Raw genomic sequence first — 71,587 nt, forward strand, 5'->3', positions numbered from 1 at the left:
ACTTTCACTTTGAACTGCTGTCCAACATGTTGTACTGTAGCATTAACACATGCCACAGATATTTAGATATCTAGATTTGCTTCTCTGCATTGTTATGTGAATTCCACGTGAATAGGTGAACTGAACTGAATCTCAGGTAGACGTTTGGTTTAGGGTCGGGACCTTAAGGAGAAGGTCTTCCCTATGTGCACACTTGTTTATATGAAGCGTTCATGGTTGAATAAATTTGAGTGTAACACCTCCGTCAGGTCTAATAGATGTCTTTGTGTGATATTAGATTAAATGCCACGAATGCAAAATGGCTTGTTTGCTCCAAATAGTTTTATTTGCATTGAGGAAAAATTAAAAAGATTAAAAACTGGAAGTCTATGATTGATTGTGTGGCAAACCTACAGACTGTATGGATTTTGTTGTCCTGCACTTTAGCCGTAGTTCTCATTACTGGGAAACACTGCAGTGGTATTGATGTTTTATTATCTCTGCCAGCTGAACTGAGACCAGCGACCTATAAGTGACCTTTACAACAGTCGTCTTAATAACTGTCTTCACTATTACAAGGAGAAGTTAACAGCTGAGTATCTGCTCACATGGGTGACAAACTAAAGGGAAAATGATGACAGTGAAGACTGTCAAAACATTTCTCTGGGTGCCACTATATAGCCCACCTGGTTGAGCAGGTGACCCATATGCTAAAGGCTACGACACGGCCCTGTATTAGCTTCCTGTGTGTTAGCCACCCCCCCTCCTTGCTTTCCTATACTGTATTGTCAAGTAAGGGCTCAAAATGTTTCTCTAAAATCTTTGTGTTCTGGGTGCTGCTAATCATTTACATACTCAGCAAAGCATTCAGCAATCCCTTGTATGTAAGCATGTGCATATATTAGTGTTGCTCCATTTACTCATTTACTCATTTACTCCATAATGTTATGTGCTACAGCTTGCACGTCTGGCAACAGAACAAACAAGTAGTATTCAATTATACTGGGTACATGAATACTTCTATTTTGTGCCAGTTTATACACCCAGTTTATCGCATCTCTACATGAATTTATCATATTCTACTACTTTCAGACATTGTACTTTTTTTTTTTTTAACCTTACTGCGTTTATAGTCACAGCTTTAAGTTATGCACATAAAAAAAAGTCTTATAATATGCAAGGGATTGAACATATTGGTACACATATGAAATAGTATAAGAAACACTCAACACAATAATAATTCTTTTATTACTTATATGCGATAAGTGCATGTCTTGTACTGTTGTAAATGCATATTGCACTATTGCTGCCTTTATTTGCTGTATGTACAGTACTGTGCAAAAGTATTGACACCCCCCCCCCCCCTCCCATTTCTTTACATTTTGCTTCAAGCAAGCCAGACTTTTTTTGTAATTTTTAAAAGTGATCTTGAGCAATAGTTCTCCAGATTTTATGAAGTTCTTTCATAAAAGTACCATCAGATTTTGAATCCACCGTGCAATACCACCTGGAAAGTGTCTGGTGGAGTAAAAGCATGCCTGGATAGAAAAACATACAATGGAATACTATAAGTCATGCGCTGGGCTCCCCAGAGCCCGGACCTCAACTACTGAAGCAGTGTGGGATCAAAAGTCAGCCAACATCCAAAGGACAACTATTCCTGAAGGAAAAGCAGAAGAAAATGGATGGCTAGATGGCTTGCAGAAGATAGTTCAGGCTGTGTTAAAGAATAAAGGTGGCCATACCAAATATTGATTTTCATGCTCATTTGGACTGTACAAACTCTATTTTTTTCTGTAGATTTATTATGTATTTATCCTGCATTTCCATGTATGTTTGCATGTTTTAATAAATCGCTGCACCAATTCCCCTTTCTCTGAGCAAAACATAAAAAAATAAGGGGTGCCTCAAGACTTTTGCACAGTAGTCTTCTTCCACAACTGACTTCTAACATGTGGGCTATGAACAAAGCAGTCCTAGATGTTGTTAACAATTCCCAAAGTTTCAGATAAAAACGCACGAGAGAACGCAACTCAGCCTAACGTGGCCATCTAGTGGTCATGTGATGTTCAAAAAGAAGTGTTATCAAAAAAGCGACCAGCAGGGGGCACTGGGTCTATGCTGACTGAGTCGTGGGTGTGTGCCCGTTTAAGCGCACCACGGGGGCCGTTTTTTTTTTTTTTTTTTTAAAGACAAGAGGGGCGGGGTTAGCTGGCTTCGTCTCCGGGAAGGTTTGCCAAAGCTGGCGCCCACAGGTGTGTGATCCTTGTCACCCGGACGAGACCCACGTCGGGATTCCTGCTCTTCGGTAGCGCTCCCTGGATCACAGCTGGCGTTTGGGGGAGTTTGTGTCTCCTCTCTGAACACGCAGGTAGAGTGCTCGCTTGTGTTTACACTGTTAAGTTTGTGTGCTGAAAACAGGCTCGCCAGAAGAGTGTGAGTAAACTAAGTCGTTTTGCGTAATTAGGGCAGCATTAAGATGTCACAAGTGGTTGTTAACATTTTAGAACGGGTTAATCTGGTTGTGTGGCATTAACGTGTGTCCACTCGGTAATGTTTTATTGTTCATGTGTTTTTTTTTTTTTTTTTTTTTCCGTTGCAATCACCGGACTTTCCACCGCAATGTGACCTGCTGCTTTCCCGGCTGCGACCTGTAACGTTTCAAATGGTGAGTATTCGTGGACAAAAGTGTGACACACACAAAAAAAAGGCAAGCACAGAGAGTAATTTGGGTTTAAAACCAAATACGCTTCAAGTGCCAACCTCCTCAGACTTTATAGTTCTGAACTATGTGTCAAACAGAAGGGATCGCTACTTTTCCTCGCTTTATTTGAAAATCTAACGCGTCAGAGTGTTGCGAAACTTCGTGGAACAGCTGTTTAAAAGGGAAAACAAGGCAAATCCATTTCTTCCTCAGCTTTGCCCGATGATACAAATACAAAGCAAATCCCACGATAATTCAACTTTCTCCGTGACACTTTTGACTTCAGTCTTAAAATGTGCTGAATGTGTTCTGTCATATTGGCAAGTCTATAATCTCCTCATCAGCATTTTTCTCAAGCGGTTTCCTAACTGATTTCTTCTCATAACTGCTGAGAAAGCACTTCTTCTTTTCTTTGACATGCACGCTGACACACACACACACACACACACACACACACACCTGATTAAAGGTTTGCTGGGCACAGGCAGACTATTCAGAATAGGGAAGTTGTCACAGCATGCGTTTCCTTTCCTTGAAATAGAAATGTGAATGAATCAAAGAAGGAAGACCTTTCTGTTTTAATAGTCTCTTTAATATTCTCTTTTATATCTGAACTGCACCTTTATCTCATGGTATATTAACAGGGAGGTACTTATGGCTGCAATTGAGTCTTATTTGATATTTAATGTTTTAGAGATATATATTTTAAGATGGGGCAGTGCATTTTATAGTGCCACCTGACCATTTGCACTTGAGTAATTTCACCACTTTTATGTGGTTGAATGATGAAGGTACTGAACCGGGCAGATAACACTGTCCAAAGTCCGTGGGACTCGTCATGTTTATTTGCTGGTGGCTGCTTTCTGTGGTAGCATTTTGCTGAGACGTGACATTTATTGTCCTCATGAGCTGGCTTGAAGTGTGCAAAATGCAGAGGAGGTAGTGTTTTGTCATTTTGCATTTGTCTTTGATAAATTACAGTTGTTTGTAAGGAGAGCTTGGACCAAATGTAGCGCATTCCCACAAAGAAGACTAAACACATAATTCAGCTGTTTTTTTTTTAAAGCCAGCTGAAATATTTTATTTTACTTACTTATTTATTTTCTGTTGTGGGATTAGGTTAATTGGTGATTCTAAATTGCCCACAGGTGTGAATGTGAGTGTGAATGGTTGTCTGTCTCTCTGTGTTAGCCCTGCGACAGGCTAGTGTCCTGTACAGGGTGTACCCCACCTCTCACCCTACGACAGCTGGGTTAGGCTCCAGCCTCCCCCTGCGACCCTGAAAAGGATAAGTGGAAGAAGATGGATGGATGGATTTATTTTTATTTATTTTTTTAGACTTGAGTAGCACAGTTTTTGGTCATTGAACTTTAAAATTAACATATTGTCTTTTTTGAACTTGTTAGCTAACAACTGCTTTACACAGCCAGCAGTTACAGTGGATCATTTACGCAACTGTGTCCACAAATATCTGAGTGTCTGACTGACATAAAATTTGTCATCAGACTAAGAACAAGGCTCCTTGCAGACGTTTGTGCACCTGCCAATTTGTCATAACTGTGTAGACATTTGATTATAATCTACACACGTGCCCTTCAGGCAGACTTCAAGTGGAAATGGAAAAAAGCGTAACAGGAACTACTACTCGTATATGATGTTTGCAGGTGTCTATGTACACAACTGAGTATAATGTACACTTGTTCTTGCTCCTAGCCAAACGGAGGATGTAAAGCCTGTTTAACTTCTTTTAGCTCTATTTTTGGTCCGTACCAACTACTGAAGGTGTATTCATTTCTATGTCTAGCAGCAGATAGCACCCAATGCTGTACAAAGCTGCTGAAAGCCAAGAAAAACACTAACATTGCTGTCAGGATAGGTAAACAGTCTGCATTCAACAAAGCTAAATAAAGTCTCAGGGAACTTTAGCTGATAGTACTCTTTGGGTTCTTTGGTAAAGGCATCCCTGTCATAGATGCACTGTTTTCATTTGATACATTGTTATGATAATAATATAGCCAGTTTAAATACTCAGAGCATGTAAGATAAGTATCATTTATGAAAAGTTTAATCCACAAAATCTCGCTTCGTTACCAGGAATTTGTAGGTTTGTTTCAGTCAGTGTTCTTTGAGAAGATCACCACATAGAAAAATTCAATCATGTCAAATCTAATAAAACTATTAGGGGGGTAAGTTTTCCACGACCTGTTTAAAGGATGAATTCCACTCCAAACAAGAGTTTTCCAAGATGCTGTTCTTCCACTGTGAGCTGGGAGCTCCCTCTGGGGAAAAAGCACACTGTAACTTGAAAATGGAAAGCTTCACTTACAGATTACCTAGTAAAATATTGTCTTAGATGCTGTGAATTATGTGACATGGCTGAAACATGGGAAAAGGCTATTTAAATGTTTTGGTTGTCCGTGTTTCTTGTTGGTTTTTTTTCCCAAGTTGGACCAGTGGAACACAGGAAGGTTGTAATTATAGGCAAGCAGCTGGGAAATTCCAAATTCTGACACATCCTCCAAGGCTGCATATGTATTAAAATATGCATAGATTATGAAATTTTCAGTCTGTCAGAGATCCCCTATGTCCTTTTGAGAAATTGAATTAAATGTAATTTTATTTCTTATTTTCAATTAGTCACCTCTATACTAAATGCAGGCAAAACCAGACCGAATCTTTTCATTGTGGTATAAACGAAGAGTCATTCATGTCAGACATCTAAGGCTTTAAGAGCTACACAAGAGATTTCCTCCTGTTGTTTTGATCTAATGCTGCAGGTGATAAATACTATCTATGCCTATTCATCTTAAGAATTTAGTACATGATCAATAGCACTAGCTTTGTACTGCAGGAGAATACTTTATTTTTACCTGCTGCTCTTTGTTGCTGTGACTCATCGCACTGCTGTATTTGTGTGACAGATTAAAAGCCGTGGAAGGGCCAAGTGTGTGACTCAGAAGTGAGGGGTTAAAGGTTAAAAGAAACAGTCAGCAAACCTCTGCCGTTATCACGATTCAGAGATAAGGAATTCAAAGGTTGGAGTATTGTCCGCACACTTTAATTGGAATGAAATGGCTAAGCCACGAGAGTTATTACATTAAAGCCACAGCTTTCCTAAAGTGAACATCCTGAATTTTAACCAGTCGTATTACATTGTCTTCTTGGAAAGCGGTATATCCTTTTGAATGTTGTTGTGCTGTTATTCCAGACTCAATATTTCAAATCAATTTTTGCTGTCTTAGAGAAACTTCTGAATTGTCAGACACAACAAAATGTATAAAACTGACTTATAGTACAAAATAGATGGATGAACAAGAGGTGGCTATGAATCAGGAGGATAATCTGCTTATTGGAAGGTCAGTGTTTGATCGCTGGCTCCTTCAGTCTACACGTCAAAGTATCCTTGGGGAAGATACGGAATCACCAGTCACTCCCTATGCGTGTGTGTGTGTGTGTGTGTATGTGTGTGTATGTGTGTGTGTGTGTGTGTGTGTGTGTGTGTGTGTGTGTGTGTGTGTGTGTGTGTATATTTTAGATAAAAGTGCTTGTGTGAATGTGTGTGTGATTGGGTGAATGAGCCCTGTAGTAAAAACCACTTTAAATGCTCAATTGGGTAGAAAAGTGCTACAGAAGTACCAGTCCATTTATAGTTTAGATTGCAAAGTGTTATCAGCGTTAATCACAGACTTCATGCCTTCGGTCTAGTTCAGTCTGTTGAAGCGAGTTGAACCCGACATGTGAGTGCAGTGCTGTTGTCTTCTGAAGCTGGAGGAGATAAAACATATGACTCAATCTTGTTGGAGTAGGATTGATAAGCTTATTGGGAATATTGTTATCTCCCAGCATGCCCGATCACTTGAGAGCGGTCTGGAGCTTTCTTTGCCTTATAAAGCTGTGGTCTGCGTGATGGCACCTTGACAGTCACAGGGAGCAAAGAGGTCACTGCTTCAACTTGACCTCAGGACTTTTGCTTGTCACCAGAGAGCTCTGTTGTACTGCCATTAGTTTTCATCAGAGAATTAAATAGTATTGTGGTTTATTGGGTAGAATATTTTACATGCAGTAGATTTTAAAATAAGGGCTCAACAGCCACGTTCATGAATGTGGGCTGTACTTCTAACCTTTGGAATTCATGATTTTGCCCATCAAGCAATAATTAGCGAGGAACTGTTTTGAGTACGGACTTGGCACATAGCTGCAAGAAAACAAAAAGCTTCCTTTTTAGAGTTTTCTATGGATACCAATTCATGAAAAAAAAACAAACATGTTAAGGAGGAACATAATCAAAACCAGTCTTGTCCACAGTCATACTTTGAAGGGGGATCTTCAACACTTGTTGTTATTACATGTAAAATATTGATCAATGATCACTATACACTGATGGGCTAAATTTTACTTATATGAAAGGCAGACACCCTGATTTGCCTTCTTTCTGAGAGTTAGATGTGAAATTTAATCTAACTGCAGTAATTATGAAGCTGCCATTAGAAGTCAATGAGCTTAGCTTAATATAGCATAAAGGCTGGAATGTGGGGGCGGGGGAAGCTAACCTGGCTGTGCACCTCTGAAGCTCAACAATTAGAACAGGATATCTTGTTTAATTGGTGCAGAAAGCTAAGATTGAAAGAAACAGCCTGTGCTGTGGGTTTATAAGAGGAATGTTTTAGACTATTTCCTTGAGTCCTTCTGTGAGATAGAAAAAAAAAAAAAGGGTGGGGGAATACTTTGAGAAGAGGCGAGCCCTTTCCTCTTGTTTCCAGCCTTTGTGCTAAGCTATGATAAACAGGTAGCGGTGTTAGCTTTATAGTCCTCAAAAAGAATCAAGCTTTGGATCAATCTCATCGAACCCTCAACAAGAAAGCAAAGAAGCCCACGTAACTCAGCCACGTGCCACGCGCGTGCTGTCCCTCCCTTACTCAAGTAGTTCCTCACTAATAATTGCTCGATGGGCAAAAATCATGAAATCCAAAGGTTAGAAGTACAGCCCACATTTATGATTCCTCAAGATAAGATGTGCTTCCTGCATGCAAGCAAGCATCTTACTGTTACTTCATTTTTTTTTTCTCTTTAATCTGCAGCTTTAATCTGTGCCCTCGGCTTCAACCGTAGTTGAAAACAGGCAGTTTTCTAATAGGAGGTGTAGTGTGATGCGGGTGTGCTCAAAATGGGGGGTTGATTTGGGAGCTTTGGCCCAGTGTGGGGTGTCCAAATCAGACTCTAATTTCCATTGTGTGCTTGCTGACCCGCAGCCCTCTGGCAGTGAAGGCATTTACAGCCGAGTAGAGCTGGGCAGCAGGGGATGGGAGCTGTGACTGGCTAGAGGTGAAGTTCAGAGCAGAGTTGGATCCCGTTCAGTTTGAGCACTCGGTTCAAAGTGTAATTTACATCCACAGCTAAATAAAGTCATAAAGTCTCGACTGTCAGAAATACATTCATAGATTGGATAACTGGAACTGTTTTAAATTAAAACTTTAGCCAGAGAGCGCACTCATTAAAAATGCCTTCATTATCAGAATGACTCAGGTTAGGGTATGAAGGCCCAACAGGCAAAATGAAAAGAGATCCTGTGTTTGGCAAAAGAACCATTTTAGAATAGCAATTATTTTCCCCCAGACCCTGGGATTTGCTGGGAATGTTGGCCTAGAGTTTCTTTTTTTTTTCTTTTTGTAATTGGATCACACGGGTGATTTGCCAGGTTTTGTAAGGGACATGCCTCAACTTAATTATGCATTGATGAAGTGCCAGCTTGCTTGTTCTGACCACAGTAGTGTAAATTGGATTTCTGCAATGAAGTTCATAAGGTTACTGATTATAGAGACTGAGCATATAGACATATTTATACATAGGTTTTACTGTGTGAAGCTAGGGCTTGTAGCGTTACCTTTTCTAAGATAAATGAATGCAAACTAGGTTCAAGGTCAGGGCTCTGAGCAGACGAACTGCACAGGAACTTGGTGTCTGTGCACAGCAGAAAGAAGTGAAGAGTTAAGCAGCCACATAAGCTAAGTCGAGTCCACAGATCACATGTTGCCTGTCTTGCGTGGTATTAATCATTTTTGCTGACCAAGGGCTGCTCTAGAGGCTTGGAAGACTCATAGATGTGCACTCACTTATCTGTGAGTAATTATATGTGCAGAGAAGATCGAAAGTCGGAGCACAAGATATTTTTATAGCAGTCAATGCCTGAAACTTTATTACTGCATTTATTGATAGAATTTATTGTAGCTGTATTGTCCATTCTTTCTGTTTTATACAAAGTCACTGTGAAAACAGCAGCTGTGTGATCTTAACGCATCAGTTCTCACAGTGGAGCATTTTTAATAAGTACAGTCATCAGCATTTTATAACTAACAAGGACTGTAACAGATATTTACAGGAGATGTCTGCTTTTTTGACTGCACTGGCCAGAAAATGTAGCTGGTCAGCAATAACCGCATTTTCTTTGAGGAAGGGCGACGTGCACTACCTGTTTTATGACATGTGCAACCAAAAAACAGAAAAGTGTGTGGTTTTAGGTACTGTTGTGTACCTCGTACCTTCTAATCTAGACAGACTTTTCTTGGAATTTATTTTGGATTTTCAAATGAATTAAAACAGTAACTCAAAACTGGCTGTTTTTTATGAAGCATTAAATCAGACAACTGTGAAAAGTGTACAAACGTCACTGAAAATACACATTGTTCCACTCTGTGAAACGTTGTTGGGCTACCAGCTCATTTTTTTTTCTTTTCCAGACTGACAAAATCAAAGTAATTCTAGCCAGACTTAAAAGATTAGGACAGACTTACTCTATACACTCGGTGGCCATTTCATTAGGTACACCTGGAGTAGCCAAAAAAAAAAAAAAATCACCTGTTGGGGCATTAAAGGGATAAGCCACCAATATCACTGGCATCAGGTTAGTACAGACTGTAATAGCTTCATTATAGAACTGCCCAAAATATCTTTAAGTTACTTCTTACCTTCAAATATGAAGGAGGGAGATTTTTGTTTTGTTTTTTTAGTCTGAAGTTGGTTAGCCTGTTAGTATTTTTTTCCTACTATAGCTCATTTAATCCTCTGTCCTGGCATGATATTTTTTCATTTGTCTTTCATTACCAATAGTTAAGTACAGTCTCTTTGTCTCTGTTAAGCAGCTTAACACATGCATGATTCAACCGTTTTGATTTGTTATTGGCTGACCAAACTAAATTGCATTTTAATGCATTTTTAACTATAAAACTATATGTGCACTGATATTTCCTGTGGGGACAAGCTAATATGCAAGCCCTCATCCTGTATTTTATTGCATAAAGTCACACCGTCACCACCCGCTGGCTAGACAGGCCTTGATGAGCAATGTCTGAGACGATCACTCGGGTCATACTGCGCCCGACTCCACCTGCTCTAAATGTAGATAACCATTGTTTGGCTGGACTGAAAAAAGACATTGTAGCTGGTTGTTATAGCCTCTTGTGCAGTATGCTTTCTCAGACAGCCTCATTGTGGTAATGTGCACAACAATTTGTTTTGGAAGCGTAAGCTGTGGTTCTCATTACAATAATCTCTGATTTACAAACAAGACATGAATGGGGGAGGTAAAAGCCCTTCCCTGTAATATTTTATGTGACATTACAGCGAAGTAAGGGTGTGTGTAAAAACAAATCCTTATACTTTTTGTGGTTAAGAGACAAATCACTTTAATACTTAGGATGACAGCTCTATAAGTTATCACACTGAGATCATTTTGAAAACCTCCCTTGGCTAATCTTTCTCCCTCCTGAATGGAGGGTTGCAGGAATATTTGGTTACATGTATTGTTAAGCTCTAGCGAAACCACTTTACTATGTAACATGAGTGACACTGTAAAAAATAAAAATAGTTTTTTTGTTTTGTGAATTGTGCTATATTAAGCAAGTAACTGAATGAAGAAGCAGCTGCCTTGTTTCTGTACATAAGAGCTGCCCTATGTATTATTCTACTATCTGGAAAGCATGCCCACTATGTCACTGTCACTATTTATGTGTGAATTCAGCAGAAGGTTCTCATAAGCCCCAGTGTTCATGATTTCGTGTTTATAATTGCGTAGCGTATTGTAAGTGTGGGCATCCAGCATGAAAGCAATTTGATGAAATAAAAGTCAAGTGGGTGATGAAGTTGGGTCAAGCTCCCAGTGCAGGCGGGAGGCAAAACCCGCAAATCCCCAGAGGGAACAACCCGGACTTTAATTAAAAACTTGCTTTTATGGCTGTATTTGTGAATGTGCACAAACCAATGTGTGTGCCTGGGAGAGCGCTGCAGATGCGTGTTTGCGTTGCTGTGCTCGCATGCTCATAATTTCCTTGTTTCATTGTGCCTTAGTTTTTCAGCTGAGGGTGGATGGTACAGTGCATACAGTCAGCAGGGGATTGTATAGCTTCAGCTCTGCGACAGAAGTAGTAAAATAGCCAGTATACCACAGAGTAAATGCCCCACATTGTTCAGAACTATTAAAGGAAAAATGTACTTTAAATGTAAAAAGTGGAAGTGCTTGTTGTGCGGTTCCTGTCAGTGTTATATTTCTGGAAAACTGATACTGATGCAGTCATTTGCGGATGGTCAAATTCAGCTTCTTTTTATGGTGTTGACTATTTTAATCTGTAGCATATTTCTTAAAGCCTGCCACTGCTTTTACATGTCAAGCGTGCACTGTAGGGTCTTTACCCTACAATATAAAGCGCCTTGAGGTGACTGTTGTTGGCGTTATATAACTAAAACTGAATTGAAATATTAATCTGCAAAGTAACTGTAGCTGCTACATAAACACCAGGAAGTAAAAAGGTACATTGTTTTCCCATGAAACACAATTAAAGTTGCACGGTTGAACTAAGCTTCTTCCTCCTCCAAAATACAAAAAAAATACTCTGGGAAGAAAAGCTACATGAAATGTCAGTTTTCCATGAAATAGCACATGGCTGTTTAGTGGTATTTTTTTATATTCGTAATTCTTGGAGTGTGACCTATGTTGGATTTTTGTGGCCAATCCTGTTTTTGTGGAATGAAAACATTCTGATATCACTATATCATCAGTTTGACTCTCCAGCTCTTTAGCTGGCAATCTAACATGCAAGACATCGCTTTACACCACCAAATTTTGATTTGGCACATATCAGATGATATATGTACACAGATGCCAATATTGGTGGACTGTTTTTCCTGTGTATATGAATTTATTGTCTAAAACTGTTGACATGTAAGCTGACATATAAGGTAAATAAAGGCAGCAAATTCTGGGTGGTATAGGAGGCTCCATCATTTTTGCTAGAAACAGTGAGTTGGCTGATGAAGAAAAACTCCAAGTCATCAGTTCAGCCATTAATCGACTCATGGTTTCAGATCATGTCACTTCTTCTTTTTCATGTCATCACACTATTTTGTCTCTTCCTTTTAACAGGTTTCAGTAACAGGGCTGCACATATGTTGTGGGGCAAAACTTGCTGTTCATAATTACTGCGCTATAAAATACAGTACCAGTCAAAGGGTGTACATTTAAAAAAAAAACAAAATAGCTTAACAATTTGTCAAGAGGCAAAAGTATATTTATAACTCATTTTATTTGTTATATTTGACATGCAGTTTGTTATCAAGAAGTTAGTACAAGGGAAAAGTGACTTTTTTGTGATTGGAGTGGAATTTCCCAAAGAACTATTTTGTGTTTTAAATATCTTAAATACTTTTTCAGTAACTAGGTTTACATTTTATTTCAGCACAAGTAAAATTTGAACAACACCTGTGTGTTTTAGTATTTTGTGCATGGATTATTTTCAAATTGTTCTCCCAACTGTAGAATGACTCAAAAAAACGCCTCAAAACTGCACAATCACATGAGCACATCTTCCTTTCTTTGTAACATTCCACCACTGATTGGCATTAATTTAATCTCATGCCCTTAAATAGAGATGGCTCAAACTGCTGTCCGTCACTAAAGCGGCAAACCTCGTGCCATTAATTGCCCTGCTGTGCGCGTGCATATGCGTGCGCGCGCGTGTATTTGGAGGAGGGTGCTGCTAAAATAATACCCCGGCTGTCCTGATATCCCACAATTCTACTCTCGGCTGCATAGTGGAGTTTGATAGGCTGGTGAAGAGGGGAACTGCAGCAGAGTAGCAACACTGTCAGGAAACAGAAGCCCACTACGAATGCAACTCGTATAAGCAGCTGCACGAGGGCGGTGTGTCTGGTAATAAACCTCTTTTCTTCACTGCTTCTCTTTTCTGATATTACACCGAGGCTCCCTTAGAAAAGATGTAGTCTTCGCGGCTTATACAGTTCTTTGTCATATTTCTTCTCGTGCCACATTTTTGATCGCGGGTCCACAGCAGCCACGGCAGATGACATAATTAACATTAGAATACAGTTTTACTGTATCCACTCAGGCGAAAAAAAGTCGAGTGGACGTGGCTAACCGAGTGAGAAACGTGGGTCGTATGTTTTTTTTTTTTGTTTGTTTGTTTTGTTTTGTTTTATCCCGCTGTGGTTTCACGTTGTAGCCATTCGGTGCGTAACACTGTAGCAAAAATGTTGCTTTTTGCCGATTGAACAGCGGCGGTTATTCTGAAGCTAAGAGTCAAGGTTTGCACGGATATTTCAAAGAAGCACACCGATTGAGGTGAAGCAGGCTAACGTGCTCAAGTTTCGGGGCCAGAAAGTGTGTGAAATTGGTGAAAGGAGATGATACAGATGCTTGTCCGACCTTTAATCCCCTTGTTTTTACATCAGTGAAGGAGAGCGCTGAGTCACTGGCTGACACTGTTTCAATTTGCAGACAATTTATGGATTAAAACTGTCAGATTATCCGAGGTTAAGACGACGTACCTCGATGTTTTTGATCTGCAGTGCGGTAGGCGTGGTTAGGGGCTGGATGACACGGTCCGATCCTCTTTTAGCATCCTTACATCCTTGCAACCACAGTATGCAATGGCTGGAGTCTGACTTGACAATTTAATTAAGATGCACAGTAAGCTGCTGTTGCAGTAGCATTGAGAGGCAGAAACATTGTGGGCCTTGTATACAGGGATTCATTTACTGAGGCTGCACCTCTGTTCATAGCTTTAGTTTGCACAGCCACTATGGAGGAAGCTGTCTTTTTTTATCCCACTTAACATAAACTGCTGACACCACTGATTCATATGAGGAAGCCCATATATTGTTGAATCATGTCTGGCCTGTACTTATACATTTAAACCATGATTTGTCTCATATGCTGCATAATAAGAGCCTGTGTCCTCAATAGCTGTGATACAAAGAGTAAAATTAATGTTAAAGATTACAAAGATGAACAAGAAACATTTATATTTATACTTCAAAATGTCACTGTTTTGTTATTTGACCAGCCCTGTGTGTGTGTATATATAATGTAAATGTGTCTAGACAGATTGACAACTTGATTATGTCACTTTCAACATCAGGAGTTTGTGACATAAATATTGGAAGAATAATCACATTAATCTCTTGATTGATGTACTGATTATTACACAAAAATATACATATTTTTGTGTAGATAATGGCTCTGCAAGCTCACTCAGACATTATTGTAATGGTTGATGATCGTTGGTGTTTTTATCTGTAACAGCTCATCAAATTGAATTAGGTTGTAGAATAGGGAATAAGTTCCTGTAGACACAATGCCATTTCATTGAGTAGTGACTGTGCTTGACGTGAATGCATCAGTATTGCGTCAGTATTTTTCATGTTTGAGATTCTGGGGCTTGGTTTGAGCGTTTCCCAGTGAGCATAAAACTAATCCAAAAGAATAACTTGTAATTGTGCCTCAGAATTCACATAGTAAACAAGGTAAAAGGGATAAAAGAGAGGCTTATTTTAACCCTTTGGTATTCATACCAGCAGGCATTATTAGTAATTAAATCGGGAGATTAGCAATCAGTAAATCTAACATGCTTAATCCCCTCTGGTCAGTCTCAGCCACAGTATAAGAAGTTCTTAACATCTCATCAATATACAAAGACTTAGTTCTAATCTTTTACATTAACAGAGGTTTTCTCCTTTGTCAACGAAGGCAGACAACCCAATCGAGAGCGACTAACTCACAGCAAATCCTTTCAGACAGATTGTTAATGTTTATGTTACCCTTTCACAGAAACCATCCTTGGCCTTAAGCAACTACATGCCAACAGTCCCACGATGATTGTGTCACACAGCGTCCACAGTCAAAGTGTGATAACATTAAGGTAGCTGGGTTGCCTGTTGAATCCTCAAAGGCCTCACTGCTAGAGACAGTAATGCTAAGAATGTAAACGCAGCAAACTGACAGGATTTATGTCCTCCTCAGCAAAAATGCTCCCTGCTTGGAGTCACCTTCATGTGACCAGTCTGCCTTCCCCAATTTCTGCTATTGAGGTCTCAAGTGACAGCTTGGTTTGTGACGGTTCAAACAAATGACTTTTGGACATGACAAATTGACATGAGGACTGGGTGTGACACCTGAAACAGTTACTAAATTGTATAATCAAATGTGCAAATACCATTTTGTTTCAGATGTCAAGAGACTCAGAGGACCCTTGTGGGAATCATTTGAATGACTTGTACTCTTAAATGGTAAACTGGCAACTGAGTGTATACACTAAAGCCATAAGACATCAAAATTTTACAAGATTTTTCTTGTCTTGTAGGGACCTGTTGTGGAGAGTGGGTTTTGGAATGTCTTTGCTGGCTCTTCAAATCAAACCCACGTTTTGCATTGTTGGAACTGTTGACGTACTCAGTTTGGCCTGCACCAAAGCAGGAGAACATTCTGGCTAAACCCAGTGTGGTATAAAACAGATCTGGGTTGTGTAATATCTGCACCAAGCTATGTAATATGTAAATCTTATAAGGCAGGTTTCCAACACAAGTTTTGTGAAAAGTTTCTTTTAGCAACTTGTAGCTTGTTAGTATTGTCATTATGGTTACCTGCCAGAAACTTTGATAGTGAGTCTTGAATTAGATAAACAGTTCCTTCTCTTATAGAAATGGCATTCATGCCTCTGTTACATTGTTATCACCTTGATTGATGTCCAATGCAGCTCTGCCCTTTCAGGTGTCTCTTGTTTTAATTAACTCTGAAATCTTCTGGGATGATGCTGGACAGCATTTTTGGCTCTGACCAGAAAACATTTGATTCATCTGGTAATTGAATTTGTTAAGCTGGTATTTATATATGACCTTTATCTATCTTCTTTAGAAGTCTTATGTCAGAACAGCAGCATAAATCCCCAAAACCTTTCATATTTTTTAGCAGGGTAATAGGAGGTGGAGCCTGAAATAATGATGTTTTAATTACTTAAATAAGTTATTTACCAAAACTTAATTGATTTTATCTACTAAATCTCACAGCCCCCGAGTTTTAGCCTTTCAAAAAGTCAGTAATGTTTTGTGGGAGTCATGGGCAGTTGTTAAAACTTTGGGGATCTGTAACCTCTCTGCAGAGGTGCCCCATTTGAGTGTCCAGACCAGCTACATGATATCCTGTTACAGCTGCTGGGCTTGGGTGTGCGACAGCTGTTGGCCCTGCGGCCATGCAGAACGGTCCAATCTTATTCAGCTGGCCTGCTCGGGATGGGCCTTGACGTGTCAAGCAGCGCAGGCTATTCCCCTCCATGTAACCTCCATTAGTCCCCGAGGGGTAATGAATGTGGGGGCAGGGGTGGCAGGGATGGGCCCAGCTGTGGTGTACTCTGGCTAATAGCGCTTAGCACAGATGGCAGTCCCTCATCCTCCCATGTGTGTGCGTGAAACTTAATGTGCACAGGCCCGTTTCCAGCAGTGTGCATTACAATCACACATGGCCCTTAAATGGAGGTCTGCAATGCATGGGCAGTGGTACAGTATTTAGTGTCGGTGATCAATTATGTTATGCAGCTACAAACTGATAAGCCTCAGCTGCTACTTTTCGGGTGGATGTGAATATTGACTGCAGTGTGCTACCTAACCATTGCAGCTCAGTGGGATTCTTTTTGGTTTGTTCAGTGACAGAAAGCAGGTTTTATTAACTGTGGGACACAGAAGAATGAAGTATGATAAAGTAGTGTTAATGTTTATGCTTCGGTGGGTGGTTTCTGTTTGGCCTTCCTTAGAAGTCAGAACACAGAGAGTATTGGCTTTTATCTTAAGGTGTGACCGAGGAGAGTATATGTGCTTTCCATCAGGTTATGTTTGACTGTAAACCTGAAAATCTCAGAGGTCAATTTGGTTATATCTTTAACGCATAGTGCTTTTTTTTTTTTCAAGTGCTGACTGCTAATTTTATTATTTCCAGAATCTACAGAGGGAACAAACAGATGTTTTAAAACTTCCTGTTTTTACAATAGCCGGTTCTATTTTAGAGCCAGTCCCTAAGTCAACAAAATGCAGAGATTTGTCAATTTATGATGACAACAAAGCTCATATTAAACCTTATCTTCTTATACAGTAAGGCCCCAATTCCACAGAGAACCAAACATTATGTAGCGTTCTGTTGGAGACATAGATGTAATTTCTGAAAAGAAAATTTGGGACTAAGCTGCAGATTGTTTTGCATGGAACTTGTTCTAGATCAGGTACCCACATTGGTAGATATAATAGCAGTAATTCTAGTGCTTTCTCAGCCAGGAAAAAATTATTAGGCACAAAGAGTTATGGCTTTAAATAGCCCTTAAATACTTGTTGAAAGGTAAGTCTCATAAGATTTACTTAGGGGCTTCAAAAGGATTTGAGCTTGATAAAATGGTGCTGAACCTCATCTTTACCAAAAACTGGCTGATTATGACTGCATGACCCGAAAGAGGGTGAATCTCAGTTATGAAATATTAATCAGCAACAGAGTGACACATCGCATGTTTATTCATTTAAAAATATCAGTGATATTTTTTTTAAGTACTTTGGCTGAAACTCATATTCAGTATGATAAGGCTACATTGGTACAATATTGGGCAGTTACTAACAGTAATCCAGGTCAGTAAAGGAGTTTCCTTCTGAATGCATAATTTATGTACCAGTCTATGGTGGAGGGCCACACACAAGACTACTGTGTAGTCTGTTGTGTTGCCCTGTGAAGAGTGCCTGTCACCAGTGACTGAACGTATTCTTCCTCCATTTCTATGGTGCTAAGATGTTCTGTCCCACCCCTCTTTCCATAGTTCCTTTTTCAGAAAAAGGGTTAAGAGAGGCAAAGGTTAGCTACGCAGCCATCTTCTGTCAGCTGATCAGTGATCCGCTCCTCAGCACTGCCACACATGACAAATCAAAGTTGCAGCGAAAGATGTTTTGACAGGATTTTTGCTTGAATTCAGCTTAGTGGTCTTTTAAAATTGCTTGTCTTCACTTGGGAAACGTGTGTTGGGGTTGGAATTTGGACCTTGTGATTTTATTCCTTTATTTAAAGTGCTTCAGCTCAGGCTTTTAATCTAAATTAGGTAATCTTTATAGTCCTTTTTATAGGGTCTGAAGATCAGCATGTTGCATTCAGTGACCCTTGGAGCTTATAACACTTTGAATGCTCCTGACTCTTCCAAAAGCATAGTTTTGACTCATTTTAATCCAGAATTACTGTTGCTTTAGGTCAGCATCATTCTGATCCATTAAGTAACAAACAACATGCTGATGTGAAGTTTTTTTTTTTTTTTTTTTCTTACTTGGCAAAGGTTACGTTGGCATTATATTGTACTGCTAGTTTGAAGCAGTTCCATCAGGATTTAAGTCTACTGCTCATTAGCGAAGATGAAATATTCTCTGGCATTCACAAAGCAATTGCCTGCTTAAGTAAAGCATCATTCTGCATTAGAATTAGTGGATTATACCAAATGGCTTTGGATCATGAGGTTGACAACACAACCTTCAGATCTGTTGAGCTTGAAGCATTTCAAAGTTAAAAGAGCGCAAGATTAACAACGCAACAAAGGTATGAGGTCATGTAGTCACGACATGTTGGCCAAATTAAAATCTTTGAGAAGGTTTTCTGAGACGTATTTCTTACTATAACTTGGCCCCCAAAAGGCTGTTAGCACAGTGGATTTTATCTCGGTTTGATGTGCTCAATTTTTGAACTGCAGTCACCCTTTTAGATGTTGCCATTTTTTTTAAATGAGTATTTGATTATATTTGGGGATTACCCCTAGGCAGCGTCGGTTTTGTTGATCCACAGGCTTCTGACCGTGGCCACGGCTGGAAGTCGGAGATCTTCCTCGGAATCTTCCATGCTCGCAGTAAACATGGCCCTATAAATAGAGCTCAGTGAAAAGCAGGCCAGCAGCAGAATGACAGGCATCCATACTACAAAACCCAGACTCTGTGCAGCAGAGGCGCAGTGTGCTGTCTCACACACACACGCGCACACCTTCCAAACCCCACACCCCAGTGTCAAAGCCTGTGGGTACAGTTAGCACAGATGGCCTCCAGTGTGAGCTGCTCTATCTGTCATCTTTGTTTGTCAAAACTAGCCATTAGATATTTCCTCTCGTTACCCAGTTTTAGGCTCTTGAGACTGCATCTGTCGCTGGTATGCTGCTATTCACAGAAGCAGAAGGTCATGCTATGAAAAACGCGTACTGGTGCAGCTCAGACACTTTGGATTCCTGAGTGTAAATTCGACCGAGAAACTGAGGACGTGTACTTTAACATAGACTTAATCAGCTATTTTGAATTGTTCAAATAACTATAGATAAGAAAAATGCAGTTTTTCTGTTTTCTCCAGTTAAGTGTTGCTTTTCAGTTATTTTTCCTCTGTGGAATCAATAAATTTGAGTTTGAAGATATTAAAAGTATTGTGTTTACAGTGTTTGTACACTTTATAATTAAATATGCAAATAATGAGAATATCCTAATAAAATAATTAGTTGACTCACTGAATTATTTTGAAAATGTAAAGTATTACACATCTTTCAAATTCCCAAAGTTGTCTGAGCAACAGTTGGAAAGCATAAAGCGATATGAAGTTTTTCTTCTTGTGGAAAAATAGTGCAGCTTCACACTGGAGAGCTTCAGATGTTTGACATTTCCATCTGATTAATTATTTCAATTACTCAGTCATCAATTTATTATATTTTGTCACTTAATGTCCTCCTAATCAGCAAATTAGCATAATCCAATGAGTAGATTAATGAGGTAATTGCCCCTTGGTATCTTTTTTTTTTTTTTTTTGAATTTACACATGTAAATGATTTGTAGATGCTTTTACCAGAATGTGAAACACCTGCGATTAATAAAATATTTGATTAGCCAGTTGGCGATAGCAATTGAAAAGTAATTGGCAAATATATTCAGACATTACCCCGCACCTTGGTCTGTTTTCTGATATTTCAGAACCAAAATGTTTATGTAAAAAAAGTTAAGTTAATTACTTGTTTATATGGGTATTTGTTACAACTATAAATATTATTTAAGCCAGTTAAATCCACCCTTCCAGCATATGTGAAAATGGATATAATGTAGAATTTGTTGACGTCATAGTCCAAGTGCTTACCATTGTCAGCTGCTGACACTACTGTGATTAGTGAAAAGGGGACTTGAGTGCCCCAAAGCCACTTGCATTAATTCCTATTCTGCTGCCAAACAATATCCACATCTCTGCATTTGCATCAGAGGGGAGCTTATCATTAGATGGGCCTGAAAAGCACCACTGCATCAATTCATAACAAGTCAGCTGACTCATCCAGTTTTCCTCTTTTACCCTCCATTTTCCTCCACCCCAGTGTGATTTACCATGACAACTGAATCAGGCGCCGACTCGGAGGCCAAGCAGCCACAGGAGAACAAGGATACAGAAAAGGGGAAAGCAAAAGCGACATCAGCAGCAGCCGAACCCGCCTCACCGCAGAACCAAGTGGAGCAGCTTCCAGCCGCCGCTGGACACAGCACCCCGGCCAGGAAAGAACAGGTCAGCCTCTTTATTACTGCATCCACCCACTGTCACTTCTGTTAGAAATGGAACATCCATCCATCGCATCCACCATTAATTTTATACTGCTTTAATCAAGAATGATTCTTTTGTCAGCAAAACATTGTATAGATCCTTTTGAATGTGACAAAACATTACACACCATTCATCCCTCTCCTGAATGAATTGTGGCTTTGTGAGGGGGGAAAAATGGAAATGAACACGGAGGGGGTGGGGGGTTAAGACATGACCTCAGGGTCCTCCGTGGTGGTTACAACCCTGAATCTGATGTGTTTGTTTGCGAGGAAAACTTGGTTTCCAGTCAGAACTTCATGCTTTTATATGTTGGGAAATGGGAAGAAACACAGATCAAGAAGCCTTCAACTGTGGACGCTTTCTTTTTGAGCTTTATATCAAATAGAGCTGGAAAGTTTAGCAGATATATTCACTGTCAGTGATTGGCCACACACACTGAGGCAGTTTGGTGAGGGGTGATTTTTGTTTTGTTTTGCTGTCTTTGTGATTTGCCTCTTTCAGAGGCTTTCTAGATAACTTGTAAAGTACAGTTCTTGAAGAATGCCACAACCATCCTTCCTGTTATCTTGTATCTAGTATGGCTGGGCGATATGGACCAAAAATGATATCTCAATATTTTTTCTCCCCAAAAGGTATAAACAAAAAGGCACTTCTCAGTCAAAGCTACATGTCCCAAATGTCACACAGGCACTTTTATTAACATTCAGTTGTAAGTGTACATGAGAAATTGCTCAAAAATAAACTATTGGCATATTTAAATAATAATGCAAATAAATTATTTTTCCTCCATAACAAAAGACTCACAACTGTGCTATTAAAATGTAAACAGAAAAGATCCAGAGCAAAAATAGCAAAAGGCTGATTTATTCTTTAAAAAAACCAGTCTTCAGTGAAGTAGACACTAAAGTGCTTCCTGCTGTGTGTACTCATGTATATGTAGTACTCTGCAAATAACAAAACATGTAAACAGACTGAATGAACAAAGTTCCATCCTTCAGTCAACACGATTCTAGCTAGCTGTGCCTGGCTGAGGTGCCGTCGCGCAGGCTGAGGACTACAGAACAGTTAGCTAGAGACATGGCCGTTAGCATTAGCATCAATGAGCATGATGGGAAAGATTAGTGCTCGAACCTTTTGTCGGGACTTGTTTGCGGCATTCTCCACAGGATACATTATTCTGCTGCTCATCTGACACTTTGAATCCGAAGCATCTCCAAATAATTGAGCATTGTTTTTCTTTTTACTGACCAGCTCCTCTTCAATAGTTTTGTCTGTTTACTTTTCCATGCTGTCGCTTCCTGCATGATTTACAGATGAAGCAGTAAGGGAGAGAGATGGGGCAGTATGAAGTTGTGCAGAGACAAATTGGGAGAAGAGAAAGATGAACTGGTGGATCTACAAGCATGATTATAACATGATATAGACTATATAGATATAAACGATATTGTCTCATCTTATGTCACATATGAAGATATATTGATATTTCTAAAAAACTCAATATATCACCCAGCCCTAAGCAGAGGGTTGGAAACAGACACTAACTTGAATTATCATCAAGTATGACTTGTGAACATAGTACAGTAGAAATCTGCCATTGTCTGTTAGCAGTGATGTATATTGACAGTCATTTGTTGGACTGACTGTTTTTACATATTTTCCCATTCTAATGTCAACTGATCGTCATGATGATTGTAACTTCATGCAGCTGTGGAGAAAAACCTGTTGAGCTGAATCCAAACTGTGATGCAGACTTTGTTTTAGTGTATTTTAAAAAGATGTCCTAAAGATTGCAAACCACCTTGACTCGTGAACATGTTTAGATGATCTTTGACATTTTTGACAACGCTCCTGGAAGAGTCTAAACCCAGAGAATAGTGATCTCTGGTAGTATAATATTATGTCCTGTAGCCTATCCATGTTATGTCTGACGAAGCCTGGAAAGCTGCTGATGTTATCTGAGCACTAAGTGCTTGTCTACAGGTTCAGGCCCAAACGGCCTTCTGGCTCACTATTTAATCGATCTTCAGATTGAATTTCCAGTGCTTCTAAACTACAGCGGTTCAGCGTGAGGCAGATTCCTACTTCTTCTCTAATTCACTACTTGAAAGAGAAACATTTTCTCATGTTTTCTTAATGTCTCATGTTGGAGCATGTAACAATCGCTTGAACGTGCTCAAGCTCACAAACCCCACTCACCCAGCAGGTTCTTATCATGATATGGAAAAGAGAAGTATTGAAATGGTGCCTTTGATGAAAAGAAGAAATGGAGCATGAGCTTACATGTGAATCATAATGGGCTGTAATGAGAGAGCAGCACTCACAGGGCGAGGTGATGGATAAATGATGTCCAAGGCAGTGAATTGTGGTGCAACAATGGTAAAATAAATGTAATTTTTTTCACATTAACAAAGTAGGATTTGTACAATATTTTGCATTGAAGTTGCTTATATCATTTATCTACATTAAACACTTTTATGCATGTCTATAGAATGATAGCCAGGCTTTACTTTATGCTCTAGGATATATGTGGGCACAGCATTGCTTTTATTCAGATGCTAATATTTGATTGTGTGTGCAGTCTTTATAAAGCTATTTAGCATCACATTCCCACTGGCCTGAGTTATACTCACGAATTGGTATTTAGTCATAAACCAAAAATTTTGACCTAATGATGGCAGTAGATGAAAATACAGGGAATCAGATTATTAGCTTGTCCTCCTGGGACAATGATTATTGGGCGTAACATGGACACCATCAGCATGTGTTCTGAAAGGGAGGGTGGATCTTACTGAGAAACCGAGGACACTCCGTGCTCATATGGTAGTGACTTGTCAATCACAGCACGGCCATATCCTAAAGCACTTCCTGCTCTGTCATCTTTTTTATCCAAAGAAGACCATGATTTAGAAAATTTAAATAAGACTTGAAACTAGCAATTGGTACCATAAAGTCATGAGGAAAGCATTTACTGGGGTAATAAGTCAAGTGAGAAGTGGGATTGTTTTCTTTAAGGTTTTTATACGACTTCTTTATGTATCCAGATGAGTCGCTCCCTGCTGGCCACTAGAGAAAATGCATGTGTATGGCAGGCCTCCACTGGCTTCACTTTTCAGACTACAGTTGATGGTCTGTATGGATAGGAAAAATTTCAAGAATCTATTCAATGGTCTACTTCCTTGAATACCTTGCAGCGTTGCCCATTATCTGATCCATCCCAGGATTATTTAAAATTCACGTAGCTACATTATGCAGCCCTTGTTTTGCCGCACTGAGGATGATCAATGATGCACCGTCATTGCCGGAACTGTGTGAATTGCCAGGAGCAAGACTGAGAGGAAATCACACCAGTCTGACACAACAGTGTGGGCCTTCCCTGTGGGACACATTCTCCAGCAGGGTGCACATGTAACTGTGATTTCGTACATCTGTGGTGCCAGCCATAAATCACCCATAAATGGTTGAAATGTATCCTGTTGTATTTCCTGGAAATTTTAACTTGATCAAATCTACTAACCAGTCACTTAAATTCTTGTGTCCTCTAAGAGTAATCTTATTATTCTTCTATTGTTAAATGCTCCATCAGAATGAGTCCACAGAGAGAATTGGTCCACATGAGCTGCAGTAGATATTGTAGGAACAATGCAATGAAAATGGCTTGAAGAGCAAGATAAGAAATGTTCGTCATCAGAGTAAAAGGGGGAATTAAATTCACTGTATGTAAGAAGGAAAAATATCTTGGAGCTAAAGGCTTTTTTTTTTTTCTCAGCATTAAAGTCAGTCAGGAAAGGCTTTGTTTTCAGTGAAGTGGAAAATTGGATTTTCTTTCCTTGAGACAAAATGGCGGTACACCTCTGGCTGCTCTCAGTGGGACCTGATTACATTCAGTCAGGGTCCCAGTTTCTATTTTTAGGTTTATGTTTAACGGTCATTTAGGTAAGGAAACTTGTCTTCTGGTGAACACTTAGACAAGTGAATGCTTTTGTCCTCAATCAGCATGACAATTATTCAGTAAAATAAAGGTACAGTTGAGACAGCTCATTACTTTTAACAAAGAAATTCAATGTCGCACTATCCCAAATGAAGAAAACTGTTATTATAAATGTACTATTCCCATTCCTTTTAAATTGCACATTTTTTTCCTCTTCCTGTCAGGAGCAGCAGGAAGAGGATCTGGTATCCCACAGGTCATCCACCAGTCGTCTGTCTAGATCTCCTTTGAGAGGAGTCAAGAAGGTGAAGATCATGCAGTGTAAAGTCACTCTGCTGGATGGCTCTGACTACACACTCAATGTGGAGGTGAGTCACTGCAAGTATTTGTTTTTAGTTTATTGTGGAGTAGTGGCAATTTTAAATGGTCTGCATGTAGGCTGATAATGTAGCCTTCCATCAGCCTCCTCGCTACTTGTGCTTAAAGGAAAAATGTCACTCTTTGGCAGAAAACTAACATGTGCATTGTTTTCACTGCAAATAGATAATGCATAACACTTTTCAGATTGCTTTACACAAATATATTAAGAGTTAAATTTGCATCAGTTTATGTTATGATGACTACAGCTTTATTAAAATTGAATTTTGGGTACAGGTGCATCGATCAATGGGCCAGGGGCTGGAATCAGCTGATTTCTAGCATTTAAGCCAGTCCGTTTCATGCGTGCACAACCACACACTGGCAAATAGTCGTACACACACTCACAGTCGCATGCTAACATGCTGTAAGTGTGAAAGCTCTTCACTGTGAGTGAAGACACAAAGTTCCCCAAAGTAAATCATTTAGGAGGGGGGGGGGCACCACTATGAAATTATATTTGTGTCAGAAGTGGCGCCTGATATTGAACATAACCATTAGCGAGTAATTTCATTTCACAGGCGCAGGTGTTCGTTGCCACTTGCGCAGTTAAATTCCTCGTGCGTAAAATCAACAACCCATGCTGATAGAACTCAGAAGCCAAGCGCTCAACAAAGCCATCACCCACATGAGTGTGCCTGCTTGGTGAGCCCTGCAGCAGCTTCAGGCTCCTGTGGGCAGCTCTGCTCTCGAAGCTAAATTCTGTTCGCTTGAATCAGTGTGACTTGTGACAGTTTGGAGGTCAGAACCTAAAGGAAGAAAGGCCCAAATGTGATTGGTCATTTTCAAAGCAGTGATACCACAGCCTTGATTGACAGGTTCAGTTTATTGTGGTAAACCAAGTTACACCATGGCAGCAACATAAGTGCTGTTTTATATCATATTTCTGTACAGTTTAGGAAATTGAGCTTAACTATCAAGTGTTGTACCTCTTTCCAGATCACTTTATTTTCAGGTATTTCTGTGACAGAAGATCCTATAGTTGCAGTTTTGGGGGGGAAATTGTAAAGTTTAAGAATTTATTCTATCAATAAGAACTTGTTTATAAGCCCTGTTCCACCACTTTTGCAAAGAAAAATCATCTTAACTTTTCTATGAATGTGTGATGCAGCATGTGCCATTCCACTGGTGTTCCACTGCATTATTATTACAGTCAAATGAGGGTAGCAACCTAACTTAATGCATTAAAATGTAAAACTAATGTTTTCTGCATTGATATAATGATAAAGAGCTGAATGATTTGATGATTTGTGCCAGTGGCCTTCTCCTTTACCCAGAATTCATTTGTGTGCTAATTTTATCATCCCTGCATTTTGTATTAACAGAATAAAACTGCTATTTTGACAGCTCTTCTGTGAAGCAGTGTTTTATGGGATTTCGTTTTTTCCTCCAAACCTTCTCAGCATAGTCTTGAGGGGAAAAAAAAAATATTCATGTAATGGTTCTTAAATGTTCAGTTCTTACTTCAAAGCTCATCTGCTCTCCAGAAATAAACCCTTTGAGGAAATGAGAGCCAACAATCAGTGAGAAACATGTGTCTTTGTGTTGTAAATGTGAAGCTCGCAACCCCACACTATCCTAGCAGCGTGGCTTTTATCATAATGTAGGGAAATTAAATATGGAAATGGGATATTTTGGGAGGAGAAGAAATGGAGCCTGACTTGGTTGTTAATCATTATTTGCATAGTGAGGTGTGGATGGGTTCATTATTTTCAGAGCTTGATAATCTATCAAATAAATTATTATATATTAATTTTTTTTGTCATTTTTGCTGTGTGAGTTTGACCAACTACGCAGTTTTGATTAATTTCTTTGCATTTCTATAAGTGTATTACCTCGAATTGCTTTGTAAAGTTTTCCTAAAGCAGAACTGTGTTCACTTGAGTGGGACACTTACACTGATAAGCTACAGTCCTTAAGGATCCAGTATTCAGAATAACCTCACTGATTCTAATAGAACCTTCAAGGCAAGTGCCTCTTGTTGTAAATGTGAGTTCCACAGCAGAATAGCCGCTTTCTGCCCCGCAAACAGTCTTTCTTTCTGTTCGAGCATCATTAATTCAGGAATAAATCTGATTTCTGAACTTGTGACATTTCACTCTTGAAATATTTCTTACATAACAAAATTAAGTTAAGCCTTTTCTCAAAGTTACAAAACTTTGTAGGATTCCCAAAATATGTTCAGGCTGAACAGGAGAACGAGAGATCCTTCGCTGAAAATCTCCTTTAACAGATTCCTCCCCATCAGGGGTTGGGATGGAGGGATTAGCTGGCTGTTTTGGTGGTAAGAAGAGTTGATGGGTTCTGACTGTGAAATGGGGGCATTTGTTGGAGGGAATCAGCGTCATTGACTCAGTGTGTTGGCAAGATTACTTGATGTCCCACTGTGGCACTGGAAGGACTTTTATGAAGGACAGTGATGTGGAAATGGGGGGTCAGTCTGAATTTATTACCCTTTAGACAGACCCAGAAGATTCCATTTTTAATTTTTCAGCTTTTGCATGCACCTTATCAAATATGAACACTGTAAGATTTCAACAAAATAATAAGAATTTTCAGTTAAAAATATTTTGTTTTATTGAAATCGTTAATAAATGTGTTATCCAAGCCCAAAAATTAAATAATTGGCTCTGAAGCCTGCTTTACAAATGACAAGTAATTTTTTTTTTTTTTTTTGCATTTTTGGCCACAGCAGCTTTCATTGGCAGTGGAGGGAGACAGGAAATGGGGGAAAGATACAGGGGAAGACGCGGGCAAACTGGCGACAGGTCGGGACTCGAACCTGCGCCGCAACGCAGCATGTGTATGTGGTCGCTGGCTTCACCACAAAGCCACCCGAATGACAAGTAATTATAAAGGAGTGTAGCACCAATTTACTGCTACTGCGACTGGGAAACTTGCATTCCTATGTTATTCGCTAACTTGGCTCAAGCTCCAGAAAACACTGGATCCAAACGCAGCTCAGCAGCATCTTTGTTTAAACCTTCCCTGGCTTGTAAATGATTTAAAGCAGGCTTAATATTAAGAGATAAAGGTCTTTAAGTCAAAGCTGAGATAACCATTATCACCACGACTTGTTTTTTTTCCGACTTCGGATCACTCCTCTAGATTCACAGAAAACATGGATGCTTTTCTTAAGCAAACTGATCTTACATGTATAATCAGTAGGGTAACACCAGACAACAGCTAAATCTGCCTTATGGTGTTCTTTCAAACATATTACATGATCAGATTTGCACAGTTAACAAACATCAAAATGCTTATTTATTGTATAGTTTGAGTTTTTTTTAATTAAGTTAATTTGCTTCAGATTTGTACGAACAGTCAGTCAGTTATAAGGAGCTTACATTTCTCAGAAAAAAAAAAGTTGATAGGTTATGCTGTACATATGTTGCATTACATGCTACACTTTAGCCTCTGCTGTATTCATAACAACCTTACTAATAGCATGGCAATCTGTTTGTGGGAATAATGCTTAAATTTTATAATTAATGGATTAATGTGTGGTCACTTCTAATTCTTAAATTATTCTTTTTTTATCTTCCTCTTAATATGTAGTATTTACTTACTGCATCCCATCTGCTTACTATCCTTAATCTCCTAATGCCGCCCACCTGCTACGATGGGCAAAGTAAAGCCTTTCACTGCCCCACTTCACCATTTACAAATACTATACCCATTATTTTGGGGGAATACTTACAGATGACTGTGGATTTGAATGTATTAGATGGGATGTACACTAACCTGTCGAGTAAGAAAATATGAATTGCAGAAAACTGGATGATTGTTTTGTCTAAAATGTTCTACTAGACAGAAATATCTGCTACTAATGAAGCAAAAATGAGAATTCACATTTAGTGCTTCAAGTATACCATGTTGCCAAAAGTATTCGCTCATCTGCCTTCACACACGTATGAATTTGAGTGACATCCAATTCTTAATCCAATATGTTGTTGGCACACCCTTCGCAACTATAACAGCTCCAACTCTTCTGGGAAGACTTTCCATGAAGTTTAGGAGTGTGTTTATGGGAATTTCTGACAATTCTTCCAGAAGTGCATGTGAGGTCAAACACTGACCTGTAATTCATGCCAGAGGTGTTCTGTTGGGTTGAGGTCAGGACTCTGTGCAGGCCAGTCAAGTTATCCCACACCAAACTCGCTCCTTCACGTCTTTCTGGTTCTTGCTTTGTGCACTGGTGAAGTTTAAAGGTCTGTAGCGATTGACTCTGCAGAAAGTTGGTGACCCCGCTCTGTCATTTTACGTGGCTGAGTTGCTGTCGTTCCCAATCGCTTCCACTTTGTTATGATACCACTAACAGTCTGTGGAATATTTATTAGCGAGGAAGTTTCACGGCTGGACTTGTTGCACAGGTGGCATCCTATCATGCGGGAATTCACTGAGCTTCTGAGATCATTCTTTCACAAATGCTTGAAGCAGCAGTCTGCATGCCTAGGTGCTTGGTTTTATATACCTGTAGCCATGAAAGTGATTGGAACACCTGACTTCAATGATTTGGATGGGTGAGTGAATACTTTTAGCAATATGGCGCATCTGTTTAAATAGGGTGATTTGCCTTCTTTCACTTTATATCAGTGGTATCTCTGTCATTGGCTCTTTTTATTTTAACCAACTTCATTTCAAAGAATTATATATATTTGCGGAGGTCATCTTACTGTATGTAGCAGTTAGCCAGCAGCAATAAATGTTTGTTTAAACACTGACAGGTTAAATGAATAACAATGTTGTTACAGTGCAGTGTTCTGCTGGGAAATCTTTCATGTGGGGGTTTTGTGACACTTACAGTTCCATCCACCTAAACAGCAATGCATTTTCTCTTTGTTAGGTTGCATTTTTTTAACTGTTTGTTTTTGTGGGTGTAAAAAGAACTGTGCTGTTGTTCAGATACTTTGAAAAATGGAAAATCCTCTTTTATGCCTATGACTTTATCTTTCTGTCCAACATTTTAATGAGGAATGCTACAAAATCAACCTGTGCTGACTAATGCAGTGGAGAGCATACACCTGCTTGACAATACTCTTAATTAACAAATAACAAGTTCCCTGTTTACCATAAGGCTTTTCTCAGGAGCTGTTAAGGCACTAACATGACCAGTCAGAATTTTTTTTTTTTTTTTTTTTTTTTTCCTAAAACTGAAATTAAATTGTTCCATGTGTTCCTGCAGCTGAGGGTGAGTCAGGCAAAAGCCAGGTCAGCTTACAGTGGTACAGCTGATGTCAAAAGGCCCTCAGATAATTGCCAGGGAGTCCTTTTCCTCCTCCTAGTCCTTATTTGGAACTTGTCCAGAATGTCAGGATTTGGCATTTTTATCCTCCTGACCTTGTAGTTTTCCAGCTCAATTCAATTTCCTCCTGTGAGGAAAACTGTCCACACTAATCATTTCCTATCATTTTCTGTGACACAGAACTGCTGAACCGCTCTCCTTCACTTCAGAGGTTGTTGGGCCTCAGTGGAGGAAGGAAACTATCTCACATCCCACAGATTGTGTTAAAGCCCTTTAAATTAAATTATTCTTTCTCTGAAGTACGTGAGAATTCATGCTAAATTTTGTCTTTTAATTAGAGCTAAAGTGATTAGTCAGTGAGTCTGTTGGCAGACGGTTATTTAGGCTTTTTTTGATAGACTAAATTTGATTAACTGACTATCTTTGTGAAATTAATATTTTGGGCTTTGAGACAGTCAGATGGACAAAACAAGGTGATTGGAGTCAACAAGGACTCTGGAGAAATGTATTGTCTAACATTTTGTAGGGCAAATGATGATTTAAGCTGTTTTTCAGATGAATAAGTAACAAAGATGATCGCCATACTTTTAATCCATGGTTTGATGCAAGTTCAATTTATAATCCTTGGGACTGTTTAAACTCTGAGAAGCTCTGAGTATTCAGAAATTTATCAAGCTCTCTTTCCCAGTTTAAGATCAGTTTACTTTCTAATTTCTTGTCTTTCTTCTGCTGAAAAACTCCAGAAATACTTACACAGCCAGCTGCATCTGTTACCCCATGAGCTTGTTTACAGATATAGTTTTCTGTTCGACGGTTTATTTGACTGTTCCTTAACAGAGTTTTGCAGATCACAACCTTTTTTCTGTCTGTGTGTCATTTAAGCCAGCTTTAAATGCTGCGTTGAGAGGAGATTGTCACACCCAGGCAGCAGTAGTCTGACATAACTGTGCTAATTCCCTCGGAGATGTTCTGGTAGGATTAACTCTCTGCCACTAGCAGCTCTTTGGCTTTGCTAAAATCGCGCACGCACACACATGCAAAAATGTTCTCATGAAAAAGGTTGTGTGTCTGTATGTGCTCATGCACAGCTGTAACACATTTTTTGGGCTGTTTTTTTTTTTTTTTGTTGTTTTTTTGAAGACCTTATTTCAGTTTTGTCTGTTAATTTCATTCCAGTCATTTCACATCTAGTACACATTATTGCTTGCATGTGTACTAGATACACAGCCATACATAACCATGTTCTGGACAGATTAGGCTGTGGTTGTGGTTTTCAGCCGATCTAGTCATGAGGAGCTGGCATTGGTTCTGTGCAGGCAGGAGATGTCTGTGTCATGGCAACTCAGGCCTTAAAATATCCCCTGTGAGCTGGCCAAATGAGTCCTGGAAGTCCAACCTCTTCACAAAGGGGAGTTGACAAAGCTCCAGCTGATGCCATCCAGCACTCAGTTGTGCAGTCAATCGATATAATGCATTGACGCAACTGATGGTCAGGAATTTGAAGGTGTGTGTATGCTATAATGCTTTTGCCCAGTTGGTTGATTGTGGCTCCAGTACCTTGAGGCTTATATCCTTTCCAGCTCCGGTCAAATGAGAAGAGTTGTATTACTGGAAAAACACATGAAAGAAACTGTACAGTCCTACTACTCAAATTTGATGTGACCGTCCATCCATTTTAAATGATATGGCCCATCAAATGAGTCTGCATTCAACACATGCCTTATTCTTTTTCTGTTCACAGAAACGAGCCAAGGGCCAGTTACTCTTTGATAAAGTGTGTGATCATCTCAACCTACTAGAGAAGGATTACTTTGGCATCACATACAGAGATGTAGAGAATCAGAAGGTACTATTTTTCTGTTTTAAAGTAAATTATATTAACTGATGTGTCGTACATATTTTTAGTTACAAAGTGGTTCATTGACGGCAGGAAATTAAGTTAAATGTTTCATCCAAGAACATATTTATATGACTGTTACGTAGGTTGAACAGGTAGTATTTTCACCTCTAGATTCTTGGTAATTTGCTGACAAATTTGTGGCGATTAATGCTTCATTATCTGTGGTTGTGTCTTGCAGAATTGGCTGGATCCTTCCAAAGACCTGAAGAAGCAGATCAGAAGTAAGTGCAGCAATGCAGTGATACTGACGGTTTCATGCTCTGAATACCCAGGTGAAGGCTAGGCTGTTGTTAAATGCTGATTGTAATTATTTCATGTTCTCAGCTGGACCCTGGAACTTTGCATTCAATGTAAAGTTTTACCCACCAGACCCCTCACAACTGACTGAGGATATCACAAGGTTAGTTAAAAATTCATTTCTTTATATGGTACCAGTCAAAAGTGTGTCCAAACTTTTGACTGGTACTGTACATATTTGCTTATGCTTACATTGATCTTCTTCTCCAGTAGGTTCTCCTGTAATTGGGTTTCATAGAGTTACTTCAAGGAATATTTTTAATCATGTGCCAAAAATGACCCTTTGCATGCTTTGCAATTTATTTCTTGAAAAATACACTGTAAACTTTTCTGGTCGTGATTGTGGAATACCCTTAGAGAAATTTTTGTCACCATCGATACATTTTTTTTGTGCCCCTAATGGCTCCCCAGACAGCAAATATGTTGGGGGGGGTTTTTGTATAAATATATTTATTACAAGTAAACTGTATGGTATATTTTTCTGTGACCTTGTATGAACGTTCTCACAAGTGTTAATATATTACGTCCAAATAGATTCACTGAGTTTGATTCTCTGTGACCACCAAAATGGGGGCAAAATCACTGTTTCTAATAAATTATTTGCAATTGCTGAAAAAAATCAGTGATCTTTTTGAGTCTTAGTGATTATTGCTATTATTAATAATACCTCTAATATTTTTTTTAAAAAGTTCTCTTTACTGCCATTTTAACAAGCGTGCTGCTTGCTGTTCCTATCATGCTCCAGGTTTTTCTATCATCTTACTGGAACTATGAATGTCCACAGGACTTCAGGGTGTCCGTGACCCTATTTTTAAATGATAGCGATGTGTATTTAAAAATCTCATGAGGCTTGAAAAGAAACAAGGTAGAAAATCCAGACATTAGATTTGATAAGTGACACAAAATTGCAGTTTTGTTTACATGTATATATTTTCTGTCCTCATTCTCACAGGTACTACCTGTGTTTGCAGCTGAGAGATGATGTAGTTTCAGGCCGCCTGCCCTGCTCCTTTGCCACCCACACAGTGCTGGGCTCATACACAGCACAGTCTGAACTCGGAGACTATGACTCAGAGGAACTCGGCAGCGACTACCTCAGTGAACTACGCTTCGCACCCAACCAGACCAAAGAGCTAGAGGAGAAGGTCATGGAACTCCACAAGACTTACAAGTTAGTATCTGTAGTAGTAGTATTTCATTTACACTGCATACAGGTACCTTTCAGAAAAAGAATTATTAATAAACAGAATTATAAATTTGTAAATCTTATTGGTGTGAGAAAATTATAATTGTTGGTGTTTTATCAGTTTATCAGTTGGTGGTTGGACAGCAAGAAGGGAAAAAATTCTGTCTCAGAGTATGACCGTGTGATTTTGAATTTCATCTGTGGAAATGACACACCTATGCATGAGACAAAGTAGACACAAATGGTGGCAGAATGTTTCTATTATAAAATATAAACTACTTTTTTTTCCTTTTTTTCACTAACAAAATTTAGTGAGCAGATGCAGGTAAATAGGTCCTCTGATTAAAAGTCATTCTTCAACTCAAAAATGTCAAGTCAGGATTGCACTGGCCCTGCGATGAACTGGCGACCTGTCCAGGGTGTACCTTACCTCTTGCCCTATGCCAGCTGGATGGATGGATTGCACTTGTAGTTTTTGCACCAGGACTTGAATCAATCTGTGAACCTGAGTGAATGTTCGCAATTTGAACTAAAAATCTCTTCTAAAAAAGCATCAGGTCTGCAGACACTGGGTCTAGCCGGTTGTCCTTTGTCTGAGCCCCCATCATTCTCCCTTTATTGCAATGATTTGTGTGTAATTTGATGCTGGTCCAATAGCTGGAGTGAGGCAGTGACATTGCCAGGATTAGGGTCTTCTCTAAAGATCATCTAAAAATGGATGCAATTATGATTCTCTATAGAGCTTCAGCTAAAAGCATCCGTGTAAGCAACCTTTCTCCAAAATCTTTCAAGCAATAAAGCTGCTCATAGTCTGTGTATAGACATTACTGGAAACTGTTCTCTGTGAAGTGTCACATTGGTCAGAAAGGTTTAAATCTCTGTGCTTTACTTGCTTATGTCTGATGTGCTTTGATGTGTCCATTCAGGGGGATGTCACCAGCTGAAGCCGAGATGCACTTCTTGGAAAATGCCAAGAAGTTGTCCATGTACGGCGTGGACCTCCACCACGCTAAGGTAGCAAATTGCGACAAATGTTAACTTTAATTATCTACATTTGTTTTTAGCTCCACTGTCGATGACAGTCAGCAGAGCTTATCCGATACCGGCGTCATCCGACATCCGTCTGTCAACTTTTTGCTAACTTCGTTACATCTCAGTCATTTATATTTGAAATCTTCTGAAACTTGGCACAAATACTCTATGGGTAAGGCTCTACGACACAGAGAAGATTTTAGGTTTTTGACTTTTATTTTTAATTTTTAAGATATTTAGAAATTTTCAAGAAATGCTGTACAGACAGGAATATTTCTGTATTGACAAAAATACTAAATAATCGCTACTGCTTCCTTATTAATCAGCAAATTCTTCTGAAACTTGTTATGAGTATTCATTGGGCAAAGGTCTACAGAATGTTGCAGATAGATTTTTTGTTGTTGTTTTTACAAATTTTTGAAATTTGTAAAAAGTTGCTACTTCTTAAATGACCAACGATTAATTTGTTTTTAAAGATTAACCTGTATATGTTTACAACATGCATTAATACATATGCATACTACACTAAATATGAAGTTACAATTAGTGCAAAGGCACTATGCATAATATCTAGCCTACCAGTACACGAATATCTCACTAATTTACAAAAAAAAAAATTGTACCCAAATTAGGAGCTTCAGCTTTATGGGAGGTTATCATAGTCTTTGTGTAAAAGCTGAATAAGCAAATAAGCACTTTTCCCAAAATGTAAAACTAATGTAGTTTCTGTAAACAAATCAGTGTACCAGAAGGACATTCATATCTTCAGGCATGGTGGGTGCCTCCAAAAGGGAAAGTTTTTTTCATAATATGGACATAAACTGTTTTTGCATTTCAATATTGGTGCTTGCTATCACAACACTGCTGCTTCAGACACATCATGGCTGCCACAGTAATGCCTCTATTTAACATGCCACTGCTGCTCTGCTCACTGACTGACATTGTGTCACTGCTGCCTCTCTGGGGTTGGGGTGGGCTTAAGAGGGCTGATAGGTGGGGAGGGGTCTGGAGCCCAGCTTGACTTGGATAATTTTCCATCTGTTTCTATTCCACTGGCCAGATGGGAACAAACATGTCATCAGAAAACGGGCGGTAAAAAGGGAGAGCTGGAGTAGGACAGCAGGACCGCTGTTGTCATAAAAGAAAATTACAGCCATCAGTCTTCTTGATATGAATCGGTTATCAAATGTGCTTTGAAAGTCAAAAATGGGTATAGATGCGCGTGATGAGGAGGAAATTGCCTTGACAGATTTAGATCAGAATAGAGGAGATGACAGAGATGCGGAAGCAGCCTTGATCAAACTGGGCAGACATCAATGCTCAGTGTTGCTTCTATGAGTCACAGTTTTGATACACAAGTAAAAGATGTACATATCAGACCAGCATCCCTCTTTTGTCTTCTCTCTTCTCTCACTAAATGCAAAGTTGGTAGGGAATCTCTATGAATGCTTGGCTCCAGCTGAGGGAGAGGTAAGAGGCTGCTTTCCATGTGCTTTACCTGAGTGAGCGTGTGTGTCCATGTGGTCTCTACTTGTGCATGGTTTCATTCAAAGGTGTCATTTTAAGCACCCCACAAATTACTTAAGGCTGGTTCTTCCTGCTTTGGATCAGCGCCTCCCTTTCAAAATGCCATCATTGGTTTCACCTGCTCATCTCTTGCTTTGTACAGTGAAGAGCATCATTTTGTGCTTCACCCACCATTTCCCAAAACTTCACTGTTGCTTTTGCCATTTGGAACCCCTTCAGTCTTTATTCAATCTCGCCACAGCCTGCATAGAAGACTTTAGAGTGCCATATGCCTGATTCCACTCTCCACCTGCCTGCTTAACCCTGTTATTATCACAAACCTGGCTCTTATCTTAAATTCCACTTTGTCCTGCTGTGCACTGACACCGAAACACCTCCTGTATATCCTGTAGAGTCTATGGAAGTTCATATTTTGGAGACCACAAAAAAAAAAAAAAAGAAAGAGAGCAGTGTTGGAGTCACTGAAAGATTGTCAGCGACCGTTATGTTAAATAACCTCTTGTAAATGAGTTAAACCACATTTCCATATTTCCTTTCATCGTGTCTCGATGTTTGTGTTGTTTCCAGGACTCTGAGGGTGTGGAGATTATGCTGGGAGTTTGTGCGAGTGGCCTACTCATCTACAGAGACAGGCTGCGGATCAACAGATTCGCCTGGCCCAAAATCCTCAAAATCTCCTACAAGAGGAATAACTTCTACATCAAAATCCGGCCTGGCGAGGTAAAGACAACAGCTATGCAGATACTGGAAATGACTTTTTTTCTTTTGTTTCCCCTTTTTACAGAGATATCTTGCAGCAGGTATAACCTGACAATTTTTTAAATAATCTGGATCAGCTGTAAAGACCTGATCCAGTTTCTAACTCTTGATGTTGCCAGTACGCTACACATGCATAATACCCCTTTGTTCATATTAAGCTAAAGACAGTTCTCTCCATAAATGTTGCAATAACTGTAATGCAGCTATACTTTATAATGTAGCGCTACTGGCTGTCAAACATATCCTACATAAGCATAAAAATGTGTTTTGTTATGTGTGCAGTGTATTCTGTAAGTGATTTATGTTGTAAATATGAATATAAAATTAGGGCAGGGTATTGGGAGATTGTAAAGTGTCTCATATTGAGATCTCTGGCAAAATATAATACAGTGCTGGGATTTGACTATTTTATGCAATGCGTGAATCAAAAAAATGTTTATAGAGTACTATAAAAAATCCACAAAACAAGGAGAGCAAAATAAAGCACGGTCAGGAGCCAGGTCATGCCGTTCATTAGGCCATTTGACTTGAATGCTAAGCTGAATGATGTGATGAATGCAGATTGGTGTGCACTTTCGCTTGCTTGGAGACTCTGCATCACAGTGAAGCAATATTCTGACGAGCAGCAGACCTCTTAGCTGGAGTCAAGAAAGACTCAGTAACAACAACTTTGGGTCAGAGGACAGAGCAAGAATATGCAAACTAGTGGTAGATGAATTAAACTTTATAATTAATTTTGAATGTCTAAATATTGAATACAGTTTACCAATTATTAAAGCTGTTAGCACTTGCAAGTATTAAATAAAGTAAGGCATCTGCATTTAAAGTAAAGGTCTCCAGCTTTGTTGTGATTCATTCAAATAGGAAAGTTTTTCAGTAACAATAATGCTGCTGCCTCAGGCCTGTAGCTGTTGTTGAATTCAGCAACCCTTTGAGGAAAAGAAAGTTGGATGAATTTCCTTCAGCTCAGCCTTTTGTAAATTGGTTTGAAATCTTCTCTAAGTTTTAGGCAGGCTAAACTACCATTTTAATGTGAGGATTAAACCACTCCTATAGCAAATAAGATCAAAGTGTTGATGTTTCTTTTCAAATGTTAATGATGGGTTGTATTTTTAAGTCATGTCTAAGATGATAAAAACATGGCTGCATATACTTTGTTCAATGTTTGATCTTTGAAGTGTGCTTCTCACAAATTAATGGACCAGAATATAAAGCATTTATCCTTTAATAAAAGATAAACAGCTGCTGCTTCTTTCAGATGCTTCCTTTAGGGCTTGCCACAGCAGATCATCTGCCTCCTTTTCACCCTATCCCTACATTCTTCTCTGTCACAACCAACTCCACCTTCACTGCATCCATAACTCTCCTCTGCACATGTCCAAACCATCTCAGCCTCGCCTCTCTAACTTTCTCCAACCCACTCAACCTGAGCTGTCTCTCTGATGTACTCATTTCTAATCTTGTCCCTCCTGGTCAATCCCAATGAAAACCTTAACATCTTCAGCTCTGCCTCCTGTCTTTTCATTAGTGTTGCCATCTCCAAGAATTACACAGGCTTGTGCCCCCCACACATTATAAAAACCCTATTAATTTGATTATGGGGGAAACTAAATGAATTATCATTGTCAAAGGTATCTCTGGTGAGTCTAACTGCAGCATTTTGTCCAACTTTCAGTTTGAGCAGTTTGAGAGCACAATTGGTTTCAAGCTTCCAAATCATCGTGCTGCCAAAAGGCTCTGGAAGGTCTGTGTGGAACACCATACCTTCTTCAGGTAAGAAAAAGCAAAAAGACCTTTGATAAGAAAGTGAACAAGCAGCATTAGGGATGCTTTAATTATAAGGAATATCTACAACTTGTCAGCCCAGTCTAATCCTTATGCCATTATATTGTTTCCAAAATGAATTTGTGGTGTTAAACATGTGACCTGCTTTGTTGGCATGAGTTTACTATTAATCATTGTACATGAATTCTTTATTGTGAGAGAAGCAGCATCCAGACTCTTAGTAGTTGTTGCCATTTGGAAAACATTTAAAGTTTGTTAATCCTGATTTAAGCAAAAAAAAAAAGGTCTCAAGGGTAGTTTTGAGTAGCGAGCCCAGCTTCGGGACTCTCTGGAGACTAATCATAAAAGTAGAAATTAATATTTTACAGCACTATGCTTAAATCTGTGTTTTTATTTTTTGGTTTGATTAATGTGGGTGTTGGTTACTTGTGACAGGCTCGTATCCCCCGAGGGACCCCCAAAGAAGTTCCTGACTCTCGGCTCCAAATTTCGCTACAGCGGCAGAACGCAGGCTCAGACGCGCAGGGCCAGCTCTCAGATCATCAGACCTGCCCCATTCTTTGAGCGCACCTCTAGCAAACGCTACAACATGTCCCGCAGCTTAGATGGAGGTGAGGTGTTAATTATACTGCTTATTTTTGAGTATGGAGATGTAAGAGGAAGTTGCTATGCCTCCTTTTTTTTTTTTTTCCCCCTTTCAAGTAGAAGAAAAATGTGTTTGCTCCTGAATGCTGGCAAAGCAAAAAATTTTCACATTTCAGCAGCACAGTGACATATCTATAACAACGGCAACATGCAGGAAGAAAATCAAAACTTTCATGCTGCTGTTCACATTTTTCCCTGGAATTCCTAACATGCACTTAATGTGAACTGTCACAGACTCAAGTCATAGCCATCTTTGTCCGCTGGTGTTTCAGCTCCCATTATGGAGAACCATGAGACCCTGATGAAGGACAACGCAGCTGACGGGGCAGCCAAAGTCATTGCCAAGGAAGACATTATCACCACTATAACAACAGAAAAGAAGGCAGAGGAAGAGAAGGCTGAGCAGGGCGATGCTAAGGACAACGCAGCAGAGACACCAGAACCTGCTGCCACATCGCCACTCAGACAAGACACAAAGGTAAGCTGCTGTCCAACAGGTTCAGTGTCATCCAGGGTTGGATTTAATTTAGATTTCAAAAACACTTGCAGACGTTGATTGTTTTCTGTTTGATTCGGTGAGGTGCCCCCACGTGAAAGAATAAGATTGTTTCTTAGAAGCTGCAGTTATTATGTTTTAAGCCCTTTTTGAGATTTTAATTTTGCTTTCTTTCTTAATAGACTTCTTCATGGCTGATGAGAATTTCCCACTTGCTATCGGCTTAACCCTCTGCAGTAGACGAGGCCTAAAATGCTTCTTATTTTCTGTGCGCTTTACTAATTAGCTTTTCTTTTCTTGTCCTTCCTTTGACCCCACACTATACTTGTGTGTGCTCATGCTTATTCGCCCCCTTTCCCTTCGCTTCTCTCCTCTCTTGTTAAACACACGTCATCTCTTCGTTGCCATTTCCCTTCGTCAGTGCCGCCCTCATGCATACACGTCCGACCCCCTCCGTTCTGAGCTCTCACTCCCCTCATCTCCCGTTTCATCAACTAAAGTACGGCGCAGGCGCAGGGAGAACGCCCGCAAGCGGGCCTCGTCAGTCAGTCCAGAAAAGAGCAGTACCGGGTGCCGCCGGCGGCAAGCCCGCGCCGACCGTAAAGCCGCCCTGCTGGAGGAGCAGGCACTGCTTTTGTCAGCTCGCAAGCAGAGGCTGGAGCAGGGCAAGAGCCGTGGTGGCACACTCTTCTCCTTCTCCCTGCACCTGCCTGACCTGTCATCCATCTTAGATGAAGATGGCTACATCACCTTCCCTGACCTGTCAGAGATGCGCTTTCTCCCTGAGTGTGCGCAGAACTTCCTCCCCATTAAGTCACCATCACTCATCCCCTGCTTCCTCTTCATCTTCTTCTTCCTGCTCTCCACTTCCTTCTCCGTGCCCTATGCCCTTACCCTCTCCTTCCCGCTGGCGCTGTGCCTCTGCTACCTGGAGCCCAAGGCAGCCTCCTTGACCGCCTCCCTAGCCCAGAGTTACCATGACCATGACAGTTCAGAGGAAGAGGTGTGTTTTGCATACGCCTGTATGTTCCAGTACCCCCCTCTGGCTTAGAATGACAGTCCATGATATCAGTTAACCTCTTAGCGTGTCCTGTATCTCGCTCTGCTGTCTCGCCAGTTCAGAGCCGACCTGGAGACTTGTGTGTGTCCCAGTGTCTGTCAGTCTCCTACTTTCAGAACCTCATCTCTGCCTGGTCAAACTCATCCTGTAGACTGCATCCTCATCAGCATCACGTAACACGGAGATGAACCTGCAAGTCTCACCATTTCATATTTGATACGCATTAATGAGAGGGTTAGACACAAATGGTCAGAAACTTTAGGAGCTTATTACTCATTTGGGCATGAAATTTAATTTCTAAGTCACATCAGTGACACATTACCATGAACACTTGCTGAAGTAAAAACAGTTCATCGTGTGAATAGTTCAGTATATGACTGAGCAATTTGGTTTTTTTTTAAAACAGGATTTGAAGAAGTCACCTCTCTTCATTTAGTCACTAAACCTTCACCAAACCCCATACTGAATAACACAGCTTTGTGCCTAACCCATCTCTCTGTTATCATATACATTCAGGGCTTTATAGATTAAAAACTGATCCACACCAGCTGCATGGAAACACATCCATATATATATATATATATATATATATATATATATATATATATATATATATATATATATATATATATATATATATATATATATATATATATATATATATCTGCACTCAGTCTCTCTGCATCGCATTCTGCCTCCAGAAGAGCAGCACTAATTAAAATGAATCATTTACACTGAACATCAGCTGAAAAGGGCCCTGAGTGTTTCAGCAAAGAGGCTTACCACGTGGAGTGCAAAGCTGTGCTACGTTTCCCTCAAGCAGCACCCTTTGCAGTCACAAATTACGAGTGGAGTGTAATACACGCTGTGATGCAGAGAGACGGTGACAGCTAAATGCATCCTAATCACCCCAACATGCATGACATGAGAGGAGGGGGAGGGCCTGAAAGTCAGGTTACTGTTCGGCAACAAATTTTTACTGTCAGGTGTTTTGTGTTTGTACAGTGAGTACACAGCAAATGTCACATCTAAGTGGAATGATTTTCATTAAATATACATCTACTGGGATGTAGCCTCTCCTAATCTAATGCAAATTTTAACTGATTTAAAAAAAAAACATCAAATGGTACCCTAAGATGTCAAAGTGACTGACCGAAGGTTTCATCTTCCTCTGAGTCTGTTTCGCTTCTGCTTATTATTCATTTGCTTTTTATCTTTTTTGTTGTTCTTTTGCAGAACTTCTCTGCAGTATTGTCTGATAATCTGTAGCTTACAGTGCACATAGCCAGTGCATTTCCATCGTCCCATTTTTGTGGTTATGAAGAATCTGTGTAGTCAAACGTTTACGTTTGGTTCTCGTTTGTCTTGCTTTCGACTCGGAACACTTTGGGTGTGTCTGTGAATGCAGACCGACAGCGAACAAACTGATTTTGCCTTTGATGGAGAGATGACTGCTACAGAGGTTTGTACACAAAGGAGACCCATCATATTTAAGGCATTCAGGAAATGGAGAATAAAAAGGAAAACCTTGTGAATTATAGTTCTGCTAACTACTGAAACATTTTCGAGAAATATCTGCATTTTTTTAAAGTCCTGTATGTAATGCATGCTCTAGATCTTGTTATGCCAATTTAGTCTTTGATTTCCCTTCTTTATGTATTAAAACGCATGTCACAGTATCTGCACTTTTATATCTTCAGTGTTTTCCACTGACTTCATTAACACTGACTGTTGGCTAAGCCCTGCCCCCCTGTGGTAAGGCCTGTTAATGATAGAATGTAATTTACAATACGCCCAAAAAATCACCCAGAAGTCTTTAAATAATACGGCCTGGATTTCAGGCAGAGGCTTCTCCCGTCTAACTGATTTCACCATCTGAAAATGTTAGAAGTTTCTATTAGCTGCAGCTGGCTAAACAAGCTAAATTTGGCTATAAACTGTGTTAAAAACACCTTCCCAAATTAATTTGGATATTTCCAACTCACCCCAAAGTTTTTATTAGCTTACAGAATTCAAGAGTCAAGAGCTTTTGGATAATTGCTGGTTGCCCTTGCTTTGCAATAAGCTTCTCTAAATAAGAGAAAGACCGAGCTGCTGAAGTCTGACAGCATCAGAAATGGCTATTGCTAGTCGTTAGTGGCTAAATTTGACACTTGTAGTTAAAAAAAGAAACAACCTATCAACACACAAATTAATGTGTACTTGGTTGTTTGTGGATGTAAGTAATACTTGTTTGCTAATTTAGGTACAAGCTCATGCAGCGTACTATAGAGCCAAGAAAGTCATTGTTCATTCGGTTTCTTTCACTTGTAAGTTTGAAAAAATTCAAATAAAATGAGCTGCCTGATAAACCTGCTGTAAGTTCTGTTATAGTCCCCTTAAACCTGTGGACAGATCCAAAGGGGAACGTAACTGCAGTTACTTGTAACATATTGTTCCATGGACTGTAGTTGTTCAGAGCAGGGGGTTAGCTAATTGTCAGTTTCTGTTCATTATCTTTATTTTTTCTTTCCTGCTCATACCTCTGCTTGCTTATCCTTGTTGCCCGCTTTCTCTTTTCCCTTTACCTGGTTTTTCCATCTGCTTCTCTTCTCTTTAATAGCGCCTTTCTGCCTTGTCTCACTGTCTCTATGCTTTCCTCCTTACTTGCTGCCAGTCTGAAGCAGATGAGGACTCTGAGATGCGGACTCAGGTACACTGGGCTTGCTTCGCAGCCCTGCTCAGTGCATCACACCGCCATCAGATGCACTGAGCCTCTCACAAATCAGCCATCAGTCATTTTGTTCCATCCATCTGCCTTGGCTTGCATCCCGCTGCTGCTGCTCACTATCATACCACACACCCGACTGACCATTCACTCTTAACCAAATCCACTGCCCAGACTTCTGCTGCTTTTTTTTTTGGAGTCATGGTTGTGTTTAATTTCCTACTGTTGCTACACCCAGGAGTCAGATTTCACAGTTTTCAAGGGTTTTTTTCATAATCTGACTTTTTAGTGAGTTGACTTTAGCCATTCTTTGACATTTACAACCATACTGTACAAGACAAGGCTCCCATTTTCTCCTAAAAAGATTTTGATTTTAATAAAGCATAGCATCTAATTCTCCTATTTACAGTTCCTCTCCCCACCTCTTTTTTTTTTTTTTTTTGTCTTTGCAGTATAGTTTCATAAGACGAGTAAAAGGGGAAAACGTTTTTATCAGGCATAGTAATCTGATGCTAGAGGTTGGTAAGAAAACAATGCATGCCTCAAATATGCATGCAGGTTACTCTGGTAGAAAGAATGCTAACTGATAACAGAAATGATTACAAAATCCTCTAACTCATGAGTGGCTGCCAGTATTTTTGATTGTTTTGTGGATTTACTGAGTGAATTCGTTTTTTTGCTGTGAGCATCCAAATTTATTCTTATGATAAAACAGAAGCTAAACTGAAATAGGTCAGTGTTAACCTTGAATGAGATTTGGGAGTGTTGTGCTTAACTAAATCTATGAAACGAAATCTGTGCATGAAACTTTTTTTTTTTTTTCCTAGAAAATTAAGCTAGTCTTAAATGCTTCTTTTGCATTTAAGTATAAGCTGCTATTTTCTTAACAGCTGCCATGTGGGTGGTCCTTTTGCATTTGTTTTGCGGTTTGTGCTAACTGCTGCACAGGTAGCCTGCACAGAGTCCTAAACAGGCCTGTGAAGAATAAATATGAAGACTTGAGGAAGCAAATAATGCAGCTGATTTAGGTCTGCAGAAGTTTACATTTAAGTTGCAGACCTAAGTTGCTGCATTTTATGCTGTCCGTGTATTTTTGGTAATTCTTTGGCAATGCAAGCTACCATTGCGTATATGAAGCATGGCCGTCGTTCCCTCCACGCTGCTCCTGCCCTCATCATTGTATCACGGTTGATCGGCCACTTTAGGACGCAGAGCCTCCGGCGGAGGTCGTCAAGCACCAGACCAACATCAGCGAACTGAAGCGTTCCTTCCTGGAGACCGGCGGAAACGGCAGCACGCTGGGTCTGACCGAGTGGGAGAAGAGACTCTCCTCGTCCCCTGTGCGCTCACCCAGATCGGATGAGGCGCCAATGATAGAGCCGCTGGAGCTGGATGTAAGCTGCAGTCCACAGCAGACTGAATGATGGCATGTGTATATAAAGCATGACATCACCAAGGAGATTTTTTTTTTTTGTAAACAAAATCGTCAGCTCAGGATTTATTGCGCAATGAGTCATAAAGCAGTAAAATTAATATTCATAATGGACCTAGAGCCACTTTTTGACATCAAAGAGAGTGTGTGGCCGTACATTTTGCATCTCATATGGTTTTACTGCATATGAAAGGAGAAGATGGGCACCTTGATAGAGGAGAATGATCTGTAAAGATATTCAGTTGATACGTGAATAAAGTTAAATTCAGTGAGTGTGCTTCTCTTTCCCTCTTATCTTAAATCTCCAGCAGCTGATTATCATATTAATTTGTCTCAGTAATGCATGATGAAGTCATTAATCAGTAGTGTGATTGTGCCCAGTGACATTATATGCATTTTTCTCAGTGTTTCTCCTTTCCTTTGATGTGTAAAATTATCTGATGGACTTGAGCAGGATAAAAATGTGGCACTAGTTAAAGTCTCTGAAGACAAGTTATTGACATCTTGTGTATCTGACTAAAATGGCAAGACGGTGATTTTTCTGAAGGAGCTTTGGGATCCAGAGTCGCCACAATAGAACATGTGGTTCCACTGGTTGTGTCCTTTCTGGTATTTGTCTTGAATGGATGTCTTTTTTTAATGTATTTGTTTCCTTACTCCCCTCTGCAGACTAAAGAAGAGCAGCCAGCAGCAGATGAGACAGAGGAGAAGCTGGAACCTAAAATCACTGAGGTAAGCTGCTTCCACTTAGTTACACTTGGAAATGTTTTTCTTGCAAGAGTTTTTTTTTTTTCTTTATATCTATGTGGAAATTGACTGTTTGGCTTTTTTTTATTTCAGATGTCTAGTGAAGGAACAGTGTTTCTGTCATTTTTCATTATTCAGCTTGTTTTCAACACTCTAATCAATAAAAAAATTTTGTCTACTGTTTGAAAGCCAGTTTAAAAAACATGAGTATTTCTTCAAGTGTTTAGAAACTGCTTCAGACATTATTAAGTGCTTATAGATCTTAGAGTGACAATACCCCTATGTCTACACAGAGAAATTACAACTTTGAGTTTTTAGAGAAATTAAAGTGTGGTTGCTAAAAGCTGCAAAATGCCTGTGATTGTTAAAGTTTGCAGTTGGCTTCTAGCTGAAGCAAGAGGGTGTGAAAGTTTTACAGAACTGCAGGTTTATAACTGATCGTATCGTGCTGACATTTTAAAAATGAAACAGTATTCAGGGTTCTAGCCAGCGGTCGATGGCTGATTGTCGAGTGCTGAGGTGGAACGGATTGGTATTGTAACAATTGGTTATAGTTAGCATTAGTGCGCATTAGCATTAGCAAGTATTAGCATTAGCGAGCAGTTCGGTACCGAAAGAGACCGAATCCCCACCAGCCCACCCTCTGGTCGTACGATCATGCGGCCCTGTGAAATTTTTTTTGGCTAGAATCCTGAGCATTGTTGGGCTTTTACATATAAAAGCAGTGATGATTTGTACTGAGCAATTTTCTTTTTTCAGTGTAGCACTCAATTGTGGAATAAGTGCGTGAAACTGAGGATTTTTGTTGGTGCTTTTAGGCTGTAACATTTTAGCCACATTTGGTTACAGTTGGACAAATTACTAAAGAGTTGTAATAGTTTAAATTAATTGGACCAAGTCTATAAAAGTTTGTTTGTTCAGAAAAACAATATATGAAATCTGGTCAACATTCAGGGCTGCACAAGCATGATATGTACTAAGTTAAGTGGAGATTGGATGAAATGTGTAAAACTGGTACTTGACTATGTATAGCGTTAAAAAAAAGTGGCAGGAAAATGTTCCCGCCACAATTGGACATGGCCTGTAGCAGTGCCTCCTACTCCTAACTCCTACTTCACCTACTGTATTTTATCATATATATTCAATGCTTTGTCTGAGAGTCTATGTGTGTGTGTCTTATTTCTACTTGTGCGTTCTCTTGAGTTTATTTCTGCTGTGTATTGGCTTTGTCATGTCCTCTGTCTACTAACTTGAACGATCCGTGTCCAATAAGCCAAGTGTCTCCCCAGGCAACAGGATATCTAGTGAAATATGTGGTGGATAGTATCACAACTGAGGGGCCCACCTCCTCCGGCCCTCATGGGATTAGTCTGTCAACCACTATGGACGACGATGTCTTTATGGATGGGACCCTGAGGGAAGTAGAGGAGAAAACCCCCGACTCCCAGGACGAAGTGTCAGAGAGGTCTGTGGTGAAGGTCAGCCCCGGAGCTGTGAGACAAGAAGTGTCCCAAGCTATCAGTGACAAGAAAGGGATGCTAATTATCCTGAAGGAGGCAGAGGATAAATCAGACATGGAGGACAAAGAGACAAGTGCTTTGGTTGAAAAAGAGGAGCCTTCTGTCCCTGGAGAGTTTGAAGCTAAGGAGCATAAAATGCTGACTGCCTCTAAGGAGGAGGAAGAAACTCCCAAAGCAGACACTTCTCAAGCTCAAACTACAGCAGTCAAGATGCTGAGTGCAAAGGTGGAGATAAAAACAGACAGCATGACTCAGATTAAAGGTATTGACTCGCCTAAGAAGGCCATGGCATCATGGATTTCTGAGGAGGTGAAGACAAAGGCTCCAGAGGTCAGCAGTGTGTTGGCAAAGGAAGTAAAAGATATGACGACTTTTGATGGATTACAGGAGAGAGCAGAAATCTTCACTTTCAAAGAAGTCCAGTCCGAGCAGTCGAAGTCCAGCCTGACTCAGATTACAGTTTCTGAATCTTCAACTACATCTTTAGCCATGGTACTGTATGAAAACTAAAAGCAACTACTCAGTTTTGGCTGCCTCCCCTCATATGTCCACCACCACCTGCCTAGCTCCATTTATTGCCTTGACTCCAGCAGCAGCCAAACCGGTCTAATAACTCAAGCCCTGTGCATGGCTAACGGTCCCTTAACACCTAGCGTTTACACACCGGTTTCTGTTGCAATCGAGCCCACTGCTTCTTTTTCAGTACGGCTGTTTTGGGTTTGGTTTTGAGTTTTGTTGACAGCTAACAGCTTGCCTTACAGTAGCAGCTAACTCCTGCAGCTGATAAGGAAAGAAAGGTGGTGTCTGGCACACTCCTGTTTGTTTCTACAGTTATGCTCAGTGATGCCATTTCTTTCTTTCAGTTCTGTTATCAGTTCCCTGAAAGCAGTGACTTCATAGCCCTGGCTCAGTGCCACTGCTGCAGCTTTCATCCTGCAAAATCCCCTCTGCCTCATAAACAAGTCAGGGGGGGAAAAAATTGTATGGATCTACCCGAAAAGAGATTTCACTGTTCTTATGGAGCAGTTTTGAAAAGCAGATTAGTGGAAATTTGCTCCTAGTGGATTTAGTGATTCTAAAACTGGATTTTTGTTTGAGGATTTGGGGTTTGTCATAAGTCAGCACATTTAAAAAGTTGTACAATGGTATTCCATACAATCGTTACATTATTTGCTTTTTAGATCTTTTTTTCTTTATTATTTTTTCCATGCTCTCTCCTTTTGCTTTTTAAATCTATACTGTGACTTATGAGTGTTCTCTTCACCTTTCTCTCTGTTTTTGTGTCCATCCGTCTTCCTGTCCTAGTCTACGCTGGAATGTCTTTACTCCTCTCAAAAGGTGACCACTGCTCTCTGGCCCTTATAACCTGTCTTCCAATATTTAACTGTCTGGTTGTACAAAAGTTCATAACTAACACAATTGTTTCCCTCTACAGGTTTGAAACTGCTCTGCATGTTTGGATTTTGACACCATCTAATGGTACAATTATCATTCACAGGGCCCAGCTGATCAGGAGGAGAAGACGGTCACAGAGACAGAAGCAGTGCCAGAAAAGTCTGCAGGGCCAACGGTGAATATCCAGACCACAGAGGCTGCACAGGCCGAGCAAACACACCCTACAGCAGAGATTGCAGTTGCAACAATGTCAGCAGAGGCTGCTAAAAGGGGCACTAGATTATGCAGTAATGCCACAATCAGAAATATGTGGTTATAGGGTAGGAGATGAAGAATCAGGCTTTCCTGGCTGTGCAACATTCTTAAATAACCTATGTGGGTATTTGCAGGTGAAGACAGAAATGCAGCCAGTGGCGAAAAATTGGGGGTTAGATGAGAATGCTGCAGAGCTGAGCTTAGCAGCAGAGGAGGAAAATGTGGCAGTGGAGGCATGGGTGTCAAAAAATGACAATGATGGTTTCAGATTTACTCGTCCTGTTTACATCAGAGGTTGTGAAAAGCAAGCCAACTGCCTTTAACAGAGGAGGAACATGGCGAAGAGGAAACGGAGAGTCTTTGGGAAAGGAATTCAGAGGTTTCAAACGTGCAGGGGAGAAAAGGCACAAAGAAGGGAACGGCAAGATAGTCCAGTTCTCAGATGAGGTGCAGTTTTTCAAGGAAGAAGAATTCCCCATACAGACAGAAGATAGTATAGAGGAGGCGGATGAAGAGGCGGTGGAATGTTTTCCAGTGGCCCCTGAGCGTACAGAGAGTGACTCAAAGAACTTTCCAGAGATCTCAAACCATTTGCCCTTTGAAAAGGAGAAATACTACTATGTACAGACAGAAAGCTTGGAAGATGAAATGGAGAACAAACCATTTAGATTCAAAGGAGAAAACAAAGCATTTCAAGCATGACGAGAAAGAAGTGGATTTGCAAATACTAGAAGAAACGGAGCTAGAAGCGGGAGAAGACATTATCCCACCAGAAGCAATTGTGGAGGGTAGAGTACTGGAAAAAGAAACTGAGGCACATGGCCAGAAGATAAACCCACACAAAGTGACTCAATCTGAGCTCCTTATGTCACACACACACCAGTCACCCGTTCACCTTCGGCTGTGCCTCAATTGGAGGTAACGCTGCATCAGCTCCAGTGGCCTCAGCCTTGTTACTATAACCTCACCGTCACCATCCCTCCTGCATCACGGTCCGCCACTAGTAATCAATGAAGCTCGAACAAAAGCATGGACCTTTTAATTGATGTGCTGCACACCCTTGATAGAAAACTTGTGATTCCCATTCTTCAGTGTCCTCCCCTGCACTGGATTAGGGACTAATGCATGACTGCATGCTCATTTAAAGATTTGAGGCCCTAAGTGAACATCTTTGATTTAGCTTATTAGCGTGTGGCGCCTTTTTTATTCAATTTGATTTACTTATTTTAATAACAGAAGCGTACAGTTCGGAGTGAACACCTGTAGCAGTTTGGCTTCAGGCATAATATTTAGCTCAGGTAGAGTGTTTTTCATAATGCTTGTCTTTCTCTGCAGGCATTTATTTGTTCCTGTTTTGTGTATTTGTCAAACAGACTCCCGACAATACGGCAGTGGCTACCAAAGACATGCCTGTGATCCACACAGAGACTAAAACGATCACCTATGAAGCTGCAGAGGTACATGTGACCACAATGTGTCAAAATCTCAACTTTTGAATGGTAGTGATTGAGGAATAGTGTGTGGGTTTGTATAAGAAACATACCAGCAGTAACAACAACAGCAGATGTATTAGTTTTTAAGGTGAGCTTGCAAGCATGCATTCCTGCTTGAAGATGCAGTGCAGTTAATACTGGGAAATCCAGTATTAACTCAACTTTTAGCACCCTTTTGCTCTCCACCAAATCTTGTGAGAAATATGCGGCTCTTTTGAAGCTTAATCCTGGACTGTGTTCAGGAGCTAGTTGTTAACAGTATCATCTGCTTGGTGAGCAGCCAGCATTTACTGGAGAACAGTTATCAGAAAAGCAAAAAAGGAGCAACTGCCTGCTGTGACAGAAGACGACCGGTGAGAGTGAATCAGAACAGTGAAGTCTGAGCAAGTGAGAAGCGAGATAAAAACACATTTTTAAAGCTTTGTAGAGCTGATGGGAACTGCAGCGTTTGGCGTTATTGCAGCTTTAAAGCTCAATTATAAATTTTCATGGATTAACAATGGATTAATTCAGTGTTTGTTAAATGGGGTGCTTGCATCCCTTGGGCATGCCTTTAAAAACTGCAGGGGTACGTATTTCTATCTCTGCCAAGGACGTTATGTGATTGGTTCAGCTTGTTTGTTAGCAAGATTACTTAAAAAGTGATGGAGGCATTTTTCATGAAAATTTCTCCAGAAGTGGAGCTTAGCTTAGCTTAGCTTTGTCTGCAGATGTTAATCACTTCCAGGAATATTTGGAAAGATGCTCTTAACGCTCTAAGGTAGGAAAAAATTGGACGTTAATTATATATTTGATATTGATGTTTAATGACAAACAGAAATCAATTAGATGGGTTACTTTTAAACACTAAGTGCTGTACATACCACGAAAACAAAGCAAAGAGAGTTTTATCACTGTGCTTGCCTCCCTGCCATGATGAATGACAAAGATCCTCACACAAGACACTCACTGTGCTGAATAAAAAAATAAGAACTTCCACCGATGAGTATTTATTTAAATTTAAAGTAGGTAATACAACCATTGTTTTATCATGGCTTTATGTATAGTATTCATATAGAGTGGGTTTTTCTGTGTGTGTGTGTATCAACAGGTTGATGCTAATGGGGATGCAGACCCTGGGGTGTTGCTGAGTGCTCAGACCATAACCTCAGAAACCACGAGCACCACGACAACCACACACATCACAAAGGTCAGGGCGCATCTGTTGTGGCTTTAGACTTCATGCTTGTTGTATATCTGTGCGTCTCTCTGCTTTCTGGCAAATTTGAAAAGTGAATAAGCCGGGAAGGAAAGTGTACTTATCAAGTAAGTGCAGGTGCAATCCCCCCCCCACCCCAAATCCCCAACCCAGCCCCAGAGGGGATGGAAACACAAGCCTGATGGAGGATTTTCTGCATATATCCTTCCCCTGTTTTTGATTTTTGACCTGAGCTTTTATAGTGCTTTTAGTCCCTTTTTAGTATTTCATTTACACTTTATGTTGGCTGATCATTTATATGATCAGTTAATATACTTTTTTATTGTTATTCAGCTACTTCAGCTACAAAAATGTCAGCAGTCCATGATTGAGTGTTCATATCCTGTTTCTACATAGTCAAACATGTTCAGATAACTAGATTAAGATTTTCTGTATTCATTTGTTTATTTTGAAAAGCTCACAGATGTGAATATTGCAGAGATTCAGGTGTGTGTTTTTCTTGGTCAGACGGTGAAAGGAGGAATATCGGAGACAAGAATTGAGAAGAGGATTGTTATCACCGGAGACGCAGACATCGACCATGATGAGGTCTTTTTATCCTTTCATTATTTTTCTCTACCTGCAAAGTTGATTATTTGATTGGGCAGTAAAGTAAAAAGGTAAAGTGCTGAGCAGTGACCATCAGGTTATGATAAGGAATGGCCAAACATGACATTTTAAACAAACCGTAAACTCGTGACATGGCTTAACAAATTGTGGACGTATAAGAAATGTGACTAAAAGTGGCTTCCCTGTTGGCATACTGACTTACAATCCAACATCCCCGCTCCCTCCCTGCCTGTCTCCGTTCTCTGTCTCCCCCCGGTGATCCCTCCTGGCATCACACTCCCTTATGTAGGCTCTGGCTCAGGCCATAAAGGAGGCTAAAGAACAGCACCCTGACATGTCAGTGACCAAAGTAGTGGTACATAAAGAAACAGAGATCACGCCAGAGGAGGGGGAGGACTGAACCAGGTAAGACTAAGAGGCCCCAAGTCCTGGTCCTGGCCCTGTCCTTTTTAGTCTGGTTTTAATTTGGTTGGACTGGGCTTCATGTTTTGTTTTGTTTTTCTTTTCTTTCAAGCTTAGGTCTCCTCTCTTAGGCATGCTGCTTTTCCATCAGTACTACTTCTTACTGGTGCAGATAGCCCTGCTTCTGTGGCACTTCCAACTAATGCATCATGCTGTTGTCATTTCAGCTCCATTCCCCTTGCAGGGGAAAAGGACTGCTGTTGCATGTGTGCACACAGACCGGATATTACAGTCTCAACTTGTAATGACAAGGCTTAAAACCTTTACAATAATGCTGCCGGCAGTCTCATGCAATCTCTTGTAAGAGGGCTACAACACTTCCCCCTGCTGGAGAGAAACACAACTAAGCTTTATTTGAGCACTACAGTGTTTATTGTGTGTATAAAAAGCAGGCTTTGCTGCCTTTTTTTTTTTTTTTAAAGACATTTTTGATGTATGAATATGTTTAAATTGCAGTACTAATATTGCAGTTATTTAAATAAGTATATTCACTAAATGTTTTAGGCACACATGTAGAAGACCATTTGAAATGATGCCTGCATGTTGTTCAGTATTCTGTGAAAACATTGCAGTGCCCGCATTGTGTTAACTCACAAAGCGCGCTGGCAGGGATGAGCAATTAAATACCAGCTGAACCGGCTTCGGCTCTCAGCCTGCAACTGCAGACGCGCCCGTATGGACTGAAATCTGATCCTGAGTGCACACAGATGTGCTTTGGTCTATTTTCTACTCTGCTCTTCAATTTAAAATTATATACGTTAGCTGAAGAAAGCCTTATGTTCCCAGTTGTGCAAGTTACAAAAAAATGAATTGCATTTGGAGAAATTCATTTTTAGGGTTGTTTTGAAACCATTTGTTAAGGTATGTGAATAACTGCTGAATATGCATGGGACAGTTTTTTTTAATAAAACAAGATATGAGATTACAAAGCTTTAACCTAAGTTTAGCTTTAAAGTAGCACACGGGCTGTTCTTCAAACAGATTAGCAAAATTTCAGCAGTGTGCTCATTAATGTGACACAAAAGCAAAAACGGCAGTAATTTTGCAGCCTACAGCAGCCCACTTTTCATGGAAATAAACATTAGAGCGCTGGGTTCATCCCTGAGATGATTCTGGGGCACATTGTGACATATTTCTTCTTTCTGTTGCACTTCCCTTTTTTTGTGTGCAGAGGAAAATAGGTCAGCAGTCCTTATGGTGTCTCCACAAACTCCACAAATGCTGCCATTTGTGTTTCAACTTGTCCGTTGTTATTGTGAGGATTTTTCTCAGGTGTGGAGCTGTATTGAGGGAACCTTTCATTTAACTGTACCACAGCATTTCTTTTTAGTTGCCTTCTCTTAAGCGTTTTAAGCCCCTGGAAACTGCTCGCTGTCAAGTTTTAGTCTAATTCACCTTTTGGCAGTGAAACTTCTTTCATTATCTTCCGACTGAAACAGTCCCAAACTGCTGCGTTTGGGATGAGCGAGCATGCATGTGTGTGCTTGTGTGACTCACCAGATGGGAATGCTTGACTTTGTTTCTGCAGCCTTGCCCTCATTCCTATGTTTGTATGTGTTGTCTAATGTCCTTGTGTGCTAGAACAGCTCTATTAACATGATACTAAATGTTTTCTCTGCAGTGTTTTGGATTGTCGTTTCTCTTGGGCTCTAGATACACACAGTGGTGGAGCAAACAGAAAAACTACAAATCACCTTTTTTCTTGTCTTTTTTTTCTTTTCTTTTTTTTTTTTACTTCAAGAACACATCCATAGAAAAGTGTATCTGAGTGAGCTTTATTCAGTCAAAATTCAGCTCTTTTTTTTAATTACATGAGCTTGTTTCCTCTTTATTTATATGCAATTTAATGATCAATCACTGGACTAATCAGTGTCAAAAAGGTTAAAAGGGGGATTTTCCGCTTTCATTAAAAAAGAAAAAAAAAAAATCCCATCAACACAAGCAGTTCTGCAAAATATGTCCAACAGGTGACGATATAACCGTAGCCGTATGAAAATGTTGGCCAATCAGAAGCCCAAGAGGACCAGTAACGACAAACAGTAGAACAGAGCAGCTGAAAAGCGATGCACGCCGCTTTGGCTCCAATTTAAAAATAGACTGCGTTAATAATAACACACGACACCTTAATAGTATTCATTGTAGTTAAAAATACATTTAAAAAATAGGAAAGTTTGTATTCTGAGGTCAAACACGAGCATATGAGTAAGCCAGCAGCGTTGGCGGTGAAAGCAAACACATTTGTCCGTGCAGTGTTAAATATTCTATTTCCTCCATGAATTTTTAATTTGGAATTCATGGTTTGGTTTATTTTTAGTCCCCCTTTCTTGTGTATATCCATGCTCGCCACTATAATTGAGGTTCAGTGAGATTAAGAGGATAGTTGTTTTTTTGTTTTGTTTGTTTTTTGGTCAAGGGCACAGGGAGCTGCTGGAGATGGGCAAAAGAGCCGCAGGTTTGAGACCCCTGGTCTAAACAGATGGTAGGAGTTGTAGAATCAATTTTCAAGATGGCACTTCTGTGGATTTCCTGTTGCCCAACTGGCCTGTGTGTATCTATCTTGTATATTTGCATTTTTGTAACTTCCCCCTGGGCGTCTGTTTATCTTTGAAAAACTGCCTTCACCTGAAATGAGACTCGTTTTCACTCTGCCAGGGTGCACAGTGGCAGTAAATGTTCAGCTTACAGGATTCACTGATTTCTGATTCTTCTCTTCTTCCAGGAATAACACTGAGGGCTTTTTTTCTGTCCACCCTCCCAGAATCCAACATCCAGAACTCCACATATTACGTCGGGACTCTCTAAAGACTAGAAAGGCTCCTACTCTCCAAGTGCTGCAGCTTGCCACCAGTCGCAACCATCAACTGCAAAACAACTAAATGCATTTTGCATGAGAAGGACGCAACATTGCATTATCAAACAAAACCGCAAGATTAAACAGAAAAACCATATGATTCTCCGAATGGTTCCTCGATCCATCTGCACGCCAAATCCCTGTGTGCAGCAAGCAAACCTTTTGCTCTCACTGCCTTATGACTTTGATGCATTTTTATGATTGAGAATAATTATTGTAGCAACGTTTTATTTATGAAATAAAGCCATCACTCCAGAAACTTAAAATTGCTGTAGGCTGTATATGTTAGAGAGCATACACTATTTAACCTCGCAGTAGAAGTGCCAACTTTATTTGCAAGCAAGCATTGCCTCATTCCCTCAAATAGCTCCATGGTTATCCAGCAGGTATGTCACTACAGGAAAAAAACTACAGCGAAGTAACTGTACATATCAAAGCTTTCCTAGGAAAATAGCAAATTATCTTTCACAGTTGATTTTCATCACGTCTACTTGAATCACATTTTCCTTTATCATCATTTCAGCGCTTCATTGTTTCTCATTGATTGCCCCACTTCAAGGTTTATAGAGACTGACTGTCCTGGCAAAAAGTGAAGGGATCACAGGTTTCTGGGCAAGAAATAGGATTTTTTATGTGCCTGTGCAGGCTTTGAATTTATTTTTTTTTCCTCCAGGGTAGAAGGTCGGCTGCAGCACAAGTCCCAGGTTTGTGACTGTGAGGCAAAGGGCTCAGACTGCCGAGCTCTCCCCAAACTATAGGTGCATAGCCGAGAGAGATCTGTAATCCCCCTCCCCTCCACTTCAGCCCATTGTGAACATGTCAGCTGTGTGCCCCCCCCCCCATCCATTCAAATATATCCAGATCCAAACTGAGTATTGTTGATGTACAGCCGTGTTTTCCTCAAAAAGGTGCAACAAAAGTGGCAAGTGCATTTGTTTTTGTTTCATTTTTTTTTTTTATTTGCTGGTCTCTTCTAAAATAATAAAAACCACCACAGAACTGAAACCTGTGTCAGGAGTTATTTATCCCTCTGTTTAAATATCAGTTTTTGTCATTTCCGAACACCCCAGCTCAGATACAGGAAATATGATTTAAGAGCTTTTTCTCATTTAAAGACACTATATGCAGCGTTTAATTTGGTAATAAATAGTTCAATCTTAAAGGTTATGAAAAATTTCATATGCTAAAATCAATTAGGCTGAGCACATGGCAGAGACAGATTTATCTTTTAGCAGTAAAATCAAAATGACATGATTAAAGCTAAACTAAACTAATGCTTAAATGTAATAATGGGAGGCAGTTCAGGCTGTAAGCTGCAGCCCATCAATTATTTATGAAACCAAATGCTCTAAACCCTTAATTGACCTGTTGAAAGGAAGAGCCCGCGGGCTAATTAAGACGGGAGTTTTGCAGTCAGAAGTAATTACTGTGACTACACGGAGGCCTCCGAAGCCCCGCCCCGCGGCGTACGTGCCTTATTGGCGAAGACTCGCAGAAAGTAAGAGTGCTCACTCTGTTGCTGTTCGAGTAAATGCACGTTTAGCAAAAATGCACCTTAGAGTTGCATAAATGTCACTTTAGTGGTTACAAAGAATGTCCAAAGGCAAGAATGACTTGCTTGATTTTTGGTCTGGTTTTCTCTGCAGTGTTCCTGGGACGGGACTGTCTTCAAAAACTATTTTAAGGGTGTTGACAAGTGTGTAATGTACTGTAGGCTGTGGCAAAATCTAAGACTGGTCAAAGGCCACTGCTTAAATGTTTGTTTTTTTTTTAAACTGCTTGAATAATTAGCTTTACAACTCCATATTCAGCACAACTCCATACTCCATATTTTTTTTTCTTTTCACATCTATCACAGCCCTGTGACAGACTGGCGACTTGTGCAGGGTGTGCCCTCGGTTCTCTCACCCAAAGCCAGCTGGAATGTGGTCCAGCAGTTAAGAAAATGATGGCTTTTCCTTTTTCAATTTATTTTTTGTTTTTTGTCTTTTGTTCCTAAATTCTCAGAAAACTACCCGGTAGGTCTTAAGGGCTTCTATCTAATAAAATAAAATGTCTGCTTAAATCAGAGAAATAAGTGTGAGTTTTGTGTCCATCTCCTCATACTCTCAAACTGCAGTGACACTGAAGTAAAGGTACCCGAGTCTTGGACCCAGAGTTTTGATTGTTGTATCTTATTACTGTGTTTCCTGGTTTGTTTCTTTGTGTTCCCAGGTTTTGGTTTCCCATCTAGTTCTGTGCATGGTTTCAGTTTGTATTTTATTCTCTGTGGATTCCTGCTTCCCTTGTGTTTCCATCTGTGTTTTCTTTTGTCCTTTTGTATCAAGTTGGTTGTGATTTCTCCGTTCTGTCGACTCTCTTCCTGGTTCCTGTTCTGTTCCTTCAGCCCATCTCCATGGTTGTCTTCCTGTATCAAGTTCATGTTTGAATCTTTCTAAGTGTGATTTCCTGCTTTATTTTGGTAGTCTTGGTCTCTGCTCTGTGCTTCCTTTGACTTTCCTGGTCTAATTATTCCTGTTTTGTTCCTGCAGTGTTTTCCCTGGGCCTCATTCCCTTGTGTATATGCTGTCTGAGTCATCTCTTGTCCTTTATCAAGTCCTCCCTCAGTGCTGCGTGTTTCCTGTAGTTCCTGTTTTCCCTCTTATTTCTGTGTTCCCTTGCTCTATGGTTTCCACTAGATCCCTATTCCTGGCTCCAGATCTGCCATTATTTTGTATTTTTGGAAAACTTTGAGTTCATGGTTCGTCTCCTGAGTCCTGCATATTGGGTCCATATCCTGCCTGCCACACAGCTATTTATGACAGAAGTCTTCAGTAAAGGAAAGCCGGATCCATGAATCTGAGTGATCAGTTTTTTTATGATGATGAAAGGTCTTAAATTCTGATGCTGCCAAAACACATGAAAAATAATATCAGCAATGACAACTGGTTACTTAGTTGCAAATAAAATCAGTTTATTTTTAGTATAACTGTATCAAATCATCACCTTCCTAAAATATCTCTAACTTTGCCTCCAAACCGCTCAACCTGATGTAGTCATTTCTACTCTTGTCTATCCTAGTCTTAAATCTTAACACCTTCAGCTCTGCCTCCTGTCTTTTTGTCAGTGTCATCATCTCCAAACCGTACATCAAAGCAGGTCTAACTATCATCTTGTAAACCAAACCAAATCAAAACCACAAATCATCCCTTACACTCATCTCCACCCTGCCTGCACTCTCTTCTTCACCTCTTTTGTCCATTGTTTTAGATTGTTGACCCCAGGTATTTAAACTCACCCACCTTCACTACCTCTGCTCTTTGCAGCTTGACTGTTACACCTGTCTCCCTCTCATTTGCACACGTGTACTGACTTTCTTCCACCAACTCCCTGCTCTTGCCCCAGATCACAGTGCCATCCGTAATCATCACAGCCCACAGAGACTCCTGCTTGACCTCGTCTGTCATCCTGTCCATTATTTCAGGGTCAGCTGATCCAGCTCTAACTGAGCTTTTTCCAAAAGGAAAGTTTTAAACCTATTCTGAAAAGTTGTCTTTAACTGTCCCCATTTATAAGACTCTTCATTCTGCTAAAAAAAAAAAAAAAAGCGGGGGGGGGGCGGCTGTTAAATGTTCTTGATTTTGACCTCCAAACATGCACAAATACGCTACCTTCAGATGTTTGCATCACATTGTTGTATTTCATTTAAAATCACTGACAAAAGCAAGGCGTCGTCTGGCTTTCGGACCCAACAGCGATCCGCAGAGTGAGTCCCCTGCGCGGCCATAGACGATCTCGGTGGCGCGCTTGCTCCGGTCCTGTAGGTGGCAGCAGAACAATGCAGCATTTCCTGTAGCGCCTCACAGTCACAACAAGAGGAGGAAGAGGAAAAACGACAGCTCTGGATCGTCGTCGACTGCCTTGCGTGACAACACAGGGATCGCGTTCAGGCTTCGGGTATTAATATTTTTTATTTCCTCTTTGTCTGTCCGGGCGGCGCAGAACGGTGCACGGCGGGTTTTCGGTCGTTTGTCGGCCTGTTCGCCGCCGTGTTTTCCGCTGTTTGTGAACTCAGTTAAAGACACCAGAAACATGCCAATGGAGGCTTGCTGACCAAAATGGCTGGGCGCAGTGAAATGTGAAATATTCTTGCTAAGGTTATCCTTCCTGCACGCGACGCGACAGTCACGCGGACGCGGCGGCAAAACGCGTGTTTTAAGCAGAGAAAAGTGCGTCTGTTTGTTTCTGTTGGTGTTTCTTTGTTTTTTTCTGCTTTTTTCTTATTAGCGCTACTGCGGCTGTGGGGCCTCCCGTATTTTTTCTTTAGGATTTATGCATTGTTGGTTTGGTCACTTTAGTTGACTCTTGTCTTTCTGACGCTCATTTATTAATAAATCCGCCTTTTGTTGCAAGTTATTTGTTATGCGTGCTGCATGCACTGCTTGTGTGTATATATATTATCCAGAAAAAAAGGCATGCAAATAGAGCTCCACCCCTCAGCTGTGCAGGCTGCATGCATGCCCCGTTCTGTAGTGAGAATCAAAATATGTGACAGTTTGCTGTTTTTCTTTTCCAGGTTGCGCCAGTTTGACCTGCAACATGTCTGATTTACTGAGATATATCGACTATGACCACAAAGCCACCTTTTTGAAGATGCTCAACCAGCAGAGGTTGGAAGGTGAGCACTGTGATGTGGTGGTGGTGGTGGAAAACATAGAGTTCAGGGCTCACCGCTGTGTCTTGGCCGCCTGCAGCAACTATTTCAAAAAGCTCTTTAAGAAACAGAGCGACGAGGACAACTCCATCGTGGAGTTGGACTTCATCCGCTCGGATATCTTTGAAGAGGTGCTCAATTACATGTACACAGCCAGGCTGGCTGTGAGGAAGAAGGACATCAACATGATGATGTCGTCTGGGCAGATCCTGGGGATCAACTTCCTGGATAACTTGTGCACCCAGAAACGGGAGCTGACCAACATGAAAACCCGGGAAAACCAGGCTCCGGGTGACCACGGGATGAGAGCTCAGGATGCCATCCTGAAGGAGCTGGCTATGGAGGAGGTACGGAAGAACAGCTTCTATGACCAGGGGATGGATGGCATGGGACCTGGTGGCTCTCACGTGTCTCAGCCACATAACTATAACACCAACATGAGCAAAGAGCCGCACAGCCACACCTGGGGCTCCTCAACCTCCAGCGACATGAAGCTGGAGTACCTGCTGTACGGCCACCGTGACCACGGCTCCTGCCAGAGCACAGGAACGAAGCCCATGGACCACAATGCCAAAAAGGAGCGACTGCTCACTGCCAACCGCCCCTACGGCTGTGAGCACTGCCCCAAAGCTTTCACCACTGCCGCCCACCTCAAGGAGCATCTGAAGATCCACTCCGGCTTCAAGCCGCACCGCTGCGTGGTGTGCGGCAAGGCCTTCATCAGGGGCCCCGATCTGAAGAGGCACGAGAGGGTTCACAGCAACGAGAGGCCCTTCGCATGCCAAATGTGTGAAAAAGCCTTCAAGCACAAGTCCCACCTGAAAGACCACGAACGGCAGCACCGAGGTGAGCGGCCCTTCAACTGCGGCTCCTGCGACAAAGCCTTCATCAAAGCGTCGGATCTGAAGCGCCACTGGAACACCATGCACAGCGCCAACCCCCGCAGACAGATGTCGCTGTCTCCGGCCGCGTCCCAGCAGGGCCAGGGGGACGCCACCGACCAGAGAGACTGGAAAATGGAGACCGGGCTACACTCGCATAACTCTGGGGACTGTTGAGCCTGCAAGCACACACTCATACACACACACACACGCACTCACATACATACATGTACACTTAAAAAAAAAAAGAAAGAAAGAAAGAAAAGAAAAAAAAATGTATTCAGACTGACACAACCACCAACCTGTGACAGGCCATGTGGCCTGGCATCACACGGAGTGAGTAACAAGAGATCATAGCATGTTAATAAGACTGTGGGGCTGTATTATTATTCTAAAGAGTTATGTCAAAGCGATGTTTCCTTTCCACCTGTAAAATCATGTAAATGTTTAGTTCACGCTCTACTATACATATATTTTTCACAAAGCATTGTTGCTATGTAGACTGAGGGTTCTCATAACATTATTCTCTTTTACTTTAATGGGATATGTAACATTTAAATGTTTGTTTAACCTTTACTGGATTTTATGGAGATAAAGCAAATGAGAGAGTGTAATAGAAGTGGGGGGGGGCGGACGTCGGGGAGATATTTCTACATAACATTTGTTGCATTGAGTATATTCATGTGGATGTTTTTAATGGATGTGTTTAGTTGTATTGATTGATATTACACTGTAAGAGTAAGAGTCACCATTTTTGCATTCAACGCAGATGATACCAAAGTCTTGGGACTCTTGATGGATCGCCTTATAGAGGCTGTCCTGCCCAAGCATCCGGCCAACTAGATTTACTGTTATACAGTATAACTGTCATCCAGCTATCAACAGTTAATGATAGATGTCTGTATATACTGTAGCTTAGTTTGTTGCACAATTAGAGTACACAATAATGAATTATGCACATATAACATTGTCCTACTCCAACACTTTGACAATAAACACCATTTGCTGTGTTTTATCGCTTTGTCAAAGTTTTTGTTTTTGTTTTTTTTATGGAAGAGCGCTGAGCATGCTCTGTGGGAACTTTTCCTGTCGTATCAAATAGTGAACGTAGCTTTGCCACACCCAGATCAGCTCCCGGGGATTACTCAGAACATTTTTTTGTACTTTTTTTGAGATGTAAAAGCAGCACAGAGGTGGAGTATCGGCATTGGATAAATGGCTCAAGTGTTCAAGTTAATTTTTGTTGCTGTTGTTGCTTTGTTTGGGTTTTTGGGGGGGGGGTTTTTGGTGACCTGAAATTCCAAAAAGAGTCCCAACTTTTTCTGGCAAAAAAATAGTGGAATCGCAAAGCAGGAAGTTTCTTCTAAATACTCAGAAATGCTCTGATTTTTTTTAGCTCCACATGCAACTAAAATATTTCTGTTGCGTAACAAACAACTACTCAAGCAGCGTGTTGTAAAATGGCCAAGATGGTTTAACTCTTAAACGCAGTCGAGAAATTTAGAGGCATGCTGTGTGAGAAGCTGACGTGTTTGGGCTACTTAATGGTTACATGGCAGCAAAAACAGCAGCAGGCACGTCCACTCGTCACAGTAGAGAAAGCAGAAGTGGATTTAACGATGGCGTGGTTCCATTAAGTTTCCCCGTAAGCCTTGACGGTGAGCCAGCATGCGCAAAGAGACGGGACCTCCTCAAAGTGGAGTGCACCCACTGTTAACACGCTTGTGCCTGCCCTTCTGTGACATCAAAAATAAAAACAATAAAATTAGAAAAGCTTTAGTTTTTAGCTTTTCAGTTTTGTTAGTTTTGTGCCTTTAAAGTGAAGTTTTTTTTTTTTTTTTTATAATGTTGATACTTTTTAAGTGTTTTCCAGCATTTTATTGGTCTAAAATATCTGACTAAATGATGTCAGATTTATTGAGTGTGAAAATAACCATTGTTGCAGATAGTTCAAGCTTAAACTTTCTTCCACCCGGACATGTAGCAGCACCTCAGGCTTTGGTTTATAAGCCTGCTCTATGCAAACAATCACATCTGTTGCCCTGCTACCCCCCGCCCGCCTTAAACCAATGCACTGCTCAACATTCGTGTGTCTGTCCATCTTGTTTCAGCTTCCTTGCATCTCTACACTTTCAGCCATGCAACAAACCTCTCGGTGACCTGAGTATCGTGTGAGTGAAAAGCCAATTTGCACACAGCGTGAAGCCAGCAAACGCACCCAACATGGCTGTCCTCTAATCTCGCAGAAAAAAAATAAAACCTTCAGAGCAGCCCTCTCATACTGTGCATGCAACACTAGATGGTGCCCTGTTCATAGTGATTGACCTGTTGCTGCCCACTGTGACCTGTTCTCTTTGACTGTCCGGGGTTAAAAGAGCCACTAAAGATACTGAAATTAGAATAAAAGTTACTTGGTTTATAAAGGAGGCCAAGCTCACTGGGGGAAAAAAAAATGCACATATGGTGGCTGTGTGTGGAAAATGTATGCACTCTCACACCTCGGTGTTTTCCATATATTTACATATGTCTGATTCCAGTGGTTGGAGCGAGGCCAGTTGCAGTATCAGGGCTTTACAGTCTCCTCTCTGTAGTGATGGGCAGATGGAGAAGCTCTCTGTTCCCGTTTATGACAGTTTGACCACACAGTTAAGGGAAGGAAGAACATCTTCTGCGCTGGTCCTGTTTGATGCCTGTATCTCAGATTGATATATTTTAAACTGTCAACAGGTTTGATCGCCTGTAGTTTGGGGTGAAGCCGTTTTTGTGGGAAAACTGACGTCAGTGTCTAATGGAAAAGGCGAGCCTTGCCTCACTGATGTCAGTAGATGCCCAAGATCTGTTTTTTGCATTTCCTGGCCCTGCTGGACTCTACTCTGTGTGTAGTTGTGGGAGCGTGCATTAAAGCCAGTGAATGGTGCAGAATATGAGTTTGTATCACATTGTTGAACTGAATGAAGCTGGGTGTGTGTGTCTTTGTCGTGACTGCCTGCATGTCAGTATCTGTGGAGGAGGTTGAAATGTAATGTGTGTGTGCGTTTGTGTGCGCGCCAATGGATTGGTGTGATGAGGGCTTTTAGTCTGCATGCATGTGTGTGCTCAAGCATGTGCCTTTTGAAAAGAAGCGCATTTATATGTGTGTGCGTGTGCATGCATGTGTAATGACTGAGCGAGGAGGGGCTGGTGGAGGGCGTGCATTCATGCATGTGCGCCTGCTTGCATCCAGAGTTTGTTTGTGTGCGCTACATACATCTATAATGAGATCTCTGTGTGCAAACGCACATTCTTGTGTGAGTGACATTCAGTGAGTGAGTGTGCATTCATGCAAGTGGGCCCATCCGTGCCTGTATGTGGATTGTGCGTGTTTGTGTGTCAGTACTTATATCTTTTCACGTATGCATCAGTTTGCCTGAATGTGCGTGCGTGCAGAAGCACACATCGCCACTATTTAGGGAATTCTTGTTTCAGCAGTATGAATTGTATAATGCATCAAGTCACGTGAATGAATATATGTATTTGAGTGTGAGGGCTGGGGGCTGTGCATTTGGATTCATGTCTGCATACGTTTATGCAGCTTTATGTGTGCATATTCTCTCTTTGGCTTTGGTTTTCGCATGCGCGTGTGTGTGTGGGCGCGAGTGCATGTGTACGACAGTGTGTGTTGGCATGTATGTGTATATGTGTACGATGAACACCCGGTTTCCATTACCCAGTCCGGCATGGCTCCCTCAGCCAGACCACAAACCTCCTGTCTCCACTCTGGCTCCACCCAGCGCTGCCACAGGCTTCCCAGAAAAGAACAGTGTCTAATTAAAAAACTTTAATTACATTCATCTCATCTCTCTGTCGCTCATATACACACACGCTTGGGGAGAATAAAACAACTGTATACAAACAATTCCTTGTGATAGATGGGCATGAAAGGCAAAGCCAGCAGCTCCCCCCCCCCCTCCCAAGCGGAATGGCTTTTAATCAGAGCTGCTGACATTCATGAGCCATATAGTCTCCTGTGATGTCGTCCTCCCCTTGAGCACCATCTGGAATATCTTCAGCTCTTAAAGGACTTTTTTGATCATGCTGTCTCTCCCTCTCTCGCTCTGTCCTCCACTGTCTTTTCACAAGTCCTTTTATGCTCCTGATATGATATCTGAGGCATCTTAAATTTAAGGGGAAAAAAGTATGAAACACTGCACAACTGCACATCTCCAGTTATTGTAGTGTAAAAACACACTCGGGCTATGAAACTGATTTGTGGGGTAGCACTTATAAAGTGACACGACTGTAAAATAACAGTCGATTAACGGCTCGTCTTCACAGTGAATGTCACATTAATGCAAGGAGGATGTCTGAGGAATTTTCCTGGGGGGGGGGGTCACTCATCACCTTGAGCACAGGGGCCCCCTTTCTCCCCCCCATCAGACCACATAGATGTAGGTTTATTAACCGTGACCCTGTGCGTCCAAAGACAAGGTATGTCTTTGTTGATCAGCATGGGGAGAGTCGGACCAGTGGAGGTAGGTTATCGGGCCATCTCCAGAGGACTGAGAGCCAGCTACATTGCTGCGATCTGCCTGCAGGACTCATTGTTCAGGCCCAGACCAGATGTTCCAGCTGAGAGATTACCATCATATCACTCCTCAGTGGAGAGTCCAGCCCCACTCCATATGTCCGACGTCACTGCACCCCCATCTTGCTTATCTTTTCCACCTCCTCTGTTTTCTCTACATCCTCAACATTCGCTTCCTCGTCTCTATCCTGCTCTTTCCCTTTTTTTTCTCTCTTCCTGCCTGTGATCCTCCCTTTTCCTTCTCTCACCTTCCCTTTCACTGTTCCTTCAATTCCTTTTCCACAATTTATCCTTCCTTCTCTCCTCAATATCTCCCCTTCCTTATATCCTCATTTTCCAACCTCCTTTTTTAACTCCTGCTGCACCTGTTTTACCCCCATCCTCTCCTTAATGTTCTTACCATTTTCTCACTTTTCCCTAACCACCTCAGTTTTCTTCCTTACCTTATCCTCTCTTCCCCTTTTACCTTTCTCTTTCTGACCAAGTTTCCTGAATCATCTTTCCTCCTTGCCCTCATTTTACTCTCCTGTCTTCCTCAAACCTCGAGCAGATATAACAACCGAGAGTCAAACAGTCAAACGCAGTGCACGCTGTTCTCCTGTTTCCCTCCTTCCACCTCTTGTCATCAAGTCTCCACCACAAAGTCTCACTTTAATGAAGTTCCCCTGCTGGTCACACTGCCAGATCTAAAGGCAGTGTTTGTTGGGAGACCGCATCTGGGGAGTAGCTGAGGGCATGAAAAGGAAAACAGCTGTAATCTGGTTCTAAAAAATGTTATCTGGAATCCGTTCTAATCTGGAATCATTTGATTAAAGTAACTTGTAGATTTGCCAAAATGTAACATATTTGATTAAAAAAAAAAACATGAGTTTTAACAATTACCTGAGAATACTTCTTAGTAAGACAACACTATTTACAGCTTTAATACATCTAAACACCAAATTTTGGATATGTGACGTTATGCCACATGTTCCTATGCAAGTTTTGTGTTGTTTTTTGTTTTGTTTTGTTTTTTTGTTAAGTTAAATGGCATGTCCTCTCCTGTGAAAGAAGCACCAGGTTTTAAGATTAGTCTTAAAACTTTGTGATAAAGCTTCTAGTAAGAGCTGGATCTGTCATCCACTCTCAGTACATAAATGCCACCCCTGAAAGTGTATCTGAACTCACTGTGTTGGTTAGAGTGGTGGGAAAAGTGGAGCGCAGCAGTCAATAAAAGATTAGGTGGTGGTGGATGAAAGCATAAAACTCAGGATTTTCACCCACCAGACTGGGGCTTGTGTTACATGTGAGATTAGATTATTGGACTTAATGTGTTCATTACAAAAAATGAGATCATTTGCATTAAAATTAACCCTTTAATTATGATATTGTAAGAATGCAGTGTAGGTTTTGTTATCAGATTATTCACTTACTGCATGTCTTAAGCTCTGAGATTAACGTAATGTCTCCTATAAGGTGCCTTGAGATGACTCCTGTTGTGATTCGGTGCCGTGGAAAGAAGAGTCTTCACTCATGTTTTCAAATAACACACAGCTGCTTGCAGCGAAGTAAAACTAAACCAGAATTAAAAGGGACTCTCTAGTGGAGCATTCAACCTGATACATAAACAGAGTTAAACCCATGATAGTATATGAGTGACTGCCCCTTTGACCTCACACTGACAGTTCCTGTGCTTCGCGTAGACACCCTTGATTTATTTACACGACATAATCAATTATACAAATTGCATTTCACTTAAAGGATTTTTGGAAGAATTGGATCCTTTTCAAATTCAGCTTTCCAGACGTCAGGATGAAGACAGCCCACTTTGCCGTCAGCTTCCACCCCCCCAGATTATGGCTTCACCACAACTTGCACTGTGGCTTCTTTCCGAGAGGAAAAGGACATGAATCTCTAAAGGGGAGGTCATCCGGTTCATTATTTCAGGCTGTGATGTCTGCACTGATCCTCTCTGTTTGGGATTCAGAAGCATGTCTTGCTGTTTTCAAGGGCTGCGTCAGCCTAGGCACATTCAACAATATTATCATAAAGACCTGTCAAAGCAGAGAATGAGGTGAAACAAACATTTCATTCAGTCTCTCCACTGTGAAGAACAGACATGATAAAACATCTGCACATGTGGATCTGAAAGCCCAGATCCTCGGTGTCCTTCCTGAGTCTGTACCTCTACCAGTGCTACCAGCACCACAGGACCATCAAAGGGCCAAGCACACAGCTGGAGGGAGTCCCTGAAAATACTGACTCATCACTAGCGCGTGGCTTCTGAGGAATTTAATATAAAAACGTGTTTTGCATATAGATTTTTAATATGCATGTGAATAGATCAGAACCAGACCAACACAAATAACAAGCAAATAAAATCCATGTTAATTAGCAAGTTTTCAGCAAGTGTTTAGCTGTTGTCAATCTTTGTGCTAAGTCCACATTTCCTGGATGGGGTAGGGAGGATGGGGGATCTTTGCTATTTCCTTAGCACGCTTCCATATTTGACGTAAGATGCAAATGGTCAAAGTTTCCCTGAAATTCTCCTCTAGCATATGCTCAACTGTACTGGTGCAGCTGGAAAAAATGGTCCTCATTTTGCTTGTAGTAAAGGTAAGTAAACTCAGATCATTTTCATTATAGTTTTACCTGTTTTTGACACTTTCCATCACTAACACATAAAACTAAAGTCATTTGATTGATGGTATTTTGTTACCTGTAAAAAGCTCAAACATTTCAGCTGGAAGAAAGAGAATTTTAAGGGAAACTGACTGAAAAATGCACACAGCAAAAAGATATATAAATACATAGATGTATACATAAGAATAAGTGGGCATAACCCTCAAGGCAGAGGCAAAATAAGAAAAATAGATGTAGCAGACAAAAAAACAACTTGAGCTAAATTTAAATTGAGAATTAAAGCTAAATGTTTTTTAAATTCAATATTAGTAAAAATATAAGCCTAAGGACATAACTGACTTTTAAAAAAAAAGAAATTATTGGTGCATTTTTGGCCACTTTAGAGGATGGCTTCACAGCAGAGTTATTAGGTTTTATTTAGTTTTTGTTTGGAATTCAGTTTAATTTCAGTTTGCTACCAAGGTGGATGTGCTTGTTTCGGTTTAGTTATTGTTTAAAACTTTTAGTTTTATTTAGTTCTTATGTTATTATTTTTTTATTATTATATAAGAGGCATTTCACAAGGCTAGTTTGGGACTAGTTTGTCAAATAGATGTAGCAAACCTGCCTGGGGGCAGCAGAATATAGTTAAATATAGCATCTCCTATAGTTATGCTTTATATACTTTTTATACATTTGTCACATTTCTGACCACTTAAACAATGCACAGTAATTCCAGCATTTATTCTTTGTTAAGCTCAACAATTTAAACAGATATTGGCTCATTAACTGTTAATGAACCAATATTATAACATTTAAGTAATTGTAACTGTAAACAGGGGTTATTCCAGTATATTTTTCTTTGTGTACAGGTTGCTGACCTGTGCTGCTGGCCTGATATACGCTGCTCTTTAGCCAACTGAATTAAAAAAAGATATAAGCTAATGTTTCACAAGCTTTAGGCTATGGTTGATTTCCTAACCCCTAGACACTAAAAAGACTAGTATAAAAAGTAAAAATTGATAAGCCTTCAAATAAAATGCCACTGTAATGCAATGTAGTGGTGCCACACAGCAGCTTTATGTACATCTGCACCATGAACGCATCACAGGGATGACAAGAAAAAAGTGATGCGTGTAAGCAGGCTGTGAAACCTCATTATTTTCTTATTACTCATTTCTTATTACTCTCCACACCCACTGCAGTGCCAGGCTGCAGCACATGAAACATTAACTTATTTGACAGTAATATGCATTAACCTGCCTTTCAGATTCAATTACTCATTAACCGAAGGTCTCACAATGACATGCCGGATCATTCCAGCCCACGTTAACCTCACTGTAACCAACACATTCTTCTTTCAGTTCACCTCTCTTCTGTTTTGGGGTTTATCACATGGTTTCTAGTCTTCAGTGAGCATGTTTATATATTTTTTTCCAATAAAATTGAAGTTACCATGCAAAAAAGAGAAAAAAAAAAACAGGGGAGTCAACTTAACAGGATAACTTTGAGCTGTATCTCTTGCTCAAAGATGATGTTTATCTACTTTACTCCTGTCCTGTTTCAAATTGTGCAATCTTCAAATATTCTTTAGATGCATTTTTTTCCTGTTGACATCTAAAACATGTTACTTTCAAAGGAAGTGAAATCTTTTGATAAATTATCTCCAGGATTGCTGTGTCAAACAATACACAACGGCAATGACTGCTTTGCGCCACAGATGTCACCAAAATCAAAGGAACGCAAATGTTGAGATTACGGCTTAAAAAAAAAAAAATCACCATCAGCCGGTCTGCTTTCATCTTCTGGCACATGACTCACATCAGACCAGAGCTGACGTTATCGGCCGCTCTGGCGTCCTCGGGCTGCTCTGATCCGCTGAGAGCTGCTCCATTAACAGTGACGGCCTTGTCTCAAAACCAGCACAAGTGGTCAACAAACACCACAGTCAACGGTTTTGAACTCACTATCTAACAACAAGCGCCCAACATCATGTAATGTGGTGGCTAAGCAGAGTTTCAGCACTTATTGAATCAAACTAATGTTGTGGCTGACATGTTCAAAGGAAACCTCTTTATTTTCCAGGTAGTGGCTGCCAGCCCACTGAATGACCGAAATAGAACAAAGGGTAGTGGAAAGATGTGTGAGGTTTGCTATGTGCACATACTTCCCAGGAACTCATCTGAAGCCGCAGTTATCAGCATCAAACCAGACTTCGTTGTTGATACTAAAAACTTGAGCAGTGATTAAAAATGGGCATTTCCTTGCCATGCTCCCACAAGAGAAGATTTTAACCCAAGCATAGCCACGGACAAGGGATGCACAGACCTCAAAGGGCAGGAGGTCAGCTGGCTTCTTTCAGATGGATTTCAATCCCTTCCTGTGTGGCAGTTGCTGTTTCTGCTCAAAGTGGCCCAACCCAGTATCACGGCAAAGCGTGTAATAGAGCAGCCTAGCCACTCCAGGAAATCATGTGGATGTCGCACTTTGCATGTTGTAGGTGTGAAATGGAAACGCAGGCTGAAGTTGCCGTAACTAGCAGTGCCACCAGGGTATGATGGTTTATTATATTATGAGACACGAAAGCTAAAGATAATGCTTAAGAGAAAAAGAAGTGAGTAAAGCCCAAAGTCAAAAGTGAAGAAAATTCCCTCTTGCCTATAGTGTTATTTATAGTTGCTGAGTTTTGGAGTGTTTAGCACTTGGAATGCCTGCCTTTTCTTGATTATAATGGTGGTGTTCAAAGCACCAGAAGAATATTTGTGAAACACTCAGCAGATCTAACCCATTTCATTTAGGAATGTTTTTTTTTTTTTCTGCTGATGACACCAACTAACCAAAGGAAGCTCCATCAGTGTTCGTATCAGGGAGTGTATTAGCCAATGTTAGCCTCTCATTAAGGGCAGGGCGCCTACATTAACCTACTCAAAATGAGGTTTGTTGGGGTTTTCTTTGTTTAATAGTTTTGTTTTTTGCTATTCTGCTAGGGTTAAAAAAAAAAATTCCATTATATTCAAGAGAACACGGCTGAGATTTTTTTAAACTGGGCAACTTGCACCAAAATAATCTTGATGGACAACTTGATTTATACCAGACTTAAAGCTGGTTGCAGCTTATGGGAGTGGGGTGTGTGAATGTAAACAGGATACAGCACTGACTCTAATTCTATACTAACACTCACTTAGCGCATGCCTCTCCCTGCAGTGTACACACACCTGTGACAGGCGGGCTCTCCGAGGGAGTCAAAGAAACTTGGATGATTAAATGGCCTGCTAAGTGAATTATTTACCAGCTTGATAATGTTAAAGGCTTGAAAC

General features: G+C 40.5%; 3 protein-coding genes across 11 annotated transcripts in view; all 3 read left to right on the forward strand.

Annotated features, from left to right (window-relative positions):
* Window positions 1-333, forward strand: part of tmem200cb (transmembrane protein 200C, genome duplicate b) — a 5,189-nt gene extending 4,856 nt beyond the window's left edge. The window contains exon 2 of the mRNA XM_030752223.1: window positions 1-333. This exon is cut by the window's left edge and continues 1,954 nt beyond it. The gene's annotated coding sequence lies outside the window, so the exon portion shown is untranslated.
* Window positions 334-2,158: 1,825 nt separating this feature from the next.
* On the forward strand, window positions 2,159-56,536 carry epb41l3b (erythrocyte membrane protein band 4.1-like 3b). 8 transcript variants are annotated; one of them, XM_030751268.1, is made up of 27 exons: window positions 12,764-12,881; window positions 20,365-20,549; window positions 24,738-24,881; window positions 31,917-32,021; window positions 32,254-32,296; window positions 32,400-32,475; window positions 33,325-33,543; window positions 34,485-34,572; window positions 36,016-36,060; window positions 36,685-36,837; window positions 38,552-38,649; window positions 39,097-39,272; window positions 39,579-39,784; window positions 40,224-40,805; window positions 42,271-42,324; window positions 43,519-43,554; window positions 44,022-44,087; window positions 44,775-44,963; window positions 45,671-45,733; window positions 47,038-47,760; window positions 48,574-48,606; window positions 48,767-48,838; window positions 50,292-50,375; window positions 51,502-51,600; window positions 52,117-52,197; window positions 52,508-52,623; window positions 55,400-56,536. In XM_030751268.1, exons 2-26 carry the CDS (start codon window positions 20,376-20,378, stop codon window positions 52,616-52,618), a joined length of 3,720 nt encoding a protein of 1,239 aa, XP_030607128.1. In that variant the 5' UTR covers window positions 12,764-12,881; window positions 20,365-20,375; the 3' UTR covers window positions 52,619-52,623; window positions 55,400-56,536. The 8 variants fall into 8 exon arrangements, with proteins under 8 accessions (XP_030607122.1, XP_030607128.1, XP_030607121.1 ...); XM_030751262.1 differs by lacking the exons at window positions 12,764-12,881; window positions 36,016-36,060; window positions 44,022-44,087; window positions 47,038-47,760 and adding an exon at window positions 2,159-2,350; XM_030751261.1 differs by lacking the exons at window positions 36,016-36,060; window positions 44,022-44,087; window positions 47,038-47,760.
* A 2,795-nt stretch (window positions 56,537-59,331) lies between these two features.
* LOC115796334 (zinc finger and BTB domain-containing protein 14-like) lies at window positions 59,332-62,120 on the forward strand. 2 transcript variants are annotated; one of them, XM_030752680.1, is made up of 2 exons: window positions 59,332-59,467; window positions 60,087-62,120. In XM_030752680.1, the coding sequence occupies exon 2, from the start codon at window positions 60,110-60,112 to the stop codon at window positions 61,280-61,282; it is 1,173 nt and encodes a 390-aa protein (XP_030608540.1). In that variant the 5' UTR covers window positions 59,332-59,467; window positions 60,087-60,109; the 3' UTR covers window positions 61,283-62,120. The 2 variants fall into 2 exon arrangements, with proteins under 2 accessions (XP_030608540.1, XP_030608541.1); XM_030752681.1 differs by lacking the exon at window positions 59,332-59,467 and adding an exon at window positions 59,600-59,739.
* The last annotated feature ends 9,467 nt before the right edge of the window (window positions 62,121-71,587 follow it).

The sequence above is a fragment of the Archocentrus centrarchus genome, chromosome 17 (genome assembly GCF_007364275.1).
Source record: "Archocentrus centrarchus isolate MPI-CPG fArcCen1 chromosome 17, fArcCen1, whole genome shotgun sequence".
Lineage (NCBI taxonomy): Eukaryota > Metazoa > Chordata > Actinopteri > Cichliformes > Cichlidae > Archocentrus > Archocentrus centrarchus.

Bases quoted from the DNA above. Each gene is read 5' to 3' on its own strand.
- epb41l3b (XM_030751268.1), top strand. From the start codon at position 20,376: ATGACAACTGAATCAGGCGCCGACTCGGAGGCCAAGCAGCCACAGGAG. The intron at 32,476-33,324 runs GTTAGTTAAAAA...TCATTCTCACAG, and splicing joins CTGACTGAGGATATCACAAG to GTACTACCTGTGTTTGCAGC. The intron at 45,734-47,037 runs GTAAGCTGCTTC...GTGTCTCCCCAG, and splicing joins TGGAACCTAAAATCACTGAG to GCAACAGGATATCTAGTGAA.
- LOC115796334 (XM_030752680.1), top strand. From the start codon at position 60,110: ATGTCTGATTTACTGAGATATATCGACTATGACCACAAAGCCACCTTT.